Source organism: Ochotona curzoniae, unplaced genomic scaffold (assembly GCF_017591425.1).
Source record: "Ochotona curzoniae isolate NIBS_2020 unplaced genomic scaffold, NIBS_Ocur_1.0 contig_2754, whole genome shotgun sequence".
In the NCBI taxonomy this organism is placed as follows: Eukaryota; Metazoa; Chordata; class Mammalia; order Lagomorpha; family Ochotonidae; genus Ochotona; species Ochotona curzoniae.
Window position 1 is genome coordinate 31,503,656 of NW_024465582.1, and position 72,089 is coordinate 31,575,744.

Here is a 72,089-nt window from a genome sequence, read left to right on the forward strand (position 1 = left end):
ATTTAAAATGAGAGAATCCTAACTCCTTCTATGAAGCCAGTGTCACATTAACTCCAAAACCAGAAAAAAGATACAACATAGGATGAGAACTGTAGGGTAATATACACGACAAACATACTCAAAATAATCCTCAACAAAATACTAGCTAGTCAAATCCAGCAACTCATCGGAGCGATCAATTCCAGACCAAGTGGGATTTCTCCTTACTGTGCAGTGAGGGCTGACACACAAATGAATAATATGACTAACTTGCTGAAGAATCAAATATCCTATTACTATTTTCAATGCATTCAATAAAAGTATTTGATGAAATGCAACATACTTTCATGATAATAAGCTTACATAAATTGAGTATAGAAGGAACATAACGCAAAGCAACATATGACCAACATATAGCTAGTGTAATACTGAATGTGGGGGGAACTTGGAAGAACTTTCATTAAAAATTTGAAAAAGACAAGAAAGGAAAGGGATTCAAATTGGAAATGAAGAAGTCAATTTACCCCTGTTTGCAGATGATACGATTCTATATATAGGGGAACCAAAAGACTCTACTATGAAACTGTTGGAATTCATAAGATAGATTGGTAAAGTTGCAGGATATAAAATCAGCTCACAATGTCAATAGCCTTTGTACACACAAAGCTACAGCTAAGAAAGTACTTGTAAGATCATCCCCAATCACAATAGCTATTAAAAAAAATCAAATACTTGGAATAAATGGAACAAAGGATATAAAAAATCTATGATGAGAATTACCAAATAATAAAGAAAAATCAAGACAGTAATTAATGTTATCAAAATATCCATACTACTCAAAGCAATTTTGCAATTGAATGTGACCTAAATACCAAAACTATGCTTGCAGTTAATATGAATTATGCTAAAATTCATATGGATACACCAGCTATCCCGAGTAGCCAAAACAACCTTAAAAAACAAAAACAAACACAAAACCAGAAGTATTCACGATATCATATTTCAAGACATAGTAAGGGGCAGAAATAAAATAGTTTAGCACTATTGCATAGTTGTGAAGACCCATGGAAGAGAATAGAAATCCCAGAAATTAATCCATGCATTTATACACACCTAATTCTTTACAAACCAGACAAATATCAGTCCCTGGAGAGTTCAATTTCTTCAACAAATGGTGCTGGGGACATTGCATCTTCACACACACAGAAGCATGAAACAAAATATGTATCTTACAACTTATGCAAAAATAATCGCTAGTCTAAATCTCAGACTGTGTGTCACAAATTACCTGAGAAGAACATCTGGGAAGCTCTGAGAGGCATGGAATGGGCAGAAAGGACCCTACACGCATAAGCTTCTAAAGCAAAAACAAATGGTTCCTATCAAAGTAAGAAGCTTCTGCCGTTGGAAGGAAATGATCAACAAAACGAAGAGGTAACCAACGGAACGGGAGAAAAATATTTGCACACACTGCTACTGATAAAGGATTAATATCTACATCCTATAAAGAGGTCAAGAAACTCAGCAACAACTGCATAGTGTCATAAAATGGAGCAAGACTGTAAAAGAATATGAGCAGGGATTTTTTTAAAGAATAAAATTCAAATGATCAACAGATAAATTTTAAAAATGCTGATTATCACTAATCATCAGGGAAATGCAAATAAGGACCACAGTGAGGGTAACTATCATACACAAATCATAAAGCAATAAATGGTGCCGGGTTTTAGTGAAGAGGTATCCTCATTCATTTTCAGTGGGAATTTGAACTAGTGCTTCTGTTATGGGAGACAGAATGGGGATTCCTTAGAAACCTAAAAATAAACCATGTGAGTCCGCTATCCCACACCTGAGAATGACATGAAACGAGCCAGCATCCCACTTTTCTGTACTCCTATGTTTCAATCCAGATGTGTGGCTGTTGATGACTGGATAAAGGAAACATGTTACATACACCCTGTGCAATATTACTTGGCCATAAAAAGGAGATATTGTCTCTTAACAAAAACATGGATGCAACTGAAAACATTACGCTAAGCCAGTCCCCAAAGGATAACTAAAATGTGTTTTCTGTAGTTCTGTGGAAGGTAACACAGAGTGCAGAAATGCAGTCTATTGGAGCAAAATTGGCATTTGAGATTTGATTGTCTGTATCTATTCTATACTCAGAAAGAACTGCATTTTCCCCCACCTGCTATTTGTTGAATTCTTTAGCCAATGCAACGTTAAGCTTGTGACTGTGAAGTCAACCTAAAATATGTTATTGTAAAGAAAAAAAAAAGGGAGGAAGATGAGAACATGGATGGGAGGGAGGGTAGGGTGAGTTATCTGTCTTGTAAAATGCATGCAATTTTCAAATGACATACTTTAATAAAAACAATCAAAAAAGAACTGTCTCAGAGATGACATGAGTTCCTTTGTCCATTATCCATTTCCAGTATTGGGTTCATGCTCCTTCTGTTATGTCAATTATTATTTTCTTAGTTTTGACACTGAAGTAGCTAATAGTCATATCTGTCCCTGCTATCCCACTATCTTTGTTTTGAAAGGTGATTACATCTAGAAGAGTGCCTGTTACAAAAACTTAGGATTGCTAACTCACTCAAATCACAATTTAATAAAAAATAATATAGATAGATAGATAGATAGATAGATAGATAGATAGATAGATAGATAGAACTATTTGCCATAAGAACAGTCACCCAAACTAGAGATATCAGGACAATCTCAGCACTTCTGGTATCAACAATGAAAAGTGGTAGCTCAGGTTACTTACAGTAATTCCAACCTAATCAGTCTATAGGCTGATGCCTTTGTTCCCCATCATCCTACATGGCGGTGCTAGAGGATGCTAGAATATGAGATTTCCTCATGCGTCAATGTCAGCTTGCCAGTACGTGGTATTTATTGACCTGTCCAACTCCTCTCCAATGATTGATCACTTTTGCCACCCAAAGGCTTTCCCTGTTGCCCTGTTACAGCCAAGTTCTTAACCAAGCTTTGGAAATTAAATGTTGTCTTTACATTTTTCCTAGGAAATACTTGACCAAGAATAAGGAATATCCAGTTCTGTGGCAAATATTTTTGGGGTCCCACATCTATGCTCTCTTCTCTTTACAATAGAATCTGATGTCCAACATCCATTGTCTCTTCTGTTTATTACCAAAGAATCCCTCTATAATGTCTATGATTACATTGTGTCCATTTTCACATGGAATGTTCCAGGGCTATTAAATAATCTAAAAAGTTGCTAGGTTTTACAGAAACCTGCCGCTTTCCTTATAAACATGAATAACACATCTAGCAGTTGCTTCTCCCTTTACTGCACTGTTCCTTAAGGTGGTGGGTGTGGAAGGGAGTGTGAACACAATGTATGGTGATAGAATAATAGCTTTGTGAACATAAGAATGTACTTACTGAGCAAGGGCTCATGCCTGCATCCCTTGATGGCAATTCTAGGAGCCAAGTGACTAGCTTGTACCAACTACCCATGAACATTTTGATTGAAAAAAAAAAAAGTTCCAGGTTACATTTGAGTAGGTATATGTAGGTTTTCTGCAGCAGAAGGATGAACGAAGAACTAAAGTGGTTCATGGGTTTAGAGTGGAGGTGCGATCATTTCAGAAAAACTGGGTTTTGTGATGTTAACCATAAAGTTTTTTTATTTTATACTTGTTTTATTTTACTTTGAAGCTACGATTCCCCCACCCCTCCGATACGCCCTCCCCCCCATGTGATTCCTCCGCTCTTGTGCATTCCATTGTTCATTTTCATTAGATTCATTCTTGAAACCTCAAACTTGCCTACATAAATTCAGCGTCTTATTGTCCAGTATAATCTCAAGCCTCTTCGGAGCTTCTATGTCAGAAGATAGTCAAAAGATTAAAGAACCGTCAGTTAAAAAGCCCCAACAAGGCCTCATATAATAAACAACATTATGAATAATTGACAATAATTGGTAAACAATATTAAAAAATAATGCAAGTTCCCTTCTTCGAAACATCTGGTTAACAGTATCAATGACAGTTCAAAAAAACAAACAACCAAACTAAAAATTACGAGTTAAATCAAGGCAAACATTGGTATCCTAATCTTTTGATTCCACATTTCCCTAACAATATATTTCCATTTGTCCCCATTTAGCCACCAAGACTGCAATTTGTTTTTTTTGAATTCTATATATTCCATGATAGATTACCAACTTGTCTTATCCATTCGCTCTGAGCATTTCTTGGCTTCCATGTTTTGCAATACTATGTCTGCACATAACATAGGATGCATGTGGTTTTGCGTAAAAACAGTTGTTTTGGATATTTTCCGTGATATATGCTGGGTCATATTACAGAGTTTGGATGGGTTATGTCGCCTGACTAATGCCTAAAGGCCTGTACCTTTGCAGCTCCACCACAGTGGATTAGTTCTTTACAATTGCAATGCGGGTACAAAAGACGAACGATAATCACACCATAGGTATAACCTAATAACACCTAATGGAAAAATCTAACCAACAATACCATTCTATATAGCAGAGAAAGTATAAGTATTTGATATGCTAACCAAAACGAGTACCCTATTCAAAAAAACTACAATCATTTAATAAAAATTGATCAAAACCTCAAATTGAATATCATCCCGCTCCTGGATAGGCAAATCAATAATCATTAAAATGTCTATACAACCCACAAGCATTAAACGATTTTCATTCAACGCAATTCCAATCAAATTGCCCAAAACATCTTCACGAACTGGATACTATGATTCAAAAGTTCATCTGGAATCAAACAAAAAAAAACCAAAATAGCTATACCATCCCCGTTATATAAGAATGACAAGAATCACTATCCAACCGCTGATTACATAGAGAGCAGTGTTATCAAAACAGCCTGTACTGGCACAAAGACAGATAGATATCATGAATAAATAATCTTACAATAGAACCCACACATAGACTCAAATATGCTTTGTCAAAATTCCACTGACACTCAACAAGGGGAAGCCTCTTAGAGTAAATGTTGTTGGACAACTCTGATTGCCTGTAGAAACAAAAAAATATCCCACATCTATCACCATACACTAAATCCAATCTACTATAAAGAACTAAACCGTACATCCAGAAACCCAACTCGTCAATAATGTAGGGAAATACCTGCAAGACCTAGAAAACAGTCCCTGTGCCACTTTCTAGTTTCAAAACAAACAATACATTGTAACAAAAAACAAATGGACCTCATCAAACTAAAACGTCTTACACTAGAAACAACCAACAAATAAATACACCCCCAGAGGGAGAAGATCTTTGCACACGATATAGTCCATAGTGGCTAATTTCCAGATATACAAAGAACCTTCAAAACAACCAAAAAAACCAAACAAACAAGCCACATCAAAAATGGGCACAAATGGCATACATTTCACAATAAAATTCAATCGCAAACAAACATATGAAAAAAGCGCCACCCCCAGCAATAAAATCCTAATAAACACAGCGTGAAGGACCATCTTACACCAGTAAGATTGGCCCACATAAACAAGAACACCAACGACGCTTGCTGGCGAGGATGCGGGGAAAAGGGCACCTAATAAATCTTGATGAAAATATTCTAACAAAAGTACATCCTTGTAAAAACTCCAAGAAAAATAAGAACAATGAGGAGGAAGGAAGGTGGGCAAGAGAGAGGGGCAGAGGGGACGGTAAAAGGTAGCAGCATGCCTTTAAAAGTGTTTCTGTGAAATAGATGAATTTTTTTTCCCTTTATGTAAGTAGGAAAGTGAAAACATCTTCAGGGTTAAAAACCTACATTTTGAACTGTTAAACCACAGACGTATAGAAAAGAGAAACTATTCCCCACTTCCTTTCTGCCACTGAACAAATCACTGACGTCTGACATCTTAGTTCCAATTACTTAGATATTCTCTACCTCCAGTCTGATAGTAACATTTGTTATAGATCATGTAACCTGTACATTTTTAACCTTAAAATTTTAAAACATGGGATTTCATGAGGACTGAGTTAGTCCTTGTATTGGTAAGTATGCATCACAAATAAGGAAGTACAATTGTAGACATCCCATCTGTACTTTTTCTAATTTACCCATCTCCAAACACAAAAGCTATATATCTACCTACCTACATACAATGAACTAAATTTTATATAACACGTTCATCCTAATGAATACAGCATAAAGGGGTCACAACTGGAAACTATAACGAAGTTACAAAACAAAGGGCATGTAGTGAGAAAGATTTAAAAGTCGGGATAATTCTCACGTGTGCCTCAACTATCCTTCACTTCCCCTCCTCCTTGGAATGCTAGAACCTTGTGGGTCACTGTTATTCACTTTTGTAACCATAGTTTCATTTCTTGATTCAGCAAAGCTGGTTTTATTTTTGTTCACAAGTATGAATGGAAATTGGATTTCCTCCAAGAATGCATTTCATAGGATACCTATTTTTTTCCTTGAAGACTTATGATGGATTCATTCATTATGTGCTAGTATTCAAATTTGGCACATAAAGACCTACCTGGCTTTTCTCTTAAATATGTGAAGCTATGAGAACTTCAGCTAGGAATGAAGCTGCTTCCACAATTACACTAAGGAGAAGGTACGGAGTGAGTTTATTCATCCTGGTTTTCCTAGTACAATAAGCAGAACCTGTACGTTGTTAGATGACTGAATAAAGGGAAAATTTTATAGATAACCTTCTGCTCTTTTGCCTAACAGCTCTTTAAATAAAATTCATGTGGGGGACAACTTTTAGTTTTTAGTTCAGAAAAACTGCCACAGAATACTTCTTCCCAGAGTGTTAAATTGATTTCTATTCTTTCTAAAATGAATTTGTGCATAGAGTCACATGTGGCATAGTGACATTTTGGTCAACGGGGGGCACAGATGTAAGAGCAGGTCTGTGGGAATATGTCACCCAGTTCCTGTGAAGGCATCTTAGTTTGTGTTAAGTACATTTGACCATCTCCATACAATGGTACAAATACACTTGGTAGCACACATCTCAATTAACTGGAATCTGACAATACTTGGAAAGTTTATACTTTGCACTTCTGCATGTGAAGCTGTGCCCACCACATAAGAACACAGCAAAATTCTGATTCACCTCTAGTTTCCTTTATGTTCTCCACTTCAGATTTAAATGAAAAAATGTCACAAGAATTGTTCTGAAAAAAGATGCTTCTTCCATCCACTGCTTCTGTCACAGTAAATTTGAACTCTTGAAATACGGAAGTTGATTGCCATCCAAGATGTAAAAAGTTATACTCCTTCCTTGTTTCCAATCCCAAGAGTTGCTTATGTGTCAGCTGTCTTATTTTACGATTACTCTTTGCTTTCCTGGTCTATTAAATTGCTGTTTGAGGCCTAGCAATCTGTAACAAACTACACAGCCCACTGCATGGTCAGGGATTTAGCTGTTATCTCCTAAACTCAAAACGTACTATAGAGTCTGTTCATAGAATGCCTTCTTTCAATTCTGTTTTATGCTATTTGATCATCTTGAAGATGATGAAGACACATGGTACATGTTTAATTTTCAAACTTTACTATTTACCCAAGTGCTTGATTCTGTCATTTGGCTAACTTTAAGGGAAAAAACAATGTGCTTTTTTTTATCCCCCCCCCTTTTCTCCTTCATTCATTTTTCTGTGGTTTCTGTAAGACAGACAGAATCAGGAAGGCAAGCATGGCAATACTGCACATGAAGCCCATCATCACAAGGATCCTGATCGGCCCAGGAAATGAAAACACACCATGAACGACCTTGGAGACACTCCCTTATTACCACGGGATAGGATTGCTTTGGGAAATTACCAATCTAGACAAACATTGAGCAAAGTCTTCTCAACTCTATCTGAATCTCACTTGTACTTTATCTGCAAAAGTTATTTTGTCCTAAAATGAGAAAATGATGCATTTAAGATGGCAGGAGAATAATTTTTCTAAGCACCACAAATACAACTGGGGGAAAATGCACTTATTGGATGTAAATCCATATTCTTTCTATTGTCATCTCCAGGTATATTTTCAAGAGTTCATGTAATAACTGCCAACCAAACTGCCTTTGACTATAAGAATATGTCCTAAAATAACAATGTTCTTTAAAAATGACATAAATCTTCCAATCCAATGGACAAGTCATTTGGTAGGTGATCTTACTGCTGGAAATTATAGCCACAGAACCCAGCCACCCCCCATGCTGTGTACTTTGAGATTCAAGGTCTGAAGATTTCCTTGAAACGGCACCTGACAAAGACAATGTAATGCCACACCCCATAAACACAGAATGGAAGCTCAGCTGAAAACTGTTGGTGAAACAACCATCTAATTGCAGTTCAATAAAACAGAAACCTTTTCACAAACCTCAAAGAGTAACACAAGTAATATAACAGCTTACCACATTACATTATTTCAAATTATTCTTAGCTTTGGTGAAAATGCCAGTTAAGATCTGGAATCTTACTTTTACTTTGTATAAGACAACAGCCTTCACCCTTGTCCATTTTCATCTGTTATCAGCTACTCTCTGAACAAATGATTGCAATATGACAAGTGTCACTGTCAAGCTTGAAAGACATGAGATCCAGGAAAAGATAACTGTAGTATTTAATTACACATATCATAATACTACATTCGGCTTGGGAAACCACCAGTTATTATTCATGAAAGAAATACTGAAATAAGATATTCATTTTGTGTCTATGCTATTACTTGGAAGTAAAACATTACCCAAATGTCCCATTGTAGCAAATGCAAAAGTACTTGTTATCAGTGATACATTGAAATTGTTTGATAATTGGTTAGATACATGCTGTGGCTATATTGCTGAAAATAAATTACTTTTCATTAAAGTCACTGCAATTTCAGGTGGAAATATTTTTTTACACTATTTAATGAGGTTATAGGCTGAAATCCTGAGTGTAATTCTGTGTGTACAACAATAGTAATAAAGAATCTAAGCAGATTAATAAATAATTGAATATCCCCATGGTGGTTATCCTGATACCTCCTACTGTAATTCAGACCGTGTTGTTTTCCAAGTAATAGAAAATTGGCTTGCAGCTTCTTACAGCACTGCCCTTATTCCAGACTTTACGTTGCATTTCTTATTTTCAGCAGTACCAATTTAAATTCTTATTATAGTCCAAAGTTTAGTACATATTTCAAATAAAAAATTAATCAGGAAAACGCACAAGAATATAATCAATAGTGAAATGAATGTTGTCGATTGTTTACAGAAAAAGCAAAGAACTAGTGAACTTCTCATCTATAAACCCTCGCCACACAGATGAAGCATCTACCTCCTCAAAGTTCTTTTTCAACAATTCAGTTTCTGTTAAATATTTTATTTTCTGTTTACAATCAGCGGAAGAGAATTTCAGACACGCCTGTAACATTTCCAGTCCCTGTTTCCACATGTGCATCTATATATCTAGGTCTCAACAGCTCAGGACTGGATTTAAGAACAGGATGGTGGGGGGGGGGGAAGGGGGTTCTCATTTGTGTACAGAGACCTGCAAGTTTCAATAACAACATCCTAATACATGCTTGATCAATAATTTTCCAATCATTTGAGAGTTTGTCCATTTCTGAACAAATGAAAAATTTGCAGAGGAGTAAAAAACAAAACAAAACAAAACAAAAAACCCACCTCTTTTAAAATCTAATCATATGGAAAAGAGTAGTTATGAGAGCTGCCAAGACCAGGATCTCACTTAAAATGAAAACCTTAGGAATAAATTCCTCTAAGACATTAGTGGAAGGGAAGGATTTAATATGCGGCTTCTCTGATTTACTCTTTAATTTAACACCATCATTGAACAACTACTACACAAGTTCAAATGATGTTAAGAAAAAAACCAGGGTGGGGTAAACAGAGACTGGGAGAAAACAAGACCAAAAGGGGCAACCAAATGCTATGGATAAATCAGAGACTGAAATCAAAGTATAAAAAACTAAGGCAGCAGGATGTATCATCTATTGAGGGAGATGGTTCTCTGAAGAACCGTTAGACTAGCAAACACCTGAATCATGAAAATGATCCTTCAGTGCCAAGATCTATGAGAGTTCTGTACATGCAGAGGAAACAGCAAAGACAAAACACATGCAATGAATGCCCTTAAACTCCAAATACTTAGTTAAAAAAAGAAGAAACTTGCTTTTAGGTGGACTTACGTATAGCCTATTTCCACAAGAGCAGTTTCCACACAATGCAAGCCAATAAGACTATGTAAAATTCTGAATGCACCTGCCTACCCAGCATTGCATCACAACACGGAGAAGCCAAGAGGGGATGGTGTTTTTTGCTTTGCAGATACACAGTACAGTTTCAATGTGTTGATGGAAACATTTGGTTGATTTCACTAGCTCATGTTCTTTCATTGCTTAAGATTTTGCTCTATTTTTGTTATCTTTCCTTATGTGTCAACATCCACTTAAGAAAAAAAGATTTCTTTTCATTGGAAAGGCAGACTTATGGAGAAAAGAGAAACAGATTTTCCATCCACTGAGTCACTCCCTCCGCAAGTGGCCACAATAGCTGCAGCTGAGCCTATCCAAAGCCAAGAGCCCTGAGCTTTTTCTGAATCTCCACAGAGGTGCAGGGTCCTAAGGACTTGGGCCATTCCCTGTCACTTTCCCAGGCCACAAGCAGGGAGCTGAATGGGAAGTGGAGCAGCCCTGTCGCAAACCATCACTCATACGGGATGATGGTCTGGAAAGTGGAGGATTAGCCTCCCAAGTAGTTATGCTGACTCTCTGTAAGTATCTATCTTAAAACATGGAAAACTTTGATGGATTCAATAGCATGAATAGATTGGGTTAATAAACTGGAGACCATTTAGTTAAAATGCAGCATTCCTGTGATTTTGAAATTGACTGTTGCTGTCCATAAGGAAGACACCATCAAGGAGAGCACTCTTCCCTTGCTGACATTGACTTCCCGTCTTCTCACCCAAGAGAAGATGAATCGTGTGAATATAATGACCTACAAGAGCAGCAGTGGATGCACCGTTTTGTGTTTCCCAGGAGCTTAAGACCTAAAATTTGGTTCTCCGAAGCAGAACTACAATGGACACCTTTCTGTTGTCAACAAAAATTGGAGAAATAACAGGGAGAAGACAGACATACGGAATGAAGTTTAAGTAAACTTCTTAACTGGTCTCTGCTGAAACTTGTTTATTGATGGTTGGCCAAGATAAAATTCCCAATGGAATAAAGGGGTGTTTCTAATGTTAATTTCTGAATATGTTTTGGAAAAGATGGTTATAAATATTAAAGGTGACACTATTTAAAAATAACCTAAAAGCACTTTAAAAATTAAGCCAATGTGCCACGTGTTTGGGGTTTAACAACCGTGGCCCATTATAATGTGATACTTTGCAGGTACTGAGTAAATTAATGTCAGAGTCTCATTTCCAAGGAAATATCACAGATTTTTATACACATTCAAAAATATTTCTAAAAATGGATGAATAGAGGGTATTATTCATTCTCTTCATACTCAAAAAAGGAGTCAGAAATTTCCTTCCTGTTGCATAAATTCTAAGCCAGCCAGTCAATTGTGTGGATCTAGTTTCTAATACACTTCTCCTAAAAATGTAAGAATTGCAACTCAGAAAAAAAATGCTCAAAACAAAGAGATAAAGAAAAGTTGGGGGAAGCTTTCCAGCAACAAATAAATAAGATGAAAGTGAAAAGAGGACCAGCTATTTCATTCTCAAAAGGTTTCAATATGATAGGCATCCAATTATAATTTATTTTTATATAACATCACCTAATATTAAAATTTAGGGAGTAAGTATGGGTATCACTGTAAAATCTTGGATTGAGAAGCCTGATGTGGTAGCCTAGTGGTTAAAGTTCTTATCTTGCATGTGCTAGGATCACATATGGGCACTGGTTTGTGTTTTGGCTGCTCCACTTTCCTTCCAGTTCCCTTCTTATGGAATGGGAAAGCAGTCGAGGATGGCCCAAAACCTTACAAAACAACACTTGACCATCACAACCAGGACACTGACCGTGCCTTCTGCCAATCTCACCAACAGATACGCTTGGTTGCATAATAAATCCAAATAGTAGCTGACGATTACAAATAAGCCAATAATATACATTCCTGATTTTGTTTGCCAAATCTTCCTCAAAAGCGGGACTGCATTCTGCATACGAGATAAGGGTATAAGTGGAGATGATTTTTACAGAAAATTCCGTATTACTCTCCAACTCTGCCGCATTTTTCTTAATCAGTAAGCCCAGTTCATTTGCTTGTTCTCCTGTCTGGAAAATCTCTGATCTCTATATCAAAATGCCTTTATCCCAGGGTCTTAGGCCCTGCTACTTATCCACCAGAGGGCACTCCATCCTTGCCTTTGTTCAATTGTGGCCTAAAAGCTGTAAGATACCCTTTGACCTCTAAAAGGTGAGAAAGGTGGGTTCCTGGGAGAAGTGGGCTAAATATTTCTCACATATACCAAAAATCAAGCACAATCAAATGTAACTTTATAATGTAAATCCACTGGGCTTACGACCATTTCCATGAGGTCTAAAAAAATGCATTCAACAACCAACTTGATTTTTATATTTGGAAATATAACATTCAAACTTAACATCCTGAAAATAAGGCATTTGTCATCTCTTAAATGTGTATGTCTTGAAGTCCTCAACTCAGTAATAAATTCCATTTTTCAGTCAATTGTTCAATTCAAAAATCTGGAAAACTTCTTGGATCCATCTTTCTATTACAAATCACCTTTCTCCTATGTAAGATTCACCTGTGCACTACACTGGTTATTTTTCTAAACTCCATCTTTAACCACCTAGACCATAACTCCACCGAGCCTTATCTGATGACTGTATCAGCTTTCTAGCTAGTTCATATCCTTCTACTGGTGTGGCCTTACAATATGTTCTGTGTGATACCAGCAGATTGCCCTTAAAGAGCATAAATCGCAACCTTTGACCTCTGAGCCATTTAGCACCTGCCTACCATTCCAGCACCCTTTTCTTTCATCCTGAAAATTGTACATTCCATTCTATCTGTCACATTGTCTTTCTCTCTTTTGTCTATTTGGCAAGACAAGCATGTCCCATATTCAATCTGCTGTTCTTTCTGTAACACTTTTTTCAAAATGTCACATTCATTTGAGGTGTATTACATTGTTCATTTAAGCAGCAGAGTTATGGAGAGAGAAAAAAGAGGGAGTAAGGAAGGGAGAAAGAATAGGAGTAGTGAAGGAAGGGAAGGAGGGAAAGAGAGACTTCCATCTGCTGGTTCACTTTCCCAGTTGGCCACAACAGTCATTAGTGGGCCATGATGAGGGCAAGAGTGAGGAGTTTCATCCCAGTCTCCCACAGGAGCATGGAGGCCCACAACTTGGGCCATCTCCTGCTGCTATTCTCAGCCACGTTAGCAGGGAACTAGATCAGAAGTGGAACAGCCTGGTACCCAAATGTGATGCTGGGATTGCAAGAAGCAACCTGACCAGGTATGCCATAATACCAACACTCAATCCGGACACTCTTTCTTTAGCCATTCACAAGGTTCACCCTTCATTACTTTATTCTTGGCTAACATAAACCTTAAACGTCCCTTTATCATTGCTGCCAAAGTGACACCCTCATTCTCACCAATGTTTCTTCTAACTCCATGCACTTTTCATTACTTTGTTGCAACCTCATTACATTATCACTTTTGTATTTCGGTATATATAAGCATGATCTGTATCTTACAATTGCCTTGTAAGTTCCATGAGATCATAATTTGATATTTCTGTTCACTTAGAGATTATTCAAAGCTAGAACATTTTTGAAGACAGACCCCATGCTCTTTAAATATCTGTGAAATATGTGGGTTAAAGGATGAATTTATATTTAGTTGGACAAAAATTATGAAAATACCATAGAAATTCTTCTAAATAGTAAGTAAAGTTTCAATAATAAATCATTGGATTTTCATCTTCTGGCCATGACAGAGGAACAGCACAGGTTTGCCTTCTTGTTATAAACAACTAAAGTGAAGTACATGAAGTGAAGTACATGAAAGTACATGAAAAATATGGCCTTTCAGATATTCAATAGTAATTAGCATGTGACAGTGGGATACTGAGCCCTAAAAAATTGCCCCACTTACTGTCTAGACATTCTGCAGGCCACAGCACAAGGGAGGGCATGCTGGCTCTGCACAATTGAGAGTGACACGAGTAAGCATCCAGACTACAATTTTACAATTGTGAATTCTGCAATGCGCACAGCACGTTACTGGAGAGGACAGAGAAGCAAGCAGATGGCTCTCAAAGTGTCAGCTGAATACTGATGAGTGTGTTCACACGACGCTAATATGAAAGAATAAAATTCACCAGAAATAAGCAAACAGACCAATGCCCATAGCTCACCTACAATCAGGAATAGTTTGTGATACCACTATCTCAAGTAAAAATAAATGTGGAACACAGAACATCAAAAAGAGCAGACAACAAAACAACTTTGTCATCATTCCTAGGCTGATGGCTGGTTTAGTTTCATCTGACAAAACAATATGCAGGTCTAGAAATACACTGTTTTCAGATAACTTCATGATGGCTAAGAATACACCCTGAGCATATTTCACTAAAGAAGAAGTGTAGGAACTAATAAGATAAACCCTACTGTGTCTGTCCCTCAATTAAAAATGAATGAGTACTGAGAGGCAGGAAGATGAGGCTCATGGAGGAGAGAAACAGAATAACCAAATCAATAACCAAATGGTAACAATGACAGAATTAGTAAAAGTAAAACAAAAAATTGATGCTTTCCAGTCATATATGTTCTAGAAAACACAGAAAAAATACGTGAACATGTTAAGAACAACATATAAGATAATTGAGTTTTGAGAGAAAAACTATAAGAAAGATACATTGATGGAAACTAGGAAGGGAAAAATACATGAATGATTTAAAAATATATCAAAATTTCTAGGAGGAACATAAAGGAGACAAACTGTTTAAAAAATGAAGACAAAATAAAGTAAATGAAATTAAGAATGATATGTACTATAAAGTTTAGGTCTAAGATACTAACAAACCCTAACCATAAAAAATAAAAGCTCAAGATCATATTTAATAACATATAATCAGTAATGAAGAAAATATTCTTAAATGTAGCCAAAAGAAAAAGTACAACACATACCAGAACCTCAAGATAGGGATAAAAGTCAGGACCATTGTAACAATGCATTTAAAATACAGAAAAGATAAGGACTTATCAACGAGAAATACCATGTCCTAATACAGCATTTTTCAGGAAGAATAAAAAAAAAAACTGGACTCTTTCTTCTCTCTCTCTCTCTATATATATATATATCATCATTTATAACTTTAAATCATATATATATATATGAAATTTATCACCAACATTGCAAAAAGTGTTAAAAGAAAACCTTCAATAAGATGAAAATGATTAATGGAAAAAATGAAGCTCAATATATAAGAAATACTTACAAGAAAATACAGTTAAATGGTCTTATTTTTAATCATTTTACAAAGGGCCACACGAAAATAAAATATCACAGGTTGGGGCGATGGCAGATGTGGGGAGGAAGGCAGAAAAGAACGAGGAAGGAAGCAAAAGGATGTTAAGGGTCATGAGAGGCACACAGAATGCCACAGTTTATGTAAAAACCATCACAGAAGATGCAAAGGTCATTCAGAAGATATTTGACAATCCTCAGAAGACTACAACCCTAAGAAGAAAATACAGAACATTTGCAAGAAAATTCAATACACAAAATCAAGCTGAACCTAAAGTATGATTCAAAACTTTTCCAACCACAATTGTAGATAATTGTGATTGGAAACCTTCAAAAACGTTAAGCTGACAATTACAAACTACTTCTAAGTAAAATTAAAAAGGAAATACTACAGTAGATTTGCAGTGATTATGAAATGGAAGACTCAATTTTGTTGTCAGTTATTTCCAAACTTATGTCAAGATTGAAAATAATCTCATATAAAGTGTCAGAAGGCTCTTTCTGAAGAGAATGACACATTAATTCTGGTTCCGACAGAGAAAGGCAGAAGTTTGAAAATATCACACCTAAAGAATTCTACCACTTTAAATCAGAAAAACAGAGTTGGAAAACTCACACAACCTTGTAATAAATACACACATAATGAGTATTCATTGGCTGACGGAGCTGCATGAACCAATTGGACAGTATTTTAAGTAGAGCTGTATATGTATTGACCATGGGTGTTCCAGGGATTCAAGGGAAATTAGTGAAAAAAGGCTAGTATTTTCAATAAATACTATTGGGACACGATGTAAGAACAAACCAAAACAAACAAACAAAAATCCCTATTTTATTAAAAATAGATTCTATGGCTGGAAAAACACACAAATTCCAGAAAAACAAAAGCCAGAAAAAATTCTTGGTGAAAAGCTTTTGGAAAATTATTTCGTAAATAGATGACTCCTTTATAAGCTATATAAAAACATACTTTTGTTTTTGTCAGGTTAGAAATGCTTTCATATGTGATAAACTGTTTTTTTTAATGAAAAGAAAATGAAGACTAGGCAAATATTTGTAACATGTCATAAATCACATGCACTACATTATATCAAGAATCCTCAGAACTTTAGTAACATATAAAACAAAAGCAGTTTCTAGGGAGATTTTGCTCACATCCAGAATAACATTTTTAAAGCCTGATCATAGCAAGATTGTTGATTTGTGGAATACTTTTAACTGGAATACATGGAACAGTCATATAAAACTGGGCAACACTAGAAAACAGTATTACTGTTTAGAAGGCTGAATATATGCTTATCATATCTGTGTCACTCAGTTATTTGGCCATGGGGAATGTAAGTGTATTACCAAACATGTGAACAAAAAAATAGGTATAACTGAATTACACAAAGCTGCAAAACGAGAACTTATCCTAATATAGAGGGCAATGATTATGTAGAAACAATTGTCACAACAGTAATTTGGGGAGTAATAAGCTTGTTTCTTTGCTTGATTGCAGTCATGAACTACAGATACATATGTGTCTCCTAAGTGCATGACATTTTCCATTTTACATTTTTACACTTAGCTATTTTTCATTTCTACTAAAGTAGTTCAAAATAGTAAACTGAGTACTTGAAATATACAGCTTCACAATGCAATTTGATATTTGATATTTTCTTGCTGGACCGATAAATACAAGATATACATCGTTGGAGCTGTCGGTCAATGTCAGGGACTATTCTAAATGCTGCTCATGGATTACATTTTTTGTAATAACTGATGAAGCAAACTGTTTAACCTGTTACATTTTGTAATTGAATCCTATCATCAAGTTTTCAAAATGGTTAAGTAACTTACTCAAAGCCATAGGGCCAGAAAGAGATGTAGGATTTTACACACATCTGATACCATGCTGTATCCTTAATATCTTATTGGTTTTGATGATGGGAGGAGTGCCAGGTTCTAAACAATATATTCATTTGGTCTGAGTGCCACAGACTACTGTCATACAAGAAGTCCATCAAGAAATAGAGCAAGAGATACGAAGACCCTCCTGCCAAACACACAGTGCAACTCAGGCATGGAAGAGAAAATTCAACAGGAAGGGTTGGCATTAATATAGGTGTCAAGAGAAGACACAGGTTGGAATTAGTCCTTAAACACATTAATTAGCTCAAACACTTTCAAACCTGCTTATCAATGAAGAGGAACTGAGGTGGTAATAAACACTTGTTCTTTATTTTGATTCAATTCGTTTTATATCAAGTTATCATTTCACGACTTTAATCAATGTTTATAAATCTTCCATCATTCTTTGCATTTTTATTAGGTATGCTTACATACCCCGCAGTCTAGTATAATACTTGTGGAAATGCTGCTAGTTGTAATTTTTAAGGTAGCTGGCCACAAAAGATTGACTTGGATTGCACCCATGTATTGTGGTTTAAATTTCTCTTCTGTTCGTGAGGCTAATTGTTGTGGACAGGGGAGCTGGGATATTACTAAAAATCAGGGTTCTAAGTTGTTGACCTGTGGAATAAGTATAAACGTATATCCCTATGTATTGTAGGATTTACATAAGAATGTGCCTAAAACAATTGTCTCAACAGCAAGAATTTCAGGAGAGAAGGGAAATTCCAGAGTCTATACAAACGAGGACTGAGGGAAGGGGTGAGGGTGGAGGTTGTTAGAGGTGTAGGATGGGGGTATCATTGTGCTCTTAAATGTGTATATGTAAAATATATGAAATTGGCTCACCTTACATAAACATTTTAATAAAATGGAAAAACACTTAAGAAAATACGCCTACAGTAGCAGAGCTGGTAAATCTATCACCCGCGATACTCGCTTCCTACGTGAGCACTGGCTTGTGTCCCAGCAGCTCTACTTTCTATCCAGCTCTCTGCCGACAGTGGTAAAAGATTGCCTACACGCTCGGGCATGTGCCTCTATCCAGCAGAGCTGGATGATGTCCTTGGTTCTTGGCTTTGGCCTAGACACCTGCAGGGTGAACCAGCAGATGGAAAAACTATTTTTCCCTCTCTGTAACTTTGACTTTCAAAATAAACTTTTTTTTTAAATCAAAGAAAGGATATACATGAAGGCAAAGGCTTTCCATTTTTTCCCCACTCTCATTCAGCATGTGAAAGAGATGAAGAAACAATCATTTTATTTTTATCACTTTCAGCAGAACGTCACTGCTTCCTGAGCTTTGCGAAGGAATTCTGCAAAATAGATTGGTGGGATTCTTGGTGGGCATGCAAACACTTTGGGGGACTATTTAAGATTCTTGAGAAGATGGGAAAAGTAAGGAGAGAAGTTGTTTTTATTGCTGTTTTTGTAAAAGGCATCCTGAAATTGAATTTTCTTTAGCATAGTTACAGCTTTGTAACCACCACCATTAATTTCAGAACATTTTTAACAAGCAAAAAAAAAAAAAAAAAAAACCGGGGAATGACTTCTATCTTAGTGGTTCCTGTTTCTTTATGAGACCATCCAGGCCTGCTGAGTCTTGGCCACACCTTCAGGTGGGTGGCACAAATACTGCCCATCCACTCCCTAACTGGTTAAGAGACCACCAATGGGGAACATCTTACCTGTAGGTTCCCACCCAACAAGAAGAGGTTAGGGAAACCTTAAAAGCCCAAGAACCTTTCTCAAACCTTTAGTTTCTCTTCCTCTCTTTGTAGGAGGCATCCCACCTCCTGGCATTCTCTCACGAGATGCTTTCCTCTTCCTCCTCGGCTCACCTGGTCCCTTCACAAATAAACTTTTCTGTCTGTAACCCGTTCCTGTTTATTATTATTAATATTATAATTTCGCTAATAAGCTGAGGAAAGAACCTGCTGAGCTTTTCTGGTATCAGTTCATCCTTCCTCTTAGTCCCTAACTACCACCCATCTATTTTCATCCTTGATGGAATTGTCTGCTCTGGACATTTTAGATCCACAGAACCATACAGTATGTGTCTCTCAGAATGCTATTTCGACACTTCAGGCATATTTCAGCATGTGTCAGCACCACTTTTATGACCAGTCAGCGTTCCATTGTTTGGGTGGCACAGACTTTTCTATCCTTTTAAACACTGGTTGGCGTCTAAGTTGTTGGTCATTTGAAGTGATGATATCATCAACATTTGTGCGTGAGGATTGATGCGAATAAGGATTTTTATTTCTGTTGAGTATATATCAGTGAATGGCATGATGGGTCTTGTTCTACCAACTAAATATGCTTGATATCTTGAAGGACTCCTGAATTGCTTCCTAAAGGGTCTTTACCATTTTGGAAATTCACAAAGAGTACATAATGGTTTCTCACAGGCTCAGCACTTGGCCATGTCTACTTCTGGACTTCAGCCATCTTTGCATGTGCGACTTAGTACCTCACTGTGGTTATATTTACCTAGTAACTGATAGTCTCAAATATCTTTTCAGGCATTTATATGTCATTTGTGTGTATATTGGAGGAATGGTCATTCAAATCCTTTGCTTTTTAAAAACCCTTGTCTTTCATTGCTGAGCTTTCGTGACTTCATTAAATGATTCACACATAAAAATTGACATATAGCATCTTTCAGTTAGCTCTCAAAATTAATGCCAACTTTTCCTTTTGGAAAGTAGCATTTTCAAATGATTCATCTGTCAAATAACTAGTAACCAGAATATGCACACCACTAAAACACCCTTGAGATTAATCAAATTAACACAAATAATATTGCTTAAATTTGCCAAAGGATTTAATAGACATTTCTCAAGAGAAAAAAAGTAATGCAAATTGTTAATAAGTTTAAGAGCGATTATCATTAGTCTTCAGAGAAATATAAATCAATGCTACAATGAGATGTGTTATTCCAGCTATTCTTTCAAAAAATTTGCAGGCAAGGATGTTGAGAAAAGGGTGTCCTTCTACACTGCTGATAGGAATGCAAATTATTATAGCTAGGATGGACCACAGTATGTAGGTTTCTCAGAGCACTCAACCTAACTCCACAGTGTGATGCATTAATCAACTTCTGGATACACATCCAAAAGATCAAGGTGTCAGAGGTTCCTGCATTCCCAGGCTAAAACATGCAGTGATGAGACATGCGAATAGAAATGATCCTGGAAAACATGTTCAGTGCATGAAACAGAAAAAGCTTCATGAAATATACAACAAAGACTGACACATTACTACCTGAAGGAGCTGGAGGGTGGGGGACTTGATGACGCCTGCTAAGATGTGCGAAGTTTCCTTTTGAGGCCACAAATGTGTTCTCAAGTTGGTATTGGTGGTGTTTATCGGCTAATAAATATCAGTGATATTTATGAAAGTGCACTACAATCTGCTACATTTACTTCCAAAGGCTACAAGTAATAAAAGAAACATGTAAAATGGCCTGCAAGTTAGACACTACTGCTGGAATTGTTTGCCTATCCGTTTAAGTTTTTTGTCAACCATAAATATACACAGCATACCTTAATGATTATAGCTTCATTGTGTATTTTGAATTCTTGTAATAGAAATTCTTTAGCTCCCATCCTTTTAAAAATGAATTTTGGTTATTTTGCCTCTTTTAAAATTTAAACTCTAGGGCTTTTGAAAACATAATTGCAGATGCGTTGAATCCGTGAAGAAATTAAATCTTAAACGTTATGAACACAGTTTCATTTTTGTTTTCAATGTTGGCATGAAATCTTGCAAATTCCTCTGCAAGGTTCTGAAGCTTGTGCCTACAGTTTTGTAGAGTGTGCTAATAAATCCATGCCTAGGGGTCAGCACTGTGGTTTATCAGGTCAAGCCACTATTTGTCATGCTACCATTCCATATCTCAGTGCTGGTTCAAGCTCCAGTTCTCCACTTCTGATGTGGATTCTGATAACATGCTTAAATAGGCAGCAGAATATGGTCTGGTCCAAGTGCTTGGACTCATTACCCATGCGGGGAACCAGGGTGGGATTCCTGACTTTAGGGCCCATATTTGACAGTCAATTATTTTATGGCTTGATACTCCATGTGCAACAAGCATTTTATATGGTTATCTCCTTGTTGTTTATAAAGGTTATGGCTGCTTTGCACAATAAATAGAACAGCTCACCTCTTTATCCAAGCACATGCGTAACTTAGGTAGAATTGTGACTTTCTGGAAATCTTAGAGGAAATCCTGTCACATGAAAATATGTGACTCTGGTACCTTTCATTGATATAAAAAGGAAATCCACAGAGAAATTTTTAACTACCTTTTTGATTTTAACAAATATTTATTTATACACTTTTTTCAATTATCACAAAACATTTGCTAAAATTGTGTATTCTTATCTTACTATTTTTTAAATTTATACTATTAAAATTTTAAATTTACTTTCACTTTATTTGAAAGTAGAGAGAGACAGAGAGAGAGAAAGAAGACACAAAACCGATCATCTACCTGCTGATTCACTGTCTAATGCCCACACAGTCTGTACTAGGTGAGACAGAAGCTAGGAGTCAGGAAGTCATTTAGCATCTCCCAGTGGGTGGGAGAAACCCACGTACCTGCGCCAGAGTTCAGTAAAGTATCAAGTAGAAAAAACATTGAAATATCTTTTTAGTTATATGCATATTCATTTTCCCATTTCTAAATGTGTTTTATTCTCCATAAGTTCTTTTACTTGTTATTCTTTCTTTTCCTAATTGGCTTCTAAACTTGTTTATCCAAAATAAGTCAGCATTTGACTTTTAAAAGATTAGGTTAAAATTATTTAAGGATATGTTTTGTTATTGTTCTTTTTCATTTTCTGCTTTTTATTTCTTAAGTTTTTTTAGATTAACTTTTGTCTTATTCATTTCAGTTTTAAGATGAAAAGTGAGTCCATTTCAGTTTTTTTTTTTACTTTTTGAGAATGTTTGATGCTAAATCTTGTTCAAAATTTTGACAAAATAAATTAATGAAACAATGTAACCTCCCCTAAAATTATTTTCCATTCAATCCTATTACTGTAAGTCCAAAGATTTTAAAATAAGACATTATCAATATTGCGTCGCTTTAGTCATGTCTTTGTTGTTGAGCTAAATAGGATCTTAAAAAAATTTCAGGCAAGCAATTTTAATATTTCTTAGTCTTTTCATAAAATCAATCTATACAGTATCAATTCTTTCACATTTCTTCACAACTTCTCCATATCTTCATGTGTCACATTTAAAAAATTGTGTTTAGTGTTTGCTGAGTATTATATTGGGAATAAACATTACTGTCACATTGAGCTTGTTAGTTGCATTGATAACTATCCTATACTCATTGTTTAAAATACAAAAGGATTAGACTTATCATATTTTGTTAATCTCTTATTATAAAGTCTTTATGTTTTTATTGTTTCTACGTATGTATCTTCATGCAAAGTTTTGATATTTTATAACTTTCATTTCTTATGTTTATCTTCTTAAATTTTATTTGATCTCTTTAATTCTGTTAGCATTTATTTTTCTTACATTATTGCATTAACCAAGATTCAGGCAGGGAAGCATAAATATTATGATTACAATGAAAAAATAAATAATAGGACGCAGAATTTACATAGCCATAGGAAGAACTATTCATCCCTGACACAGGTGAGTGAATGTAGAAGTTAAAAAATTCCAGTCTGATCCAGTTGTTGCAGGGGCAACCTAGGGAGATTGCGCTTGATGCATACAGTCCCTTCATTGCTTCCACCTTTGTGAACTGAGAACGAAACATCTGGTGTTACGACTGCAGTCACTATTAGGAAAACTTACAATGTGGTCATACAGTTGTGTACAGAGCAGGGGGAGAAGTAACAGCTAGCAACCCTGACACCTCTGCGTTCTCACTGCTTTCAAAAGCACAGACCTCACACAGGCTGTCACGGTGATGTCATCTACCACAAAAAGATGCAGCCATCGTCATCTCCCCTGGGCCAGTGTCATGCTGCTTGGACCTTCAGCCTCCCAATCATTTAACTAAATAACTATCTTCTTTTTGTAAAACCTTGTTGCTGATGTACATTCTGAGTGACAACAAACTCTGGCTCAGGTATGTGAATTTCTGCCACCCACCAGGTATTTTGATATCACAGAAAACTGATGAATAAAATCGCTGTTGCCTTACTTCATTTCCCCACCTACACATTTGATGCAAAAAGCTTTCAGGCCAAACTGAATCCTGAATCACAGAAGGAACGGGATTCTGGCCAACATTGCCTTATTTTACTCCATTGACGTAGCACAAAGGAATTAATACACTTATTTGCTTGCTTGCTTACTATTTGCTTGATTATTTTCCTATCCTTATAGACTTTCTTAGGTTATTATTATTTTTTTTTAATTTTACTCATTAAAGTTCTATTTCTTCTGAACCTTTGGACCTTAGCATCATAATAACTCACTTCACACAAGATTCTTCTCGAAGCTCAGCACCTTGAGACACATCCTTTATTCATTCTACCCAGTGAAAACAAACTAAAACTAACACCATATGATTGATCTCCTTGTCTTTCCCACTAGTATTCCAACCATATGAGGGAAAAAAACTTTTACTTCTTTAGTATTGTATCACTGTACTCAGAGTAAACACTGACACATAAGGTTTGCTTATTATTTGCCTCAATTGTTGCTATGTGGTATTGATATTATTTGTCAAAACATATCCTTTCTCAGCTTCTTACATTTAATTTTCATCTTGGCCCTGTCTTCTCTCTTCTAGGATCCTTGAGTTTCTAGTTTGTTAGTTTCCCTTACTGGAAACACTAATATACACAAAAATAATCTGCACACAATGACACAGAGACAGCACAGCTAACCAGGGCCGTCACAATCAGAAGGAACACAAAGTCTACAAGCAATAGGTGCAATGAGGTCCATCCCTAATCTAGATGCAGATCTCACCTAAAACTCTTAAGGTTGATAATTGAAAGAAAGATAACACCACGCTACAAATACTGATCAATACTAATCTGATGTTCTCGTTATCAATTGGAAACAGAAGATTCACAGGACAGTGGGCTCATGTGATATCAACATAGTAATAAAATACTGTGATAACATCCTAAATATGTAAAGGAATACTAGACTTTACACATGGAGTTAGTTTTAGTTAGCTTAGTTTAGTTAGTAAGGTCTCTGTATCAAACAATTTGCGAACGGCTTATAACTTTCCAAATAGTAACTAATAAAATTCGTCAGTTTATGGCTCAACTCTTTATCTTTTCTAATGTGCCATGCCATTGTTAAAGGACGTTATTAAACCTTTGAACTAATAAACTTTGCCATTAATGTCAATGAAATTAATAGGTCAATTTATGGAGAAGAGAAATGTACATAAATACATCAAATCCACTTAATGAAGGACAGTATGTTTCCAAGAGCCAATCCCTAAGACCATCAAAACTCAGATCATTTGGTGACGTGAATTCTCATAGTCTCTTCCATTGGAAATAAAATATCATAATTTACGTGGATAGTTTATAAAGAAGTATTTTGTGTCACATTTAGGGTCATGAGTGGAGGAATCACATCTGGTGATGGCCTTTTGCAGGCAGAACTCATACATGTTCATGCTTACACTGTGACAAAGACTGTTATCTACTATGAACGCGCCAGCCTAACTCAGTGATGTCATAGGAAGGCCAGCAGTCTGCATAATTTTAGGACCACTTATCCATTTGGAAAAGTAATGAAGATGTTGATTTTTCCATTACTACACTGACGGCTGCTTTCTGACCATCATCACACCCGCAGTTACAGGTGGAAAAGAGGCGGTATAGAGCTCAATATGTTTTGGCTACTGTGATTCAACACCTGCAATACCTGGTACTGATGGATACTGATCAAGTCCATAAGAAAATTTCAGTACATTGCCTTGGATTTTTCTAATCTTTAAGTCTCTGAGCCATAGGTGAGATCTATCAATCTTTTAAAGCTATGTTTGTTAGGGATACTAATTTAATAGGTAATTAATCACAAAGACAATGTTCCTGTTGTTGGGAGGATAACTGCCTATTCTTTCAATTTTTGCTATGAAATGAGAATCCTCTGTGATACTAATAGGATAAAGAGCAGGCTGAGCACCTGCTCTGGAGCCCTTGTGTTCACAAAGGTCGTCTAAGTTTTAATCGGTTAAAAGTGGGTACCTATTGAGAAATAACCCAGATATTTGGAATTGAATGGGAAGTTTGCCCACAACAGGGATAAAATGTCTTCTTAATTTGTTTCAGTAATAATACACATGCTTGGATTTCTTTCTAGTTTTATTTTTGCAATTCCAAATCACCTTCAATAAATGACAAAACTCTGTAGCCATTAACAAGCTATTGATGAATGGAGGAGTTGATTGGAGATATTTTAAAACATATTTTCAGAAGAATAACCTACCGAAAAATGAATTTCACATGTCAAGTACCAATAACCAAGACACTAAGAAACACAATGAGAGAGTGATATGGGATGAGCTGAGTATTTGGTGTTGGAATATGGCTACAGTGTAATGTATAAATACTGCTGTGTCAGAAAGAGACTGCTGATCAGACTTAAACTTATTCAAATGAGAAGGAAACTGAATTCCACAGACACACATGAGGGGGTCAGAAGCCTAAAGGAACCTTTCCAAAGCACTTTAATTTGCGTTACTACATGAAACAGAGCCAATTCTAAAAGTAAATATCCACAGAACATTCTGAGGCACAACCAACTTCTACAAAGTTTGGGAATACACTGGTACACTTGGATGCACTGAGGATGCACTTTAGTAAATTAAAGGCCATTTCAGCCTCTAAGTTGATCAACATGGTTGATCAGTCATCACACAAGACTGATGACTGAGTAAACGGAAGTTTTTTGCAGTTTGAGCTAAAAACTTCCTGTAAATCCAGAAGTCCAATTGCACTGAACAACAGGTCAGTAAGGATGCCCACCCACTGGACCTTCATTATCTGGGTGAGAAAAGCAACATGGAGGTTTGTCATGGATACTCGTGACTTATAATGAAGGAAATCAGGACATTTTCTAGGAATTAAAGTCAATGATACTTATGCTTCTGTTTATCCTAGCCATGACAGTCCTTTGTCATAGATCCTAAAGTGATATGAATAAAAGGCGAATGGTTACAAAATCACACACACAATTTGGCCTATCCCTAGAGCCACATACAATTTTAAATTTTAAGCATTTATAAGGTGTATTAACCTTACTGAACCATCACAGTCATTTATGTTCCCATTCTGTGTCAAAATTTTCATTTCAGTTGGGGCATCAGGCTTTTGGCAATTTCTTCTGACACAGTTCTTGAAGTTTCCAAACACTGGTCTTGCTTTCCAATTCCCAGGTAAAATGATTATACCCTTTATCAAGTAGCTCTTGGGAAATATTATGCTTCCTTATAAATTCGAAGATCTGAGGCCTTGTACACCTCAAACCTGCTTTGGCAGCAACATGAGAAATTCATTTCAGTCACATGACTGTTTAGCATAGATGCTCTCATTATTTTCACCTCATTTCTCCATTTCTTTCAACAAAGCTTAGCTGGAATTTTGACTCTCACATGAAGGATGAGCATTTTTGAAACATTATATTATCAATATCATTTTCATTTCAGTTTTTGGACTTAGGCATCTATAGCCTGAAGAAATCTGTCCAGATTCTGATGTGTTCCACATAAGCAAGTTATGATTCAAATAAATGCTTCACAATTTTCAGTTCTCTGGGAAGGTAATTAACCTAAAAGGTCTCTTTCTCTAAGTCAAGATATAATACATGCTTGTTCTTAATATATTCCCACACTCTCTTGCGACCTTTTACTATATACTTTTGGCTAAACATCCATCTATATAAGTTTCTAATGCAAACTACAAGTTTAAATATACTTTTGAAAATCATGCAGGATTTTTCAAGGTGGCTGCACAGAGGCATCTAGCATTAGTCTCCTTTTCCACAGAAAACAATGACACTAATACATAAACAGCTTCATTTGAGGAAACACAAGCAGCAACAGTAGAAGTCAGTAAGAGATTATGAGGCCCACTGTAGAACACTGAGAAGTGGGGTGGAGAGTGGAGACAGAGCAAGCCGACTGCTGGACAAGACCTTAAGAATCTCTTCTGCAGGAAAAAGGGTCAAGGGCAGTGTTCCAGCAAAGCTCATCTGCATGAACACCAAAGACAGGGCGAGCTGTAGGAGGAATGTGCCACTGGAACACACTGAACAGAGGTGACTCTGGAGCCCTTGCTCAAGCAGCAGTTCTCACTACAAGGGAAGAATGTCTGGAGAGCAAAGAGCCTACCCTGTGACCCTCAAGGTAGGAGCACCTGGTTTCTTATACTGGGCACCATCTTGGTCAATACTGCTACTGGAACCTAAGCACATCCAACTCCCTGACCTCTCCCCAGCCTGAGATGTCTGTAACCACTCAACACTCAGTTCACAGGCTTGGTGTAACAGCTCAGTTGGTTAATCCTACCCCGTCAAGCACCAGGTTCACTATGGGTGGTGGTTTGTTTCCCAGCTGCTCCACTTCCCATCTAGATCTCTGCTTGTGGCCTGGGGAAGCAGTTGAGAATGGCCCAAAGCCTTGGGACCCTGTCTCTATGTGGAAGACCTGGAAGAAATTCCTGGCTCCCAGTTTCAGCTCAGCTCAGTTCTGGCAATTGTGACCATTTGGGAAGTGAACAGAAGTTTTCTGTCTCTTCTTCTCTCTGCAGATGCCTTAGCAATAAAAATAAATCAATCTTTAAAAAAACAAACAAAAAATTGTGTGCACTTGTAGACTGTGTGTACCCAGGATGATTTTCATGCCCAGCATGCCTGCAGTACTAGCCCAGCCTATTCCCCAGGCTAACACCATTCCCGCACAGCTCGGCCTCTTCCTTAGCAACTGGCTGGAGGACTAGGGACTAAGAATCCAAGCCACCCTTCTCAGTCCCAGACCATACTACCCCTGGATGTAACAAAAGTAGTTTTAGGGAAACTATACTGTGGTATTCAATGAACGCTAGAACAAAAGTAGCCTACTCAAGTGACACTCAAAGGCAAATCTTCAAGAAAGTCTTCAATCCATGGCAGCTACCACTGAAAGTCAGCAGCACATTCACCAGGTACACAAATATCAGCGCAGGAGGCCAAGAAGGAACAAGTAATTCTTTAGGATCAGACTCCAAAGAAAGGAAGGCTGGTGAAAATCCTTGATGGGAAATTCAAGAATTATTAAAAGGATACACAAACAGATACAGGAGACTCTCAATCGATAAGTGAGATCAGGACATTAATGCCTGCTATAAATGAGAAATTAAGAAAAGAGACATCTTGTAAAAGAATCAGACAAGGGCCAGTGTCATCACATAGTATGCTAATCCTGTGCCTGCAGCACTGGCATTGCACATGGGTACTAGTTCAAGTCCCAGCTGCTCTACTTCCAATCCAGTTCCCCACTGATATGCCTGGGAAAGCAATGAAGGATGGGCCAAATCTGTGGGCCTCTGCTGCACCCACATGGGAGACCCAGAGGTCTCCTGGCTTCAGATTGGCCCAGCTGCAGCTACCATGGCCATTTGAGGAGTGTGACATTAGATGGAAGATATCTTTCTCTTGTGTCTTTCCTTCTCTCACACTCACTCTCTCAACTTTCAAAATAAAAATTAAAAACTGGACAAAAATTTTTAAAATGAACTCATAATTGCAGATACAAATACAATTGGATATCTGAAAGCGGATTACGTCTAGCTGAAGAAAGAGCATGTGAACATGAAGATGGGCCTTTTGAAATATTCCCACCAGTTTTGCAAAATAATTAAAAAGAGGAGAGAAGGTCATTTGGTGGGTATTTTGGCTTAGTGGGTAAGACACCACGTAGTATTCCTGCACCCCATATTGGAGTGTCTGGGTTTAAATCATGGTTCCTTTCCTGGTTCTTTGGGTGCCAGAATCCCTTACAATGAAGATCTAAAGGCAGCAGAACACACTTCAATTCCTGGGATCACTGCCACCACTGTGAACAGGTTGAGCTGCTCACTCCTGGTTTAGGATTGGGCTAGGAGGACATCTGGGTTGTGAGCCAGTGGCTTCTTTCAAAATGAATGAATGAATGAAAAGAACAGTCTCTGCAACCTTTGGATCACTAATAACTGAAAAAGAAAAAAAATTAAATTTTAAGAACACTTTAGTGGAAAAATGTAAAAGGAGTTTCAAAGAAAAAACCTACTCAATGAAACGTAATATAAATGTCCACATTTCAGTCAAACGGTGGACTCCAAGGACCAAAGGGATGCAGAACCCTAAACAGACATGCGTATAAAGGGTTGTCATCATAAATTATAGACAGCAAAAATAAAACAAAAAGAACTAAATTTAATATTGACAAGCAAATATCTCCCTATTCAAACTTAAGGGAAGTTTCTCATCAGTGACAGAATTTTTAACAAACATCTTATAGACTAGAAGAAAAATGCAATGGTATATTCCAAGTTTGGGGAGAAACAAATTATATACTTCCAGCTCAGTATACTTTATGTGTTTAAGTTATACTTCATAAATGAAGGAAACCCAAATAATTTCACTGACAGGCAAAACTGAAAGAAATTCATCAGCACCAAACTGACCATCTAAAAATACCGTAAGAAAGTCCTACCCACAGAAAAAATAACCTTCATGAAAATAAGTAAAATTATACAAAAAACTATAGGACGAAGGAATATCCAAAAGAAATTTTCAATAAAAATACCTGGTAGGATCAAGTTATTCCCATTATTGATTTTGAAAACAAATGCACTCAAATCTCATTGAAAATCCATAACCATAAAATACATAAAAGTAAGAATCAATGATATGCTTTAAACAAAATAACTTATTTCAACAATAAAGACAGGGTAGGATTGAAAATATATCACGCAGAAAGATACCTAATGCATGCAAATTATGTAATCTAGAAGAAATGGTAAAATTCAGGGTACAAAAACTTCACCAAATTCAATCACAAAAACATGAAGAATCCATGCAACACACTCACTAATGAAAAGCCTCCCCACAAAGATAAGCACAGGGCTGTATGTCTTGAAGGATGAACTCTGCCAAACACTAAGGAGTATGTTCATGCTTATGTATCTGAAAGGAAGAACAACAGAGATACAGGAGAGAGAAAGAGGTATCAATTCATCCAGCCATGGGTTCATTCCTCAAATGTCAGGCCTCAAATAGGCCTCTAGTACTCTATCCTTGTTCCTAAATGATGTGGGCTATCCCAAGCGTAACATCAGAGAGCTGGATGAGAAGCAGAGCATCCAGGACCCATTCAATATGGAATGCCAGCATTGCCACTGGAAGCCTAACTTGTTGTGACATTAACACTGGCCTCTGTACCAAACATTTAAGAAAGAATAAATCTTTTAAAAATATAATAAAATCAAAAACCAAAACCCAATAATCTTGATAAATTATAGTAGCAAAAATTCTCAACATGGTATCACCAAAGCAACCGAAACAATCCAATAAAAATATCATGTACCTGGATCAAATGGGATTTAAATCTATAGATGGAGGGATTATCTGATATAGACAAAACACTGTAATGTGATATATAAAAATAGAATGTAAGATAAAAAATGACAGGGCCATCTCTAAATGTGCAGAAAAAGCATTGAATACAAATTCAACATGAATTGATAGTATAAATTTTGAATAAATTTGATCCAAAGGAACACATCTCAGCATAAAAAGGGATATATAGAAGAGAAAATCCATAACGAGTGTAATACTGAACACAGACAAATCGAAAATGTTTCCTCTGACATATAGGACCAGATACTGCTGTTATTCAAAATGGTGCTAGAAATTTTAGCCACCGCAATTAGGCAAGACAAAGAAACAAAGACAAATTGGAAAAAAGCAGACCAAATTAAAGCTGTTCACAGGTAACATGACTCTTGTAAATATAAAAACCTCAAGACTCCAGTAAAGATGACTAGATCTGACCAAAAAAAAAAAAGTCAATAACATTGTAGGATACAAAGCAAATTAAAAATTAAAATTAAAATTACATTTTATATGTTAGTTGAGAAATGGGCAAAGGATCCTAATAAACACTTACCAAGCAAGAAACGACAATGGCTAACAAGCATGGGAAAATATGTTTAGTCTCACCAGCCAACAGATAAATGCAAAAGCAAAGCACCATGGGTTATTATCTCCCTCCAGTTAGAAAGACCATTACTTTGAAGATACACACAAAGATAAGGAAATGAACACAAAGATAAGGAAATGAAAGATAAGGAAATGAAAAGGCTAATTGTCTAGTATTATCCACTTGTGCTATATTTGCAGAATTATTGCACTGTTTCCCATAAAATGTGCAAATACTACATGTTAATCTAAAATTAAAACATCAAACACAGGGGCTGGCATAGTAACAGGTTAATCTTCTACCTGCAGCGCTGGCATCCTAGATGTGCACCAGTTATTGCCTCAGCTGCTCCACTTCCCATCCAGATCCCTGCTATGACCTTGGGCCTTTGTACCCGTGTTGGAGACCCAGAAAGAAGTTCTTGGATCCTGGCTTCAGATCAGCTCAGCTCTGGCTGTTATGGCCTTTGGAGGAGTGAGCAAGCAGATGGAAGACACTCCAACCCCCCATCTCTGTAAAATCAGCCTTTCAAATAAAAGTAAGTAAATCTTAAATAATATTAATAATAAACAAGGGGCTGGCGTGATTGCCTAGTGGCTAAATGTCCACCTTGCATACACCAGGATTCCATATGGGCATTGGCTTGTGTCCTAGCTGCTCCACTTCCCATCCAGCTCCCTGCTTGTGGCCTGAGAAAGCAGTAGAGGGTGGTCTAAAACCATGAGACCTTGTGCCTGCGTGGGAGACCTGGAAGATGCTCCTGGCTCCTGGCTTCAGAACAACCCAACTCTGGCTGTTGCTGCCACTTGGGGCATGAATCAAGTGATCGATAAGCCTTCTCTAATTCTGACATTCCAGTTAAACAAATTTAAAAAAAAATCTTTCAAAAGAAACTTTTCAGTTATAAGGCCTATTATTTGTTTTGAAAAATAATTTTCCAAAAAAAACCTTAAAATGACAGCAAAACATACACATGACTTTAAAATACATTCTATTCTTCTTAGCCTTTAAATAAATCCTAATTCTAATGACAGCTTTTCAGATGTAAATCTGTCTTAAAATCCCTTTTTTGGCACTGGAAATTATTAACATTTTTAGCATTAGCATCCCATATGGTCTCTGGTTGACGTCCACCTATACTAGCTCCACCCAGCTCCCTGTGCATGGCCTGAGAAAGCAGCAGAGAATGGCTAAAACCCTTGGACCCCTGTACCCACATGAGAGACAAGGAGGGAGTGAACCAGCATGTGGAGATCTGTCTTTCCCAGTGAATTAGCCTTTCAAAGCAGCAGCCACATGTTGAAGCCTTCTCATAATTGGAATCTTTTAGACTTGACCCTCTACCATGAGACAGAGAACATTCTCTTTGTCATAGCAAATGATTAAGCTCAATCCACATGGATAATCTCTTTGCCATGTAAAATACCCATAGGAGCAATATCTCATTCTACTCATTTCTATTCACTAAACGAGATCAGCGTTATAGGTAATTTTAGCATTCTATTTCTAAAGTGAGATTCAATAATTCGAGATAATATTACATAAAATAAAAGACAATGACAAATTTCAGTATCCAGTGTCATCAATACATGAAGTGTGAAGATATAACCCTGTTTTGGAGTTGGGAATATATTTATGCTATGATTAACATAAAGCATGTTACAAAGTAACATGGGACGTATGATTACATATGCTTGTTTGCAAAAATACTTAACATTATACTGAATACTTAATATTTAACATTGATGAAATTAATCTTTTAAAAATGTATGTTTTCTAAATTGTTCATGCTACATATGTGTACTTAATATGTTTCACAAACATGATTTCTGGAACACAATCATCCATAAGTTCCCTTCCACTCTTCAAGTTTTTAAGCTAACTATTTTTCATTGGTCAGATGATTATGAAATTATTTCTTAAACACATGCAGCATTTTTACATTTGTAAGTTGAAATTTCAAACTTTCTCAATTATGCTGAGAAGTATAAAGAAGGTGGCAACCTATTTCTTCCTGTTTAATGTTTCCATATCTCCACTGGTGACTCTCAGACAAATCTGATCTTTTGGGGACAGAGCTCATAGAAGAAAGGAGAGAGGGAGGGAGGGAAGGTTCTCTCAGAATGGAAACGTCAGTGAATTGGCATTTTCTCTCTGGTCATGGAAAACGCTTAGTATTCTGGAGAATTTGGGGGGCTCTCTCATCTGAATTTTGTTCCCAGACTCTCAGATAATTCTTTAATTTCTGCTTAGTTCTCTTAACACATTCCACTTTTTGAAGACAAAATGAAAGTATCTCTTCCAAAATAATATTGCTCAAATGTTCTATTATTCAGTAACTTGACAAATAATCATATGATTTAATCAGTTTATTGATTTTTCAGTTTCTAAGAACCTCTCCCTTATACCTTATTCTAAAATGTCTTAAGATATTTTCATATGAAGATATACAATCGTGTTTAACTTTTAATGTGAAAAGAGACAAGGCAATGTACCAGAGCCAGGGGGTAGAGAAATAACAAGGAAGATGATGAACAGGCAAGAAAGAAGTCATGCTATACCCAGAACATCTTCAGTTAGCGATGTGAAGAAAGGCAGCATCTCAGGGAACTGACTAGGAATAGACTCTGAAGAAATGAACGTGGATGACTTTCTTCCTATTGTATCTGGAGGAATCCTAATTTCACATACTGCTGCACACAACAGACCCCCTGTCAGCAGGAACTGCATATCCAGGGCTCACTAGTTCCAGCTCACCTCTTGCAAGTCGATTTAGCAGCACAACCCCTTGTGCTGGAGTTTCCAAATAATACTCTGACTTTATTCAGAAATATTTTGACTGTTGTTTCATATAAAACAAATCAGTGTTCCCCTTCTCCTAACCCTGCACCACTCCATTAAACATAACCTAGAAGAAATCAGCCTTACCAGGAACAGTCAGTCATTCCATGCCTGTGCATTCTTTGTAAAACACTTCTGAAAACTAGCATTCCGTTATATAAGCATCACCCATTGCTTTCGGTGGGTGGGAACAGAAGTAATGAGAGCATGACCTTGGTAACTAGTGTGGAAGTAACCTAAAATCTCTATCAAGAAAACTTTGAAAATGGGAGTAGGAAAGACTGACTGGCACACTTCAAAAAGTGACTCCACAGAACACAGAAGACAGGCTGGCTCATGCTGCCTTCTTTGTCAACAGCGAAGTATAACAGCCCACTCCCTAAAGTTACACATAACCCTGACAGTAACCTCACACGGAGCCCACATGCACACTGTAGAATTTAAATTATCTGACGGTGGTATGGTTAATATCCCAGCTCTCTTCAGTGGTAGCTAAGTCTCACCAAGACAACAGCAATTTTATTTCAGTCAAGGGATTTCTGATACAAACTGAAAAAGCTAGCATTAACATCTTCAGGTTACGGGATAATACCAGGTATTTTTCTTCCTTTGATTAACATCACACATGAACTGAGTTCATTATAGATAGGACAATATTAGAGACGACACTGATAGGATCTACATCCAGCTACTTATAGAGCACTTTTCATTTCTTGTACATTTCCTTTCTGTTCTCTCTGCTCTGTAACACCCCAGTGAGCTCAAGAGAAGTCACGTGGTATTAGAAAGCTTTGAATTTAGCTGACAAAAGCTATTCTAAAGAAAGACTACTTTGAACCATGGAAGGGCCGTGACATCATCAAGTGACAAAATGAGTTCACCAGAGACTCTGAGAGGGAGGGAGAAAGGAACTAGGGGTTCACATTTGGATGTTTCAGCCCAGCTTGTGGAGATCTCTGTGCAGTTTCTCAGATGGCAAGGTTTACATTGCTGCTTGGCCTCACAGCCTCACAGCCTCACACAAGTTGCAAGACTTTCTTGCCAAATAAGTACTCCTTCGGCTTACTCACTTTTGCATTATGTTTTCTACCATGCATTGCCCTTCAGTCAAAATTGTTTCCTGGAGTTTAAGATTTGGGAAACTTGATCCTTTCAATAGGAATTGAAGTTTGAAGCAATCCACCCATCTCTCTGGGGAAAGAAACTGAAAATCCACAGGAAAGCAGAGGGACTTCATTATTCACACCTCCTTTTATGTGCTTTCCTATTTCAAGCATACTGCTTGTCTAACTTATGTCATTATTAATTTATAATTAAGGTTATGGGATCCTGAACAACAATATGAAGCTCTTTTGTGAACACAAATCATATGGAATTAATACTGCTTGTGTGGAACTCGATATATATATATGTTTATACACTTTTCATGGAATGTACAACTAAAAGGTGACTATTTATAGTCAAATAATTAAAAATCCATGTAAAATTTTATCATAGTATGCATTTTGGACAACTGCTTCAACATCTCTGTGCACTGATGTCCACGTTGAACTTTTTAAAAGTATACTCTTAAGGCATATGTATTTAAAACATGCATATAGGGATACTTAGAGAACTATATGGAAAATGGAATTAAAAGGTTATTTTGGCACTGAGAATGTAAAAACACATGCATATTTTTAAAATAAATAAAATATACATTTAACAAATTGTAATGATGTACTTATCTTTGAAATGAAAAGTACCTGGCAGCGACACATACAGAAAGAATTCTTGCATCTGCTGGCTCGGTCCTCAGAATGCTCACAACAGTCAGGCTGGGTCAGACTCAAACCAGAAAGGCCATCCAGGCTTCCAGTAAGAATGACAGGCACACAAGTACTGCGCCATTTTCTATGCACTGCCTTCCCACATGTATTATTAGACGGCTGCGTTAGAAGCAGAATGCAGAGTCCACCTGCTCAGAGGTGCGGGAGTCTGGATATTCCAGTCACGTGGCTGTAGCTGGAGGAACCTGTGCCATGCCAGGTTTCCTGCTGGGGATCACAGCTCCCTGTCCACTGCTGCCAGGTGGTGGGCAAATCCTGAGCTTGTAGGACACCCAGCAACGAGCTCTGGGATCTTGGGGGTGTGAAATTACTGCCTAGAGACATCCATGTTTGTGTGGGTAAAGAATGAATCCTGAGGGATACTCAACACAGCCACTGTAACTTCAGGTAAGTGTGGGGATTGAGACCTGGTGGTTTGGAGAGGAGAGACCTCAAGATCTTTATGGGTCAGACTGGTGCACCAACCCACATGGGAGTCCTGAGTTGGGCTTGTTAGCATGGAACACTGCTGACCACCACTAACCAGTCTACTTGTCTAGCAGGGTTAGAGCCCACTACCTGACTGAATGTCAGAACAGGGGACAGGTCAAATTAGGCAAGACCATGACACTAACCAGCATGTGAAAGAACCTGGTCCAGGTATAGATTCTGAAGGGGATAAATGGGCCCAACCCTGCGGAAATATAAGCCCCACTGATTTGAACTAATCAGTTTCAGTGATGGGCTGAGCTAGGTATGACCACAGAACTTGCCACCCCTCACATGTACAGGGATCAAGAATAGTCTGGGCAGGTCCAGGCATCAGCACCCACAGGTGAACCTAAAACAGGGTGTGAGGGAGGGCCAGACCACAACATCCACCAGCCCATACAAGGACAAGATGGAGGGGCAAGCTATGCTGAGCAAGAGCCTAGCACCCACTGGCATTTGTAAGAACTGAGTTTGGGAGTAGGCTGAGTTGGGGAACTTGGGAAACTCCCCTATGGAGTCATAGCTCCCACTGGTGAACAAGTGATCCAGACCTGGGGCTCAGGCAAGCTGGGTAAGGTAGCTCCATCTGTTGGCAAATCTGTGGTATGGTTTTGGAAGGGGCAGACTGGGCAGGACTAAGTAAAGCTAAGCTCACTGGCATGTGCAGAAACCAGGCTAGAGTGCAGGTCATACTGGGCTAGGATGCCACACCTACTGGTTTACATGAACTAGGGATGGGAGCCGACTAGCAGGGCCAAGTTCCAGCAGCCAGTGAAAGTTGGGACTGGGGGCATGCTGGGTCAGGCCAGGCTCCAGCACCCAAAGGCAAAGGCCAAGGCAGGGGAGGGACTATGCCAAGCTAGATCAGAGCAGCCACTGGTACATGCAAGATCTATGGCTGGGGACAGGCCTGGTTGGGGAGCTAAGGGGTTGTTCCGGCTGGCTTATGTTTCCCTCTGGGTTAGTGTGAAGGCTGGAGTGGGGGCTGCTATCTTGTCTGGACATGGCTGCAGTGTCTTTTGGCATGGGTGTAGACTGGTCTGTGGTGTGCCAGACTGAGACAGACTCCAGCACCCATTGATACTCATGAGAACCAGGGTAGGTGTAGGACAGGTTGGCTAGATCTTCTGCCCATGCTGAGCCTTGTGTGAGCTGTGCCTGGGTGTGGGCCAGGCTTGGCTGGGCTATAACACCCAATAGTAAAAACTGGAATGGGAGAAGTCTGGTCAGGAAAGACCACTGTTCCTGCTAGGACAGGAGGTAAACTAAGTAGGGCTGGCCCATGGACCCACCAGTATGCAAAGGATCTAGCTTTGGGAGAGATCCTGATTGAGGAGCTTGGAGAACTCCTCTGTTGGGATACAGTCCCTGCAGCTAAGCACAAGAACCACCATAGGCGGCTACCCAGACAGGCCAGGTAATGATACCCACTAACATACATTTGGCTCAGGGTGGGGGCAAACCAGGCTGGACCAGTTCATATCACCCACTGGTGAATCTAAGCACCAGAATAGAGTATGGGTTGAGCCAGGTTGGGCAGCAGCACAAGCCAGTAAGAATGAAAGCCAAGACTGGGGGCTGGCTGGGCTGGGTTATGCTGTAGACCCCACTAGTATGAGCTAGAATTGGAAGTGATGCTGGGCCTGTCCAGGCTACAGAACTCACTAGCAAATGCTGAGTTGAGGCAGGCCATGCAGCACCCAACCAGCACATGTGAGACCCAAGGGAAAGGGGTGAACCCAGTTGAGGAGCTGCAGGGGGTACCCCTGCTTGATCAACACTCCCATCGAAAAGCATGACAGTTGGGATGGGAGCAGATCAGGCTGGGTAGGGCTACAATGCCTATTGGCCTCATGTGAACTGGATCATGGGAATGCCAGTTTGAGTTGACTGTTCCTACTGGTGCATACACAAACCAAAGTGGGTGTGGGATGGTTGGGCTTTGCCACAGCATCAACTGGATGCTGGCATGGGGGACAAATTTTGCCAAGTTAAACTGCAGAACCACCTGGAGAGTATAAGATCCAGGTGTGGGAGTAGGCCCAGTAGGGAAACGGTGGACACCTCTGTCTTGGGCTGCCACTCTGACTGGTTGAGCATGAGAGCCAGGACCGGGTAGACATGGCTAGACACAGAGTGGCCATCCATCAGCATGTGTGTGTGTGCTAGACAGTGGGGCTAGTTTGGATGAACTAGGCTTCAATAACCATGGACATGTATGAGAGCTTAATGGGGTGTGGGACAGATTGGACCAGTTTGCTATACATACTGGCAAGCACTGGAACCAGGCCAGGGGGCAGGCTTGGTGTGGGTTATTGTGGGTTGCTCTGACTAGGCTGCGGTTCCCATTGGCTTGCATGAGGGCTGAGTGTGTGGTGGGCAGGATTAAGCTGGGCTGTAACAATCATTGGTTCGTACAGAAAGACAGGGCTGGAGGCAGAACTGACCTAGCAATTGCATCCACCAGCATATGTATAAAGTGATTAGGGTGATGGACTGTGCCAGACCCTATATTGGCAAGCACAGACAAGAATCATGTCTGGGATCACCTCAGATTAAGTTTCTCTGGGGATCTCCACAACTGGATTGCTGGACTTTAAGCACAACCATGGAGCAAATTGCAATGTTCCATGGTCGGAGTGTGGAGTGCATGTGTCAGAGCTGGGCCTCCTTTCAATGTATCAGTGATAAAATGGCCAATAGCTTATTACAGAAGTCAAGTTCACAAAAAGGGAAATGTTGATGACTCTAAGTTTATGAAATAAAGCCCAGCCCCTTCATTTACAACACAACCACACATTGTGAAAGAAGTGAGATTCACCTTGGCAAAGGTATAGGGAGCCATTGTCTCATCATGGCTGGTGGAAAACAAATGTACAACATTTTTATAGACACAATTTCAAATAACATTTGAGAATACTAACAGCTATTGCTTTAGACCAGAAATATTTTACATCAACATTAATACTTAAAATATTTTAACATTTAAAAATGTGTGCACACAAGGAAATATATTCCACCAATTTTGAGAACAAAAAACCTGTAGAAACCCCCTACCATGCAGCATGAGGTAAATAACAGATCAATATAATCATGCGACATAAAAATTTTAGTAAATAAAAATATAATTAGTTCCAGAATACATTAAGTGAAATCAAGTCACGGAATACTATGTATATTGTGTTATCAATAGTTAAAATTAATAGAAAATTATCTACATAAGAAATAATCATTTTCCCCACAAGAAATGTTATTAGAATGAATGAGTGTTAGGTTGGAAAACTGCTTTTAGCTCTGTTCTTTTAAGACACCTGATTTGAACATAAACTACATTTTTAAATTTTTTGATACTAATTTTTGATTAAAATATTTCTTACTAATCCATGCCACGCTTTTCTTGACAGGTTGCCAACCTGGATGGCCCCTTAGAGCTGCTGTGACTTTAATGCTTATTTGGATTAATAGCACACAAAGTGAACTGAGTTTTCTTAAGTGTAGCCTTATTAAAATGAAGGACAACTCAAACTATGCTTTTCTATATTTAAACTTCCTAACAGATAACAAATATGTAGGAGATTGGGGGCTTCCAAGGAGCCACTGTTTCTGAAAATGCCTGCAATATTCTAGACTTGCTACGTATATTATAATTCTCCTTAAAATTTTCCTGATTTAGATTGCATTGTTCACCATTCTCATCAATTACACAAGCTAAAGCAAGATTATTACAGAGACTGGTAGCATGCTATAGTAGATTAAGCCTTTACCTCTGGTACCAGCATTCCAAATGGGTGTCAATATGAGTCGTGACTGCTCCACATCCGGTCCAGCTCCTTGCTAATGCACCTGGGAGGGTGGCAGTACATGGCCCAAGTGTGTGGACCCGGGCACCGCATTGGAGACCTTGGCTCCAGCCTGGCCAGCCCACGTCCAGCCATTTCAGCCTTTTGGGGAGTAAACTAGCAGGTGAAAAATGTTTTGTGTATCTGTCTCTTCTCTCCCTGTCAATCTGCCTTTCAAATAAAAATAAATATTTTTAAGAAAAACAAAGGGCCATTAAAAGTCTTGGTCAAATGGGATAAGTGAAAAAATATCAGGAACTGTATTTTGAATCAAGATTTACTTAAAAATACACAAGAACAAATTCAGCAAACAACAATAAAGGCAGCCAAGCAAAAGTTCAGCCTTGGGCTACACAACATCATGATTCAATTTCTCACTCATGACAACTCTGCTGAGTGTCTTCAAAGACTCAAGAGTCACCGTGCTGATTTACAGATTGATTTTTTCACCCATCTAATGCTTAACATTATTATTTGTTGTTACTGCTTTCCCCATAGAATTTTTTGCTGTAGTTTACCTTTTGAAAAACATGAAGGGTCTTCAAAAAAAATTTCATGGGCTATGTGTATAATCTTTTGATTGAATTGTCTATGACATTTTTGAGTGGATCTACTTGTGTAGCATTTGAGCAAGAATGCTATGTTTCCTATTCTAACTTCTGATTAATATTCACTTAACATCTTAAAGTATATCTTGACAGAAAGTCCTTAAAAATCTGGTCTGGAAAAAAAACATAGTAAGGATATTTGCTGAACAAAAAATGCAAGCTATATCTTCTGCTCTTGCTCTTCTTTTACTCGTTCTTTCCTAAATGACTATGTCTCAAAACTGCTAATTACGAAGTAAAGTAGGCATCTGATTAGGTTGTTACTGTGAGAGCTATAACAGACTAGAAAAGAAGGTAATGTAACCAAGTTGAATAGTCTATCTGTGTGGTTAGCAGCAGCCCGGGCATGGCATGGGAGCCCAAGCACAGAGAGGGTGTGCTTTTCAGAAGGGACAGAGCAGGATGTAGGTGTGGTGAAGCAAGTGTCTTCATAAGGAAGCTGGTGTGGGTAGGTGCTGGGTATCTCAGCAGGAAGAGGGGAGCATTTGTGTAGGAGAGTTTTACAGCCCAGAGTGTCAGAAACAGGGAGAAATGAGAAGGATGCAGGAGGGGTGACAGCCCAAGATTGCATACTGAGGCAAAGGGAAGTGTGAAGAAAAGGCATCCAACCTGGGGATGCGAATGAGGGTGATGAGGGTGAGAGGGGGAAGAAGGCTTGGGATAAGAGGTTAGCTAGGCTGCCATAGCATCAGAGGATGAGAAGGACTTCCAATCACTGGAGGATGACCATTTAGCAAAGCCTGTTAATGGGAGAGATCAGAACTCAACAATTCTAGCTGAGCATCAGTTTGGGGCAGCATCACAAAGCAAGAAATAGAGAGGATCACTTTATAGTGAAAAGGGGGTCAATGCTTTTGCATTGAGAAGATGTAACCTTTATACATGTGTAAGTTACCTAAAAAGTGGGTTCCAAAAACAAAGGACAACTGCGAAGAGATATAGATGCATACCCTGTATAATTGCAGGGATTTCAATACTCTTCTCTCAATAAATGGTGTAACATTCACCCCACAAGGCAGTAAGGACATGACAGTTTTGACTGAGATCATTAATCAATGCTACCTGACAATTATACAACAATCTACCTAAGTGTGAGCAGAATACAGTTATTTTCAGATTCAAATGAAATATTTCCTAATATAGAACATATCCTGGGTGAATGAATAAACATAAAATGAGTTAAATCATAAAAGGCATGTCCTTCGATTAAAATGGCAAGTTGGCATAACTATAATATATGATAAGATTTCTGAAAAGTCCTCAAATATTCAAAATCAAAATAGCACCTATGCAAATAACTCATGCGCAATACAAATAAAACAAATATATTTGCAATAGAAAAAATTGTGGGGCGTCTCAAAAGATGATTTCTTTGTAGTATGTAGAGCTGATATGAAAACATGAAAAACAATTACGTCAGTTTGTAACTTAAAACTAGGTAAAGAAAAATCAATACAACTAATAATCAGCTATTTGATAGGATCAGTGAAATCTGCTAAACTTCTAGTTGATTAGAAAAACAGAGAATACATACATTTCTAATACTAGGTATTAGACAATGCTGCAGATTGCAGAGATCTCCTAATGGTAATAAAATGACAGGAAAAAACATTTATAAGAAATTCAATAACAAAATAAATTCCTTGAAGACAAATGAATAGCCCTCTATTTATAAAGAAAATTGACATTCTAAGTAAAAGCTTTCCCATAAACAATGGTAACTCAATAGCTTTACTGTTAAAAAACTAGCTATTTGCTAAAACCTAATAGAACAGTATTATACAAATTCTATCAAAACATTGAACAGGAGGGATTATTTCTCAGAAATTCCAAGAGACCAGTCTCATGCTGACATCAAAATAATCAGAAACAAAAACTGCAGGAAAATACGTTTCATGAATGTTAGAAACTTTATCATGAAATTTTTAGGAACTGAAATCCAGTAATAAACAAATCAAAAACAACACATCATGTGAGGGTTTGTTTAGGAATATAAAGTTAGTTTAATATTTGAATGCCATTTATTGTGATTAACTTGTCAGTGATTTTAAGAGGCAAACCAATATTATTATACCAACACCCACAGAAAAAAAGTGGTTGAGAAAAGCCAGTATTCATTTTCTAATAAATACTAAAATTTGCAAAAGAACTTTATCCTGACAAGGGATACCTACAAAAAACTTGTAGTGGGTATCATAACAAATGGTGGAAGAAATAGTTCCCGCTAGAACTGTGAACAAGCCAGGGACATCTAATCTCAATATACGTGATATATATATCACATATCTTATTATAAATGTATATATATATATATGCATTATACTGGAAGATGGAGCTGCTGTGTTAAGGCAAGCAAAAGACTTACAATTAATCTACACTATAAAAGAAGTAAAAACTACATTCATAGGTGAGACAAACATCTGTGTAGAAAATCCGATAGTGGAAAATTACAAAACTCAAAAGTGAGTTCAACCAGATTCTAAAACACAAGATCAATATGAAGTTTAGCGGTGGTGCAGTGGATTAGATAGCTCCTGGGCATGCCTATGTCCCACACTGGAGTGCCAACACATGCCCTGTTTACAATGTTATGGTCCAGCTTCTGGCTAACTCATCTGGGAAGGCAGGGAATGAATCCCAGGTACTGGCTTCCTGTGAGCCACTGGGGAGGCGGGCGCTGAAGTCAGAGTCTGGCTTTGGCCAGGGTGCACCCCTGGCTGTCACAGCCATCTGGGAGTGAGTGTGCCAATGCAAAATGCAAACCTCTTTATGTCCAATTTTGCTGTCATTGTTAGAAATAAAAACATTAAAATTGTAATTCTATAATGAAAAACAACTTGAAATACATTCTTCATTTACCATTGTACCAAACATAAAATATTTATGAATATACGTGACAAATATATTAAGAAACTATTGCTGACATAAAGATTAAATATCTGAAGAGAAATGTAGCACGAGTATACATGAGATGATTAACTATTATTTAAATGTCAATTCTTCCCCCCAAAAAACTATAAATTTAATATAATATTATTGAAATAACTTGCCCTAGCTTTTTTTTTTTGGTAAAAAATTGGCCATCTGATATCTATAATTTATAGGCCAAAGGACCTAAAGCAACCAGGACTCAAAGTCTGAGGTTCATCGCCATTTCATTTCAAAGCAAACAACACTATAACAAAATACTGAAATTCAAATTTAAAAATAGAGTCAAAAAATTTAACAATGATATTAGAAATATGAAAATTTTACTTTTGGTAATATCACAAAGAAATTTTAGTGAGAAAGGATATTTTCACCATGTATGCCAATAATTATACGTATTTTAGGAAGAGAACATTGATGCATTACTCACACTACACCCATGAATTCAAACTAGAGTGCAGATCTGAATCTAAAACCTAAAACTAGAGCTATCCATAAGAAACCATGAAGACACAGGAAATAAATCAAGGCATGTGGGGTAGGTCAAGCCTTCACAGATAAATCACCAAATGCATGCTCTGCAGAGAAACACAAGCCGATTAATTGCAGAACACCAAAAGTAAAAGAGCCATTAGAAGTGGGGAGAAATGTTTGCAAATCATGTGTTTTTTAGATCACATACTTCTCTTTATTTATTTCAAAGATAGTTGGATATGGAGACAGAGGTGGAGAGAAGAGGAGAAGGAGAGAAATTGTCATCCTATTAATTCACCCCCTGAATGCCTATAGTAGGTAGGGCTGGGTGAGGTGGAAGCCTGGATGAAGGATTAACTGTGGCTAATTACAGATCGGGAGACCTCATGCTTCATGAAATCCCATGTTCCTCATGGTAAGTAACTGACATCTTAGAAAATGGGATGTTCTATACAGAGAATACTGATCTTTTCTTGATCTCTTCTTTGGTTCAGCTATTCTGGAATTATAAATATATTTCCAGTGAAACTTTGTAAGAAGCTTAAGAAGCATTTGTTTTCACAATTATTGTGTAGAAAAGGAAAAAGAAATATTTTGATCCAGTCACTAAACAGACAAGTCAAATTCAGGAGTACCTTTGACAAAGCCCAGGAAATGCTGGATGCAATATTGCAAAAACTGCTTTAGACACGAGCAAACATGACATATTTTAAGAGTGTATTGATACAGTTAGATTCTATTTTACACTTAGAACTGTAACATCATTTTAAATTAGAAGGCATCCATTCCCATCTTCATCATTTTTTAAAGATTTATTTCATTGTAATTGGAAAATCAGATATACAGAGAGGAGAAAAGACAGCAAGGAAGATCTTCCATCCATTTATTCACTCCCCAAGGCCAGAGCTGAGCTGATCTGAAGCCAGGAGCCCAGAGTCTTTTCTGGGTGTCCCAAGTGGGTGCAGGGTCCCAAGACTTTGGGGCATCCTTGACTGCTATCCCAGGTCACAATCAGGGCATTGGATGGGAAGCGGGGCCACTGGGACACAAATCAACGCCTATATGGGATTCAGGCGTGTGCAAGGCGAGGGTTTTGCCACTAGGCTACTGTGCTGGGTCTGCCCTAGTCTCCCACCCTCACATGTTTAAGGCCAGTTCCCTAAATCTGCTTGACAGCAGAGAAACAAGAATATTGCATGACTATTATTGCTTCCATTTCACACTCCCTTTAAGTTTCTGATATTTTCGATGTCTTTTAACTATCTTGCTTATAAACTGTGGGATTCTAAATCAACGGCAATTTCCCAGAATACCCCAGCAATTTCCCAGAATACCCCTGCTGTGCGTGTCTCAGAGGGGTAACTTTCAGAGGAAACCCACCACTTTATGTCCTACTATTTACGCTTCACTTTGCGATCCCCATGTCTTCATCTCTCTGCTTCAAGTAGAGCTGCATTACTTACTAACAGATTTTGGTATTAGATTTTTGCATTAAATTATATATTCATTTGTGTTATTAATCTACACAGGAGAGAGCGAGCAACTACGATATGCTGGTTTACACACGTCAGCAACAGTTAGGCTGAAGGCAGGAGATGTAAATTCAACCCAAGTCTTTCATCGGAGTGCCAGGGCCTGATACTTAAACCATCTCTTATTGCCTCACAGGGTGCATATTACCAGGAGCAGCACAGAGATCCAAACCCAGGCACTGCCATGAGGGATTAAGGAGCCAGAAGTGGTGTTTTAACCAATGAACCAAATGTCTGCCCAGAGACAATCATTGAAAATTTCTAGGATTGTGCCCCATTCACAGGATATGCTCAGCAAAAGTATTATTAGTAATATATGACTGATTACATTTTAGTAAGACAAAAGTAGCTGTATTATACTGCTACTATATTGAAAGACGAAAACCCATAATATTAAATTATTTGTGAAGGCAGTTTCTAGGTTTTCACTGGCTGACTTTACCGCAGTTTTTTAGGGGTTATAGTCTGTGTTATAAGGCTAGCATAGGCTTCTGCTCCTTATCTCCCAAATTCTTTTTATTTCAAATGAACAGTTATCTGCTCTCTTTCGGCAACTGACAAAATAGATTTCCAGGCTTTCAGTTTTTATCCACTTCATGAAACAATGGTTCAGACATAACTCAGAATTAGATCATGTCTAAGAACACAGAGACGACAAAGAGGCTAACAAGGCAACCTAGTCAAAAGGTTACTGTAACAGGGACTAGATAACACTGTCCGTCCTTGATTGACTGGACAGAGCACAGATGTCCGTCTATCTTCAGGGAGAGCATGAAAGCACATCCAAGGACTCACTGGGGGCAAGAGCACTGAGGGTGAGAGGCCTTCTGCCTTCTCTTTCCTGGAGCCTCTTCTCAACAGGGTCCCACAGGCCTCCGCTGTCCCAGCTTTCCTATGGGCTGTATTCTGACACACCTCAAAAGACTTTCAAGCTTTCCTGATGTAAAATTCCTGAAGGAAAAATCTATTATTTCTATATTTGTAAATACCAATATTTATATGCCAGTATTTATATATATGTCTCATTATATAAATGTGTATGTGTGTGTATAAACATGAAATGTATTTGTTTATATATTTTATCCAGTTCCTCACACTCTTGCATTGCCCTATAACATTTTAGAGAATTGCATTTTGTAGGATCTCTGGCCAAAAGATGTAGACATACACCTATTCTTACTTTACCTTAAATATATTTTCTGGATTTCTTATTAGCGTTGTATTAATGCATGCTTGCGTGATAGGATGCAGAAAATATCTTTCTATAACTCTACAAGTGGAGTTTAACACAAAATATTAACTGTTTTTGTATTTTTAGTAACTACTATGGTATGAAGCATCCTTTTTCCACTGGCTTGTGTTAAATCTCACAAAGGAATAACCTTATTTCACCCCTTTGCTCCTGATCCTGCTTTCCCAAATGAATGCTAACTGCCCAACAACCTGCATTTGATCAATATCATACCTTTAACCAAATATCCACATATTTTCAAATGTTTGTATATGATTTGGCCACATTCTTTCCTAGGATCTTTCCTAAAGAATATCCAACATGAATATCACATGCAAGCTGCATTGCTACTCATTTGCAACGCTTGTTTTACATAAGAACATAGGTTTTTTTTTCAGTTTCCTCTCATATCCTCTTATTATTATTTTATCATCATCATCATTTTATGGTCTAATTTCATGGGTCCTCGGATTTCCCCTACTCCTCCTCCCAACCCCCCATCTCACACTGAATTCTCCCATATCATTACAACAGCACGGTTCCTCATAAACAGTTGCAAGTCCATCATTACAGACACAGAAAATGTCAGAGTCCAGCATCCCATTGTCAAGACACATCCAACAGTGTCATTGGGACTCCATCCTTGATCCCAAAGTAGAGATGCACACTGCACTGTATCCTCACATCTGGACAAGTCAGTCTCCACTACAAAGTCACTATAAATCCCCCAAGTGGAAAGCCACAACAAAATCAATAACAGGATCAAAACAGAAGTTTACAATACCATGAAGTTAAATAACATGCCACCTAATGACTAATGTGTTGCTGAAGAAATGAAAATCAAGAACCTTCTTGAAGAAAATAAAGCTAGTATATGATCTACTAGTCATTGAAGAACTGAATGAGAAAGAAGGTGTTTTGAGGAAACAAAACTAAAAACAAAAAATTCCCTAATATGGAGGCAATTGGGAAACAACACCCAGGAGGGCACAGAACTCATAACAGGGTTGACCAAAAGTGATCTTCACTGTGACACATGATAATCCAGCTCTTGTCAATCAAACATAAGGAAAAGATTCTTAAATATGCTCGTGAAAAACAAATCAATTGACATATAGAGGAATGGCAATTGATTTCACAGCTGATCTCTCACAGGAAACTTTACAGGCCAGAATTTAAAAGCAAATTGTCGACCCAGGATAACATACCCAGGAAAGCTTCCCCTTGTCTTTGAAAATGAAGTAAAATTCTTCCACAGAAAAGAAAAGTTAAAAGAATATGCCTCTTCCAAACCTGTCCTACAAAGGTTACTGAAAGATGTTCTCTTGACAGAGAAAAGTAATAGCACACACCAAAAGCAAAGATGTGAAGAACATCCCAGGAAAATAACAACAGAAGACTAAATCGATGAACAACTCATTGCTAAAATGACAGGATCAAACTATCACCCATTCATATTAACCCTGAATGTAAATGGCTTAAACTCATCAAACATAAAAAATATGCTATTACTGGTTTATATCCAACAGAAACAGAATATTCAGCTTAAGGCAAATCACTACTACATTTACTTTATAATGGCTTTATATCTTGAGATTTATGCATCCTCCCAATTAGGCATTTAGTGGGAACACAGACTAAGTGAACAAAAAATCTACAGACAGGAACAGTAAGGATAAAACTCTAACAGGCCACTTAATTCCATTATTTTCTGATCTCTGCGGTTATGCTTTCCTTCGTTTTAGTCCATGAAACAGCATAAAACCTGTAGGAAATACGTAACCTAGCTATCAGCATTAATTTGCTTTGTTTGATATTATAAATTTTTAATAGGTTGGTATTTTAGGGAAAAACATTCATCTTTAACTGGATGTGTCTGTACCAAGATGGTTGACTTCTCTAGAGGGCAACTTCTTTATCTAAAAATTGAAGAAAAATTTGGAGCTGAGCTGTCTACATACCACAGGTTAGGAGCTGAATAAAAATATTTGTGATCTGAACTTATTTATTCATATGTTAAATACAGGCTCCCAAAGTAATTGAACTTGGTAGAGCTCTTCAGCCACATAGAATGTATTTAGTAATATGTTTCTTTGTTTTCCTGATTTTTACTTTTGAAATTTATTGTACAATTCTGTAGAGTCTGGGATTCCCCTCCCCACAATTTAATAATATATTTTAACAAAGGTATAAAAGTAAACCCGTTATAATACTGTGAGAGTATGTCCTCATGTTGGAACTTGGAAGAAGTTGCACCAGGAATATTTGAGTAACCCAGCTATCAGCATTATTAGTATCACATTGAGGAAAATCTGCATTAAGATTAAAATAATTACATTAAAGTATTACACTAAAAGGCCTTTCTCCCCCTTAAATTAGTCAGCATATAAGTATTTCTGCGCAGTAAGTTTCCAAGGGATCTGATTTAACCTAGTGCGTGGGGAAACCCGCACTGGTTTAATCTCCAGGGGTGTCATTTAATTCAGAGTGGGAAGTTAAGATACAGGAATTATTGAGATATTGTGGCAACTGCTTCTATTATAAAATACTATTTTTAAAATCCACCTTCAGTGTGAGTCTGAGCCCAATTTATTCATTATAATTTAATGACATATTGTTAAGCAAAGTGTCACAAAATACACGAGTTAGCATTTCAAACAAGTAGCCTGCGTTTTTGCTGTATAATTTTAGTAGGACCACTGCATAAAACATTTGTGATTCCTCATTATTAAAATTTTAATTTCTAGTGGTAATCTCCTTGTCTTTGATCTGTGAACATAAAGGAAAAGATTCATTAAAACTGGTGTATTTATTTTCCATTTATGAAATGGCTATAGATTTCCTGCAAATAGTAACTTTAATCTTTGCATTTGTTATACAAAGCTAACAAGACTGTCCTCTACTGCCAATGAAACAGAGGCGTAGTGCGATTTCTTTTCTGTGTCAGTTAACAGGAAGTTGAGGCACCACAGGAAGCTAGCTCTGTTTAACTGTTTTTAAATTTCCTACTGTGTTGATGATTTTTTTTATCACCATAATAATTATTTGGCTCTTAGGGAGCAAACTTACAACACAGGATTGAAACTGTAGTTATGGGATCTTGTCAGCAGTTTATGGGTCAGTTACTGGGTTATTCAGATCTTACAACACATCTTGTCCATTACCAAACAATCAATGAAACATGCTAAATAGTGGTGTGAGCTTAAGAACAAATCAGGCTGATGGAAGTGTTGAAACAAAAGCATATGTGAAGACCAAACACAAGACAGTATTATATCCTTCAGGATCAAATGGAGGTCCATGTTCCTGCACGAAGCAGCTCCCTCTCTCTTCAAGGTCTCCTTCAACCTGTTTCTTAGAAGACTGAGTGACACCAGGCATGAATGCCAGCCTGTTTCCATTGTCACTCCACTTGTCTCAGCCTTCTCTCCACACTCCCACAGCTAAACAACCAAGGTTTGTCTTTTAATTGTCTTCTCTGTCTACCAGAATTTTCCTTATACAAATTGTACCACTATAGTTTCAATTTATCAAAAGAGGTCAACATAGCTAGTAAGTCCATAGCAAGATGTGATTTTGAATGACAAGATTTGTCATTCTCATGTCCTCATTTCTGCAGTATACTAAATCCACTCACATTCTGCAAGCCCTACAAAGGTAGATACATATTTCAGGCTATGGAACAGGGTTACATGGCACATAGGTATGTGAACAATGAACAATTTCATAAATATTAGTTTTGAACAACCATCTATTACAATTATGACAGCCATAGCTAGATGCCATTATTCTCATTGAAGAAATAGCCTTTATTAATATATGAATTCATAATGTGCGGCCATATAACCTCATTTTTTCTTTCAGCCTATATAATCTTTACCTATTCTTCAAAAATTGAATGCACTATAGGGATTGCTATAACTATCCAGCCAGGTAATATTCAACACAGTAGTGTTTTAGCTTTATGGACTCCATGTAGTTCCTCCTAAACGGAACCACATTTCTTAAATTTTCAGTTTTATTGTTGCATATACATGTGACCACTTTTAATCTTTCTTACTTAAGTCTCGGGATTTACAGGACATTGTAAAGACGGAAAAAGCATCTCCAGTGTTGTGATCGCTCTAAGCATGGATTAGTTCCGTAGAGATGACTAAGTTGCAAAGTCTCTCCTTTCTGAGTTGAGATCTGTTTACAATCTCATTGGTTTGCCACCTGCTAAACGTAAAGAAGCCATCGTTCAGCATGCTTAATCATCACAGGTCTAAATGCTAGAATTCTGTTACCCACAATTCTAGTATCTGAAACTTGACATCAAAATGTGCAGGACGGGTGTTCATGACTCCTCATGATTATTTTGATGTTTCTTCAGCAGAGCATCTGCCTCTTGAAAGGCGCTTTTAGGTGCAGTTGTTAGACAAGAGAATGATGCAGGTGTGCTATCTGACACTGAGTTTACTAACAGTCAATGGGCTCAACTTCCCATGATTGACAGAACCTCTCTCTTGTGAAAAGAGGTAATATACAGAACACACTTCCTTGTAAGCTCCAGATTGAAAGGGAAAGTGATATTTTTCCCCAGCATGGATTCATTGAAAATAGTGTAATCTTTATGAAAATCCTGACTCTGCTTTATCAGTCCAGTTGTTTCCCTATTGTGATCAAATATGCAGCTACCATCTAACCAAATTTTATTTCCTCTGGGACCTTAGCAAAAATGTCAGGGACAGGATTTTATGTTGAGAGACTCTAATTTCAAGTCCAGGTGACATGTGTCAATCAAAATTTTAACTATCTCCCAAATAATTCTGAGAAAAGTGTTCATGCAATGACAGTCTGAGATGCCCATTTCTTACCATCTGAGTGGTAATTAATGAAGAAAATATCATATTAACATCAAAACAAAGGAGGAGAACAATGATGAAGGTCTAATCTGGTGGTCCACAGAGAATAAAACAGAGAAACACCTGAGGGAATTTTATTTATAAGAAAATGGGGACTATCCGCCTCTTCGACACGGCTCCATTTGCATGACTCTGATGTTGAAAGTGTTATGAACCTATGAGCCTTGGAAGTGCTATGGACAGCTTCTTCTTAAAACACGTGCAGACCTGGTTTCCCAAATGACTATATTAGGATATTGGTAAATGAGGTCATAATATTGGAGTCCTGACAGGGTTAGTACTCCTACCGGAAGAGACATTTAAAAAGCCCAATTCTCTCCTTTTCTCAATTCCTCCCTCCCCCTCTCTATTCTTCCCTCCTTCCCTCATCCTTTTAATGTAGAAGCAAAGGTTCATATGAACATCATGAGACTTGGGACCCTGCAGCCATGTGGGAGACTCAGAAGCTCTGGTTACCCAGCCTGGCCATTGCAGTGATTCAACACAAAGTAATTGCAAAATGTAAGAGCTTAGAAAAGAACAGCAAGAGTATAATTTTCATCAAGAAAGAGCGATAAAAAGACAAAGCAGATGGCAAGATCATGGTGAGGAGGCATGGCCATGGGAGCTGTGTAGAAAATGCAGCCTGAGTGTTCCTCTAGATTTGTAGTTGCAAGAAGGAAGGGGTAGGATTTATGTGAAAACCTCATTATCAGACTGGCTTTTGCAGCTCTCCTTGAGGCCTTTCCGTGAGGAAGGGAACCATCCAGTCCTACTCCACTCTGCCTCTAGGGTTGCTTGCCTTTCAAAGGATTCGTTTTGTAGTGCCTGATTCTCAGCTCAAAGATATTTACTGTCCACTAAGCAAGTACATATACACCATTGAAAGAAAGCAAGCCATGGTAAGGGAAGAGTGATTTGCAAAAAGAACAAATCCTGTAGATAAGTGATTGTGGTGGGGCTAGGGGAGAGCTATCAGAGACTGTGTTTCTAAGCGCAGATCAGAATTTAATGAAGAACCAAACATCAACTGGAAAAGGTAACAAGAAAGTGACTAGTATATGCAAAAGCCCCAGAGTGGACATGGCCAACAGGATTGATGATCTGCAATGCAGCAATGACACTGGGAAAGGATAAGGCATTATGAAGATTTTGGAATAAACAGCAGATTATTTAAACCTTGGTGGGTTGTTCTTCTGTCACATTGGCTGAATGACGGGTTTTAGCATAAAGGTGTTATGATCTTATATCAAAGCACTTTGGCAATTCTGCCCCTGAATTTTATCTGGGTTTATTCTTAACTCTCTAGTTTTCATCTTCTTGAGAGTCCCATACATCTTAATTTTCCACATTGTTTTCATATTGTAATTTATGTCCTTGATTTTGCATGTCAAGGAATCCGTATAAGAACCTCAACTCATCCATTGCAACTTGGACAAAGGTATCCGTATTAATCTCGACACCCCAACTTTTCGAGGCCAGCTTATTCACTTGCACATCAGAATCAATGTTCAAAGTTGTTTAAAGATGGAGATACTGTGTTAGCACATTTAACTTATGAGATACAAAATTCTTCTGTATTTATGAAAATTATATTATCTCCCATGCATCTAATGATGTTACAACATGCCCACTGTTAGAGTAAAAAATTACTATCACATTATCTAAATACTCCAATGGTTTTCTCCTCTATTTCTTAATAATCTAATTGCTATACCTCAGGTACAGTAACCATTCATTAAATTCTGATCTGCTTTCTTGAATTAGCCAACTGGATGAAACAAGCTGTTCTTTACATGTAGCTTTATTCCTTTACACTGATTTATTTTGTTTCAATGAGTTACATACATTCAGGTGAACCTTTATGGGCTGTCTCACTTATATCACAAATTAAGAATAGAAAGTTAATAGAAATAGATCTTGCTGGCTAGTTTTCCATTGTCTACACTAGTTCTCAGGATATAGTACACAATAAATTTCCTTCAATGAATGAATGAAAAACAATTGTATTTCCCTTTGTGCAAAGATTCAGTAGTTCCATGATGAACAGAAGTGAAACCCAAACTATGGTGCTAGACCTGGCACAGCATTCTTTTCTATTCTTTTATTACACTCCTTATCTTATATTACACTCCTTGACACAGTTGGGCTCTGCTTATGCTGTCTTTTATCTCAGAACCTGCTCTTTGCCTACAGCTCTCACATTTAGACACCATTGCCCAGACTGCTGAAAGACCTCCCCTTATCATTAATACTCAACCAAATTTTGCTTCTGCTAAGTCCCTATTCCTGAAAAACTTCTGGAATAATTCCCATCTTATTCCCTACATACTCTCTATCACAGTTCTGTTTAACAGTCCCTTCTAGAACCTGTTATCTTTTTTTTTAAGTAAGAAGGAAATTTTTACCTATAATAAATAAAGCTTTTAGATAAATAAAATCAAGCTTCATTTCTTATTTTACCACCTTGTATCAGGTAGCTATCACTAACACATGTTATGCTTCATAACAAAGAATAAAACCAGTGGTGGTAAAAAAAAAAATTAGCACAACTGCCATAATTTTGTGAATGAGTTGGAGGCAGTTCTGCTTAACATATGGAACTAAATCTCTGTATTTTTCATCCTTCCTGCACTAGTGAGCTAGCCTTCCCATTCTTGATCCATGAGTCTCAACTCAAAACTAGCTTTTTTTTTTTTTACCCTATCCCCATTCCTTTTTTTTTTTTCCTGAGAGTTTTTCCCCAAAAATCACTCGAATAAGCAGCTCTGCTCCTGGCACTCCTTCTAAAGATCCCATACTAAGATATATGCTAGTCTGTATTTCCTTTCCTTCTGTGAGTAGGCAAGGGATGACTCCTTTCTTCCCAAGACTGAAACCAAGCCATAAATACTGACTACAGATATCATCAGGCCTTAATATCTCTGTCTTCCAGTCTCCTCCCTTTAGCCTGATGCTTGCTAGTCCTGATTTTGCAAATGCAAATCTATCATATTACAAAAATTAGATTACTGAACTGAGGGGAGTGATGGAACCAGGCCTCAAGGCCCTAATCATAGGAATCTTGAGGTCATTTCTTTCCTCTAGAGGTAACATCATGAGATATTTGTTTCCTAAAAACATCAATCCCTGAGCAATAAGTACCTACGATCTACACTTAACCCAGACATAAGGAACTTTTGCCATCATCAAAATTTCCTGGAAGAAGAATCAAAGGAGAGACATAAAGTACTTAAGCCAACTGGGAACTTGGATACTGATTGAGCATGCACCTCTTAGTACCAGCTTCCATTTCTAAGAACATTCGCTCTAACCCCTGGAACGCCTGGGAACTAAGTGATTGCTGCCCAGCTTCTTGGTCTGTGCTTTGCAGCAAACGCCACCTTCCTTCCACTGCCCCAATGGGTGTGACTGGCATTCTCTGTGTCAGGCGGGTGGACCCAGTTCTGGGAATTCTGCAGTTACTCTCCCAGGCAGTTTCAGAGCTGCTCTATGTCAAGACCAATGTGCTTTGGATTGTGCCCTCTCTTGCTGGAGACCTGTAGAACATATTTGCTTCATGATTTGTTTGCATCTTTATTTTCTATGATGGTATTAGGATTTGTTTTTGTTTGTTTTATTGGAAAGGCAGATTTACAGATAGAAGGAGAGACACAGAGAGGGAGCCCTTCCATCTGCTTGTTCACCTTCCAGATGGCCCCAATGATCAGAGTTGATCTGATCTGAAGCCAAGAGCTTCTACCAGGTCTCCCACATGGATGCAGGGACCATACTCTGTTGCTTTTCCAGGCCATCAGCAGGGAGCCTGATCAGAGTGGAGCAGAGAGGACACAAACTGGCACCCATTTGGGATGCTAGTGTTTATAGGTAGAAGACTCGTCAGCTGAGCCATTGTGCAGACCCTTAGCTTTTGTTTTTCGATTGTAAATTAAGATCCTTGAATGTCTTCTCCCTGTTGTCTTGCTCAGCACCTTGTCTCCTCACCTATGATGGTACTGACACAGGGCAGGAGTGAAATACTACTTCTGAATGAGGCAGACATGATGGTAGAGGCTTAATAACACAAGCATCCAATGTGGGATTGCTGGATCAGTCTCATGATGGGCTTAGGACTCTGCCAACCAGAGAGGAGACCTGCATGCAATTCTTGGTTCCTTGGCATTCCTGGATGCTAGAGTGCATTTGGTTTTGGGGTGTGAGTCATCAGGTGGAGGATCTTTCTTTCCTCTCTCTCCCTTTATTTTTATCCCTCTGTCACTTTCAATAAATATTAAAATATTTTTGAACAAATATTCACATAACACATTTCCTATTTCCACCCTTCCAGCAGTTTGAATGAGATATTTTTGATTCTACTCCATGAATTATGAAACCAAAACCCAGAGACATGGAGAAATATTATCAATGTACAACAGTCAGGAAGTGGACTAGCTCAGATCAAACTGAGCTGTCCTGGACTATCAATGCCTCTTCCTGGAGAGTATTTTATTATGCCTCCTCCGCCTAAGAGCATGCCTGGCTGTGTCTACAGAAAGGTGATGAAATGATTTCAACTGCTCCTGCAGAATGTAGCTGAGAAGGCACTTTAAACCACAAGATTTCACAGAATGAGCACTTGCAAGTTCACTCTTCCCCAATGATTTTGATCATATCTTTATTTTGTAACAAAGCAAAAGATACCAGTTGTGGTTAGCTTGTTTGGTACTATTTTGGGAAAGCATTTCCAGTCTATTAACTAATTTTTGGAATAATCTTCTAAATTTGATCATAACACTCTTCAATGAGAAAATGTACTGTAGAATATAGGCTAGAAATTACCACCAGGAAATAAGTTATCGTAAGCCTGGAAGGTCTCTATTATCTGTGGTTTATGGTGAAGTTTTCCAGAAGTAGGTAAAATCCCATATTTCCTCAAATTTAAATATGAAGAAAATCTAAATTTATATCTGATTTAAAAAACTGATACAAACCTCACTCTAAGAGGGATAGATAATCTTTGAATATTCATTTATACGCAAGTCACAAAGTAGGTATAAAACAGTTTCCAAGTTTTTACTGAATTAATACAGGTATACACAAAAAATAATTGCATTTGCTGAAATCAGAGCTTGGGATAAGTACTAATTAATAAGACATTTTTCTTTTCTTAAATATGTTAAGTACCTTCCCATTATTGTAATGATGAGAGATGAGAACTCTTTGATTCATAGACAACTTGGAACTTTTTTTAAAAAGGAAAGTAATGAAAGAGCATATAACATGTTTTCTTTAAGATTGAGACTCAATAATTGAGTCCTTCTTAGAGGTGGTAATTAAACATTATGTCAGCAGTCTATTGGTAATCATGCAGAAAAGCTTTGTTAGTGAAGCAATTAAAAACTAAATTTGTTTCCTACAAATAATATTTTCACAATTGACTGATAGAAATTAATATTTTTCTCCTTCAGTTGTTATCAAGTTATTAGGAATATAAACAGAAAATTATTAATCAAATTTTTATGGTGTTAATCCCTTTCCTATGACTCCAATTAATGACTAACTTAACCTCTATCCCCAAAAGTTCACTCACCTTTTGAAAGTTCACTTTTAAAAAAATGCAGTTTCCTAGTATATTTTAAGTATTAGAAGTTGTTAAGTCACATTTTATGGTAGTTTATCAGGTCACCTAGGGATATCCTTTGTTCAATGCTCATTTCAAATAATTTCAGTTTTTCTGTCAGTGACATTAATACATGATAATTATACAGAGTTAGAAACAATAATACATATAACAATTGCACTCTGAGGCCTGGCTCTGTTACTAATCTAGGTTCCTGCTGCTGTGAGCCCTTGGAGGCTGTAGTGATGGCTCAGGTGCAAGGGGCCCTGGTACCCACGTGGGAGACCTGAACTGAGTTCTGGGTTCCTGACTTTCGTGCAACCTAGCCCACCAGGCTTCTGGGTAGCAAACCAACACATAGAGAGGCTTCGTCTCTGTCTCTCTGACATTCAAATAAACAAAAACAACAAACTCAAATACTCGAAGTGTTCTATGTCAAAGGTTTTCATTGCTACAGTGAATAGTAAGATGTTTAATTCAAACACTTTGGTAGAGAATAACATCTGAATAATCACGTAAGAAAGATGAAAAATTAACAGATCGTGATTTCTACAGGCCTGCATCTTCTAAGATTATTATTTCTTTAGTTCAACCCAGTGTTTGTCCCTAAATTATTATCAATTTTGCTTAGGTTAGCTATAGCAATGCAATATAGCCAATAAGCTAAGAATGGGCCCTGAAGTGTCAAACTGTGTGTATAAAGGATGCAAAGTAAATGACAGAGGGTAGAGTTTCATCAGCTATTATGATTTACTGTCATCTTGGATATTGGTCCTTCTAAACACTTCATCATTTAGTGTAGTCCCAAGAAAAATGTCCTAGGGACTAGCACTACAGTGTAGCAGGTAAAACTGCTGCAACAAATGCTTGTATCCAATACAGGTGCTGGCTTTTCTCTTGGGTGCTCCACTTCAGATCCAGTTAAGGGCCTGAGAGAAGTAGCACAAGATGGCCCAAGCATTTTCACTCCCACTACTCATGTTGGAGACGTAGATGAGGCTCCTGGCTTCTGTCCACTCTAGTGCTGGCTATTTTAACCAAGTAGGGAATGAATCAGCAGAAAGATCTCTCTAATGTCGACATTCAAAAATAAATAATTTTTAAAAAGTCCTTTATTAACGTGCCTAAGAAGGGCCTACCTCTGTAACACATATGTCTGGATGGTTGGAAAACAGAATGCACATTGTGAACACCACCATTTCATTTTTTAAAGGGTAGAATGTCTCCATGTCCTCATTTAGGAAAATATCTGAAAAAGGAAACACTTGGATAAATCCAAAAGAGACAGAGGACATGAAAAGAGAAACCAGTACGAACCATTAAAACCAATGCCATAGGAAGCATTTCCAGAGTACTTGGGTACTGACTTCCAAAATTCGCTTCTCTATTAAACTAGATGCCGACATGTTAAAATCAACTCTTTCAGAATTTTACAAATGAACACAGACATTATGAAGAACATGCCTTCAAGAAAACAGGCCCTTGCAAAACCACTAAATTTTCTGGCATGTTAGCATGCTCTGTTCATATGCATTTTCCTGCTGTTTCCTACAGAATCCTATGAAGCTAACAACATTAATACTCCGGCATGTAAAAAAATCAGTGAGCTGGCAACCACTGGAGGCACAAAATAAACTTATTGACAAATCTTGATCAGAAGACTTGCCTTGACCTGACTCCGAGTTCTCAGAAAGTGAAAAAGCCTTTGTCTGGTATGTTTTCCAGAGAATCAAAAGCAAGTCTAAGGGTAGTGACACGAAGTGGGGCCAGTAATATGATGGCCAGAACACTGTGTCTGATTTTTGTAACTTCACAAACACACGTATGTGTACACACACACACACACACACACACATGATCATATACACTCCTAGGCAAGACCAAAGATTCTAACAAGTTACCACATATTTTGAGATTTTATGTGATCATGAAGTGAAAACTGAGCCCAGGTTCTAAACTGCCAGAATGTTAAAGGAATGACTAGGTCAAGGTATTCATGAGGATTTGCACATAAATATTAGCTGCCAGGAAGCAGAAACTCTATAAGCACACACAGCGAAGGATGAAAATCCCATCACAGGGCAAGGTCCAATCCTGGCTGTCCGGCTTCTGAGCCAGCTCCTTTCAATTCCACACGCAGTAAGAAATGCATGTTAAAATTTGTTGCTTGATTCTTTTAATCAAGTCTAACAATTTTTCAGCATAGAACATTCAATCTTGCTATATCTATCTAAAATTTATTCCTGATTAGTTCTAAACCATATCAAGGAAAAGAGGTTTAGCTGATCACTGGTTATTTTTTTTAATCTTTATGGCATTTAAGTCTATTAATTTTGTCTTAGAAGTTCTCACTTCTGTTGGAAATTGTCATGCTACTCTGCTACATTTGCTACCAGCACCTGTCAGTCCAGCTGCTCTAGTCACAGTCATCTATTATAACTCCGACAAGGACAGAGTACATTTAGTTTTGTGAAGTGCAAAGGGGTCTCCTATTTCTGAACCCCACACCTAAGAAAGAAAAATTAAAATTAAAGGCGAACTCTCATCCATGAAGCAGCCACTCAGCAAATCAAAACATTTTTACATAAGAGTACTTTGGAAAAAATCGAATTAAAAGGTAACTTTCTCTTGGCACAAAATGTTCTTAAAATCCAAGCATAGCTGTTTTGATTACATACAAGTATGCACTTTCTATGAACTTTGTTAAGTACCTTAAAAGGTCCTTTTTGCGTAAGTTCAATCCTGTACTGCAGAATGAAAGATACTATCTCTCAGAAAATATCAGAAAAAAAGATCTCCCAAATGAAATAAATCTTTGAGAAAAGCTTAAAGATGGCAATTTGTGAAAATGTTAAAGAATGATTACGATAATGAGGACAATGGCAAATCAGAGAAATGATGTGAATACTTTCATGTGTGTGTGTGATCATGGAAGATCACACAAAAGATTAGCATGCACTTGTTATTTTCTTTAAAAAAACACACAAATGGGGGTTAAACATATATGTTTAACATATATGACTAAATGAAATCTTCTTAACACTTAGCTCACTATCTGATTTGCTATTTGCGTAATTGAACAATAACTGTTGTGACAGTATCCCTGTTGCACATCAGACATCAAGCGAAGCTCTACTGACACTATCTCTTCCCTTCACGATCAAAACTCACAAGCATCAGTGTATTAGGGGAGCATGAAAGTGATGGAAAACTTTACGAAGAGATTCAAGTATACATGACCTCTAACGTAAATGTAGAATTTCCCTTTAATCCTTTTTTCTTTTTTCATTTGCCTATTTTGAAACAGAAAGCCACAATCTATTCCTAGTTAATGGTCAACTTCCTTTCTATGATACTGTACTTTTTCTTTGTATCCCAGTTGAATAAGAACTTATATATTTTAAAAAAAACCTGCTGACCAAGTAGTACTACCTTCCATGATCAATAATAGTGATTACTTAGGGATAAAAATAGTTGCATTCTTCAAAAGCAAAAGTCTGCTATATTTCTGCTTCTATTTTCTGGACAAGACTAAGGGCTATGATTTTTCCATTAAATATTTGAAAGATTCCAGCGGTGCAATCATCTAGAACGAATGCTTATTATTTTTAGAAATAACTGTTGAGTATTTTATTCAAACTACTTTTACATGAATTTTGACAGCTTCAAGAATTTCTGTTTTCGTTTAAATTATCAACTTTTTTGAAAGAGTGTTCACAGCATTTTGAGTTTGATCTCAAGAGTATCAATGCGAATAGTTTTATTATAGAGAGAGACTAGACAACAATTAGGCACAGGAATTTTCTTTTTTGAAGAAAGAATTTTGAGTACATGCAACATAAAAGAAATGATAAAGGTTTGAACAGATATGTTATGCTTATTTGATCCTTACCTAGCATATACATCTACCAAAATATCAGACATAAGTAGGCACAGACTTATGTATCAGTCAATAATAAAATTTAAAACCAAAAGTAAATATTATCTTAATGGACTGGCTTTCAGCTTCTACCAATGTAATATATATATACAAAACCATGTAATGGCACCAAAAAGCAGAAATGATACAGTTAAACCAAAAGCATATTGGTTAAAAAAAAAGAAAAAAGAAAAAAAGCAAGGGCCCTAACAGCTGCTTCAAGGATTGCTCAAGGAGCTACTTTTGTTGACATGTTTGAAGGGCCAAAGAATACTATTATCTGCTTCAAAGCAGTTTTTCACCAAACGTTTAGCAGAAGAATGGCCAGGAGGCCTACACCAGGGTCTTCCTCCCTCATGACAACATTCCACTTCCCACTCTCATTAAACAGCCGCAATGTTCTCAGAGTTTCCATGGAAAATCATTAGGCATTCACTGTAGAGTCATACTTTAGGATCTTTCAGTTTGTTTCCTAATCTTAACATCTTTAAAGGATATCTATTTCTGTTGAATTAGTAATGGAAGGGACTTGACTGACGTGATTAATGGATGAATGGATTCAATAGATGATATCAGATCTTGAACTGCATGGAACTTCGACTGAGAAATAAAAAATACTTTTTCTTTTATTTCCTCATGAATCAACTGAAGTCCCTCCGTGTGTGAAGGTTTTCTGGCTCATTGCTTACATATATTGCCATTTATGTTGTTGCCAACATTTTTTACCGTCTGCAACTTTCTGATAATTTCAATATAACCAGGTGTTGTATTGCATTTGTGATTCTCCAATATGCTCACGAAAAAAATGTGTTTTCTCAACTAACAGAATACATACATATATGAAGGAGATTATCTGATAACTTCTTTTTTGCAACCATTTTAAGAGCCTTAATTTTCTTCCTTTTGCCCTGATTATACCCTATTTAAAATAGACCTTACTCAACATGGTGTATCTGTTGGTACAACTTTCTTGCTGTCTTTCATCCATTTGTCTCTTTCATTACTATGTCTACAAACATTCTTCCATTTCTTTTTACCTCTCTTCTTGCAGAAGCATTGCCTTTCTGAGACAACTTCAACGCCGTTAACTAAGATGCCTTCAGAATGGAATGTTGTCTGAACTATAAGGATTATTGCTCCTCAGTATTTTAATTTGCAAGGAAGGTGAGTCCTTCCCATAGTGGGAGATCTGAATTATCGTCCACATTTTCTAGACCTGCTTATCCTTCATAAAAGGCTGGAGTAAGAGGTCTAAATATAGCTCTACTGAAGATTTGTTTTTATTTTTCTAAGGAAAAGTCATTCCAGGTTTGTTCTGTTTTCTCTCAAATTTTGTACTGCTAGCATAAAAGCCGTATGGATGCACAGCCAGGTAGTGGTTATCTCCTCCGAATCATCGTTCCTTGGTTCTTTCTGATGATTTTGACCTCAAAACAATCGAGGCAACTTCTGGTTTATGAGAATAATTCATCCAATTTTTACACAGGAAGCATGAGTTTCTATCACTTAAAGAAGACATGCTTAGAGATTAATTTGAATCATTTGTAACTTTATTAAAATGAGATAAAATAACAAATTGGATACAATGGCGGCAAGATCACCAGCCTGTGTTTTATTACCTTGAGATTGTTATCTGGTAGGTAATGAGGAAATTTTTTGGTGGATCTTGGACTCTCAGATTGGTGGTAAATTTCAAGATTCAAGTATTATTTTCTGGAATTTATGTACTGAGATGATACTGCTCAATATAGAATACATCCCCTTCTACAAAAATATAGGGAAAGTGAAATCAATTAAATTCCACAGCCATGTTTTTCTTGACCAAGTTCTCTTCAAGTTAATAAACAGTGTACTAGTGATTAGGAATGGGACAAGCTTATCAAAGGATTCCTTGAAAGCCGGGTGAAATGCTTTGAGGAATTCAGCCATATAATTTGCCATTGAAAAATCTGCTATAAATGTCCCTTTGCTTTATTTGTGATTATGCCATCATGTTCAAAGTTAACGAGACTAAAAAGACTTATGTAAATGGCTACATAGTTTTAGCAGATTGTAAATAAATATATTGGCATAAGTGCCTTTATCTATAGCCTCCAGAAGTGGGCAGTTCTATTCGATTACCGATTTTCTCCACAATCTGCTCTTAGCTTCAAGGAATTGCTCAATGTATTACGCACAGATTTTTATAGATTCTAGAGCTTCGTATTTTTTTTCCTGGGTAACGTGACAAATGTCTGTTCCTTGTATACAAGCATATTTCACACAAAATAAAAAGCAAAAATTGTGATCTATATTCAAACAAGCCGAGTAATTCAAGTAAAAGTACTTAGAGAAACAATAAAAGAACTAAAAATTAGTATTTAAACTCAATAATGATGATTTTTAATATAGAAAAGTCTGAAATACATCTCAATGGAAATTTTAACTATACATAGGAAGCACGAACAATTTTAAAGTATAAAGACCATTCTTATGCACCTAGCTTATTTTCAAGTTCTCTATAAAATATTATTTCCATTGTGATCAGGCTTAATGCTCCAATATCTACATTTCATGCTTATGTACCTTTTTTGGTTTCTATTCCATCCTCCACAAACCTCATCATCAAGAATCCTAGTTCTAAAAACTAAAGAATTGGAAAAGCAGTTTTGCCTTGTACAAACATAACATAAACCTCACTTAGAATCACCAGTTTGCATATTTGTCAAAGTTCTAACCAGAAGAAATAGATCATACTTTTAGCTAGGTACTTTTGAGAAATTTGATGAAAATTTATGAAGCTGTTGAAAGTATTCAAGGAAACCAAAAAGGGTTTTTAAGAAACCAGAGTAACACTTTTTGAAATTTGCCAAAAGGCTTTAGCACGGGTGAGAGTCGGCCAGAGGAATATGCCTACTGTAGTCATATCTTTGGAAGAGAGGAAGCAGCAGAATAAACATTCTGAACTCAGTGTCATCCTGCCCACACCATCACCTGAAGGCGCTGCAATTGGCCAATCAGAACACAGACTGAACGGAGCAAGGGATGCCCTACAGAATGGTCAGCTCAGTTAAGCACAGACCAGGTAAGAGAGGCAGGGAGGACAGATCCAGAAAATGCAAAACGGAGGCTATATGGCATGTTGAAAAATGACAGGATAGTGCCTCTTAGGGTTCAATTATTTTTTCTAACAAACATTCTATGAATTTTTAGACTAAGTATTTTTACTCATGAACACACATTGTTGAATCCTAGCTTCTCTTCATAATAGCTGTAAAGCCTTGAAAATATTATTCTGATAGTGCCAAATTTAAGATTAATCATCAGGAACACAGAGTAAGACCCACGTGTAACAGAATGTATAATCAGTGGTGTCTCTGTTGCAGTAGAAGTCCCAGATGTGCAGACTCAAGTTATTGCCACATCTCATCATATCCTCAAGCAAGGCTTACAACCCCTAGGTTAGAACTTTCACAGGAGACTGCAAAATCTGGCTTTGAATCTTTAAATCATCAACATTCAGAAATTAAGAAATGAGTAATGGATACATTTCTTTGCAGAGATTGTTTTTCTGTGTACCCTGATGCCCCTACTGCACAGGCTAGGCAGGAACTGACAATTTTCCCACCTTCCATCGGATGAAGGGGGCTTGTAAGGACCTAGTGTCGGCTGGCCTGATCCCTGGACGTGTAGAGAATGTAAGATCTGACATGGTGCATTGTGGCTACGTCACCAGGCAGTTAGATGCAGAGGACGAAACCTACATGAAACAAACAGAATTTTCACTGAAAGAGAGAAAACAAATGTATATGTGAAAATGGGTATTTCTTGGAACCAGATGTGGGATTTTTGGAAGAAGGTAAACTGGAACAATGTTCATTTTTTTTTCAAGTAGAAGGCACTGCTTCAGCATTTTTGGAGATTGTTGGCTGCTGAGTGCCTGAGGAAGAACTGAGATTGTGTGCTATTGGAAGGCACGGCCAACATAGCGAAGGCAAGTTTCCCATATTGTGCCTCATTAGAAAAGGCCACTTCGGACATATCAAATCCCAGGAGAGAAGCAATGCCAGGTGACAACTGTGTTAGTCAAATTAGATCTTTCCTTTCATATCCTTCCTTCCAATTCCAAATACTAAAGATTTAGGAGTGACCAGCTCTAGGATGACATACTAATTTTTTTTTCAACATACAGATGAAAGCTGTGTCATGAACTAATGTTACATCAATGGGATATGAGGGTTCATAGAGCCCTGAGCACACCTTCTCTCAGTTTTGTCTGGTATCTGTCCAACCTTGTCCTTCCCTCTTATCTGTTAATTTTCTAAAACTAAATTTTTTTTCACTTTATGACATTTTCATAGGCTCTGGGATTCCCCCAAACCCTCTCCCATATTGAATTCCTCCATATTGTAACATTAGTACAGATAATAACCAGTAATGATTCCTTCATTGTGGGCATGGAGAGTCCAGCATCTTATTGTCCAGATAAATTCAACAGTTTCATTGGGAAACCATCCCTGATCTGAAAGTAGGGCTGGCAGAATCACTCTTCACCCTTTTTGCTGTCCTCTGTATTATCCATAATTCTACTAAGACTTTTATAGGGTAGTAGAATAACATATAAAATGAACTACGGATGTCTCCTTTTTTACACAGCCGCCACACCAAATAAAACGAGAACCACAAATCCCCAGGAGATTACTTGCGAGGGATTCTACAGCAATCTACCAGTACTTAGCACACCTAATAGGTGCTAAAGAGGACATTTATTGTCATAAATGAAAATTAATGTATTATTATTTAATGGGCATAAAATGGAGATTAAGAAAAACACAAGTCCAGTGCACCCTTCCCTTTTTTAGTTCCTTGCAATTGGAAACTACCTCAAACTGCTTTTGACACTCTTGGCAAATTTTTATGCTAGAATCCACTTCCACTTATATTATGGGTCCTTTCTATGACATTAATGTGTAAAAACATAAAGGACAATGCATATTTGGTTATTGTTACATCAGTGAGACTACTGAACCTCCACCGCTGTCAAGTGCCAATCGGGCTTGTTACTTAAAGGGGCGCAAGGAGTTTGGAACATACAGAGTGCCATCCCTCAGCACTGTTAAAGCCATAAATATTTGGTTTGATAATGCTATTTTTCTAATGCCTAATTAAAATGTTTTTGATTTGTCTAGGAATCTAAAATAACTACATTCCTATATTTTCATAGTTTAGCTGGCAGTTACCAAAGGCACACATTATTTCACTAATTGCATGGTAAAGATGTGATGTAATAGTTCCAAAAATGGTAATTCAGATGCCTTCATTGTCATCACAATAGTTACATTTCAATATCTATCCCCCGTGCTGATGAGAATCATCATTACTTATTTCTTAGTATCGTTTGCCTCATGACTGAACCCCCTAGAAAACTGCAATTATTTTTGCTGTGTAAATCTGTGTCTCTTCAGCTTGTACCATACCTCATGTCCCTTAGCACAGGAATATTAAGCCATAATGGAACTTCAGAGGGGTAAAGAGGAAAGTTATCAGATACTTTCTTAAAAGAATGACAGGAATATCAGAAAGCTCTCACCTGCTGACATTTCTAGAACTCTTGCTACTGCATTTGAGACCTTCACCAACAACATCGTAAAATGGTTGATGAAATAGAACCTACAGTATAAGGCAACCGGCTTGTTCCACTTGAACTATTCCAACTAGTTATTGTAATTAGGAATTGAATTGGATGAATTGGATCTAATGTGTTAGCAGCACAAGTGTCTGTTTCAGATTATATGGGTTCACATTATTCAACTAACATGTCAGATATATTTTATGATTACTTGAAGAAACATTGTATGATAAATTGTACCTTACCAAAGGAGCCAAAACAATACTTTCTATCTCGTAAGTTCTTCTGAATTGTAACTCTGTCATTCCCCAAACAAGAAGTGGAAGAATTGATTTTCTTACCATTCAGCTTCAGTTGTCTAGCAGTTGGCATTTGAACCAATCGATAAAACACCACTTAGGATACACGAATTCCCTGTTAAGAGTGTGCAGGACTGAGTTCTGAATTTGCTTTCCATCCAATTTCCTACTGACATGTACCTGGGAAGGCAGATACCTCAAGTATCTGGGTCTCAGCCAGGCACATAAAGACCAGCATGGAATTCCTGACTTCTGCCTCACCAAGTCTTTCAGGGGCATTTGAGAAGCTAAGTAGCAGGTGGAAGACTAATCCCTGCCTATCTGCCTGCCTTTATACAGAAGTTAATAAAAAGCCAGAGAGATAAGGAAATTTATATATATAAATAAATGATTAAATTGACTTGCGCTATCAGGGATGACTTCAACAAAAGGAATGGTTTAGATTTGTGACACATTCGTTCTTAGTATACCCTGTCTAAAGTTGGCCATCAACATAAGAAGCCAAAGCTATGTGGATTTGTTCAGGCATTGACCTTAGCCATAAATGTCAGTATGAATTGCCTGCCTTGTGTATGCATTATTTGTGGTGTCCAACTCAATCAAGCTATAAGACAACTGCGTGCCCAACAGCATCTTATGGTAACTACATGAGAGACACCAAGTAAAAATGTCTCAGCTCATTCCATCAAAGCCAAAGAAACATGACAACTATGGTTTCAAGTCATTGAATTTTGAGGCAGCTTGCTATATAGTAAGAGTAAACCAAATTCTGCTGTTAGGGGGTAAGATTTTTTTAAAACTTATTTTCTAATCCAATGTGTACCATGACGATATTGCCCTCAGTTAAATGACATTTAGATTGTTTTCAATGTTCTTGCTGGGATTTGTATAATATTGCAGGTATAATTTCTACTGAACATTTCAGTAAGTACTCATCCTTCAGTTACAATTTTCTTTGTTTCACATAATATTTTAAACTATCAATTTGATAACAACATAGTGTCTGGTCTTTTTTTTAATTTTGGCCTTATGTGGAGTTTCAAAATCTGTCATCCACTTTAACTTAAAAAAAAAAGGCTTACTTTGAAATGTTTGTATGTTACAATTTTTTCAACCTATTTTATTGCTTCAATTTGTTTTTACTAAACCTTACTTACAGAAAGTATAGTGACTATAGGTGGCTAAATAATAGGCAAAGTTTTTTGTTTTGTTTTGTTGTTTTACAGAGAGAAGGAGAGACAGAAAGATCTTCCATCTGCGGGTTTACTCCCCAAGTGGCCACAAAGACTGCGGCTGAGCTGAACTAAAGCCAGGAGCTAAGCGCTCCTTTTGTTTCCCATGTGGGTGCAGGTTCCATCGTATTAGTCATCCTCTACTGTTTTTCAAGGTCATAAGCAGGGAACTGGATTGGAATTGGATCCTGACGCTTCCCAGTTGAAGATTTAGCCATTGAGCCACTACACTGGGCTTAGCAAGTTGTTTCTAAATTCTTATAATTATATATGATATCTAAATATGTTCGGAAGCTATCAAGATCTGATGGATATGCCCACTGCTCTATTCGGGTAATACTAAAATTCTTTTAATTTTATCTACAACTAAAAACATTTTTCTGAGTGTTGATTTATACCCACCCTTACTGACTCAGTCACACACATCTCTGGAAACACTGTGTAAACTTTTTCTGAAGTCTAATGAAGGGAACAAATATGTAGACTCACATCAGTTCCAAACAAGAGTATTAATATTTACTAATAAAAATGTGGCAAATTTCAGGAGTACTTTTTACTTCTCTGATTAAAACTGAATAATCTACTTCTCTCTTGGTTAACTGTATGTGCCTTTCAGGTGTGAGAGTTCTCCTTCAATAGCGATACTTAATTCCCAAGGAATTTCTCAGTTTTGAAGATTGCATTTGAACATAACTGAGTTTAAAAACTGCACAGCATAGAAAGCATGAAATGCTGCCGGTGGTTGCACTGGGTGATTTTCATGTTGAAAATAGCCAAATGAAAACAACTGGAGTCATGCACAGGGTCAACAACAGATCTACATGATCCAAAAAGTTCAACACAACCCCTGCCAAGTGCCCATAATTTCAGCAGCAGATTCCAGCACTGGATACCTGCTACTTCACCATCTCTCCGTGTGACAAGCCAGCAACTTGATTACATCAGCCCACTGCCACAACGGAAAGAAGGCGTGGTTATTACTGAAATCAGTATTGAACCATGATACAGACCTGGTTTCTATCCCAATATTGCTTTCCCCTAAAGTACTGTGTGTGGACTTACTTCTTCCACTGACATGCTGTTTCACTTTGCTGGTTGAACTCTGACAGACACAATGCATAGACTTTTATTTCTGCATTTTTTTCATATGCAATACTACTATTTTCTACAGGATATATTTTATGGTATTTAAAGTATAAGTGAAGTCTCGATTCTTAGGTTATTTTATCTAAACAGGCATTTTCCTAAAACATTGATTTAGTGCCAGTTTTTTAATGGATTCTCCCAATACTGCATCAATTTAGAAACAGATAAAAGAAGTTTTAAGAAACAGGTAAAAGCAGCTAAAAAGAGAGTATCTCCTACACTTGCAACTTTCATGAACATCCGGAACCAGAGAGGATGCCTATTTTCACCACTGCTATTCAACATAGTATTGGGAGTCCCCGCTAGGACTATTAGGCAAGAAAAAGAAATTAAAGGAATTCAAATCATCTTGTTAAAAAAACGGGCAAAGGAAATGAACAGGCATTATTCCAAAGAATAAATACAGATGGCTAATAGACATATGAAAAATTGCTCAGTTTCCCAGATTTTAGGGAAATTGAAACAATAATCACATTGAGATTCCACGTAACTCTAGTGAGATTGGCCTACATCCAAAACTCTACTAACAACACCTGCTGGCAGGGATGTAGAAAGAAAGGTACCCTACTACACTGTTGGTGGAAGTGTAGGCTAGTACAACCACTATGGAAGTCAGTGTGGAGAGTGCTAAGAGAAATGATGATTGATCTCGTCTATAATACAGCTATCCCATGACTGGGAATATATCCAAAAGTAGTTAATTCTGCATATAAGACAATGACCCACAACTGTATATTATAGTGGCACGATCCACAGTAGTGAAGGCATGGAACATTCAGATGCCCATTGAAAACATGGATAAAGGAATTTCTGCTACTGCATGGAACACTACCTAGATATTGAGAAGAATGAAATTCTACCATTTGCAACAAAACAGTCCCAATTGAAGACCATTTTACTCAATGAAATAAGCCAATCCCCAAAGAACAAATATCATATGTTCTCTGTGATACAAGGTGGCCTTTATGCAAAATACAAGACCAACAGATATACAGCTAAACACATATATATACATACACTCTCGCAGTTGAGCTTCATATTGGAAACTAGCTACTGGGAAGTGAAGATATGTTGTGGTATGTAAAACATAGCTCTACTCCTGAATAAAAGAAAGACTTTCAACGAAACTGGATACTTGACAACAGGATACCAGACTTTGCACCATTGCCTACACCTACAATGCCATGATACACTCAAATAGCCAGGATATCAGACTTGTCTCATTTTGAATTTGTTCACCTGTACCAAATGTAAGAGGTGAATTTCATGCACCTTTTAATTTCTGTTTTTGGCCATATTTATCCAGTATTTCTAAATTATGAGAGTGGCAAGTCTTACAAAGAACTCTAAATTCCATCATGTGCATAGTAGTTCCTCTTGCCTAAATAAACTTAGGCTATTATACAAAGCAAGCATATTCAAATGTTTTTGCAAATTTATGTCTATTTCAAGCTATATACTTTTGTAATCATATTCTTGCCCTACCTGCCTGACCTTACTTAATGAAAAATAGGAATTTTGCATCTTATAAGCTTATGACATAGTAAACACCACATTCATAGTATTTTCATATGCCGCTGCATTGGGCATTTTTACATTTCATTAAGATGCATTGAATCATGTACACTGATATGAAATCATATGCAGGATACATTTGTATACTGATTAATCTGCTCACTTTCAGTACTGTTACTGGTTTGGTCTGTTCACATAGCAAAGTGTTAACACATCACATCTATTTCACACCCACTCGCAATTAATAGGGAAAAAGTGACTGAATTCACACACTGTGTATCTGAAAATATCCCTGTTAAAGCAGAATATATAAATTGAAAGGCTTAATGGAATCCAAATCTTCTGTTTACAAATAATACAGAACTGTTCATTGGAAAAAAATTTCCACTTATCAATTTTGCTTAATCTATTCCAAATGTTGCTTCTCCCTGTGTGCCCACATATTCCTGAGAGTGGTGTCATGGAACACTTCCAATTTTTTGGCATGAAGTTTTGTGAGTCAGCATGAAAATTAGTAGCATTCTCCGAAGCCCTACTGACACTAGAAAATGAAGAGATTGCTTCAGTAGGTCTGCAAGTGTCCACAGCC